This window comes from Thunnus maccoyii, chromosome 9 (genome assembly GCF_910596095.1).
Source record: "Thunnus maccoyii chromosome 9, fThuMac1.1, whole genome shotgun sequence".
In the NCBI taxonomy this organism is placed as follows: Eukaryota; Metazoa; Chordata; class Actinopteri; order Scombriformes; family Scombridae; genus Thunnus; species Thunnus maccoyii.
In genome coordinates this window covers 2581190-2653278 of record NC_056541.1, presented here as the reverse complement: position 1 = coordinate 2653278, position 72089 = coordinate 2581190, and the positions used below count along the sequence as shown (strand labels likewise).

Here is a 72089-nt window from a genome sequence, read left to right as displayed (position 1 = left end):
TTATTTGTTTGCATAGTGCCTAGGTCTTGTATGTTTGGTAAAGTTTTGCGCACACATGTGTTGGAAGCCACTGATTTTGTGCAGCTGTTTTGCTTGGGCAGCGATCCTGTGTTTTGTGTCGGGCTGTAATAGACCTGTTTTTTTGGCTTTCAATTTTTGTGGATGGCATTTGTTTGATACTTGCTCTTGATGATGGAGTTTAATCTTGAAGAGTTTGTTGAACAAACCAGCCTTGATGATTTCCATCGCTGCACAAAAGAGCTTCAGACTTCATTGCACTTTTGAATTGGCAAAGCAAAGGCAGGTCAATAGGACCAGGCAGGTCCTTACCTGCCTATTGAGATAGGGTTGGGATGCCTCTGTGTAGCTTGTTCCCCACATTTTTGCACTCTGCACAGCAACTTGGTGGTGATCTTTTTGTGTGAGATGACTCTACTTTTTGTCTTTTTGGTTACTTTGTCTTGTGCAGCTGTGATACAGTTTTGTGTGCAGTAACTTGTGGTTTGTGACCTTTGTTTTTTGGTAACTGTGCTCCACAGTTGTGGGGTAACTTGTGGGTTGCTGCTTAGGGGTAAGTCGGCAACACTTGTGTGTAGTGGTTAATTACACTGTAACCACTTTGTGTTGTGGTTGATGCAGTCCACTTTGGTTTGGTCATTTTGGGTGTTAGTGCTTTTGTGTATTTAATTGTAGCTACTTAGTAGTTGCAACCTTTTTGTTTGTGGGATATAGTCACTCCACAGATCAGTGGATCATAGAGTAGTAGGGTGGCCTCCCAGTTCATCAAGTCACCTTGTATGTTGCTGATTCCCAACATCAATCACAATCACATCAACCACATGTTGTCCATTTTGTGTTGTGGTTGTGGCTGTTCACTTTTGTTGGGTCTTTTGCTGTTGCTGTTGGTATATGGTAGCAACTTTGTAGTTGGTCTACTTGTTGTGACCCTTTTGGTTTGTGGCTGTTGCACTCGACTTTTGTGTTGGTCACCTGTGTTGTTGTGTTTGTTGTAGATAAATGCTGTAACTTTGTTTGGTTTTGTGGTGTCATTCACCTCATGGTCACTTTGTGTCTAGTGGGAGTGGCACCCACTTGTATGGTTACTTGCTTGTGTGCTGCTCATTCTTAAATTCAGTGGCGGTAACTTTCTTGGCCCTTAAACACTTTGAAGTTTGTCAGCTCTGCTAGTGTGTCTACTGTTGTTTATACTGACCACAATCCCCTTGTATTTATTAATCTAATGTGGGACTCAAACCAAAGACTTATGTGCTGGGCACTCTTCCTGTAAGCCTTCAACGTGGGGGTTAGACATGTTAGAGGTAGAGAAATATCTGGGCAGACATTTGTTGCATTGCTAGTTTTAATGTGTGAATAACATCCATTGCTCTATTCACCATCTTAGGGTTGGGGTGTTACGTGTGACCCTGCATGTTTATTATTGCACACTGCTTGTGGGTTTTGTTTTCCTTCTCTCTCTCTCTCTGGCACTCTCCCTCCCATCTACCTGCCTCTTTCTGTAGGAGTGGAGCACCTGAAATCAATTAACCATCAGAGAAGAAGGGGGGACCTGAGGAGCAGTGTGTGAGACACACGCCTGACAGCCTGCAGCACAGCTTCTGGGGAATCTTTCTCCCTTTTTCCCCTTGGTTGTTTTTCTCCAGTATGTTTTAGAGTGTTGCGTTTTGTTATTTTAGTTTGTTATTTCAGTTTGGGGTGGAGATTACTGGTATTCCAGTTATTGGTTTTTGTTTTAGTTAAGTTTAGATTAGATTTTCCTTTTTAGTAGTTTAGGGGGATGAGCTGGGTGCGACAGCCCATTGCGTGGCTGGCTCAGTAACTTGCCCATCTTTTGTTCCTTTTGGCTGGGATGTCCATCCCTTTTGTTTGTTTCCTTTGCACTTTGAGTGTGGTTTATTGTTTTCAAAATATAGCTGATTGCTTTTTGTAAACTTAGAGGTCTTGGTGTCCTTTCATATGTTTCGGTTTCCAGGTGAGCCTTTATTTGTTTAGAGAGCCATATAATAATAGGTTATCGATCTATTATAACAAAGATGCTTAAGCAGCTTTTTTTTGCTTTCTGAAATCTACATTCTGACCCATTTTTTCAATCTACAGGATGAGGTTTACTTAGATCAATGCTTTGTTCTCACAACTGTCCTGTCTGAGTCTAATTATCTCTGTGGTCAGAGCTGCTCACTAACTTTACACTTGAAGATACTGAAATTAGTCAGACTACATCAAAAGGGTCCACACTGGATACAAACAGGCCTCTCAGGGTGCCCAGGGGTTTCACTTGTTTAGAGCTCTTCTGGGATGTCCAATAAATCTTTTCAGTATGTGAAATAAGAAATGTTTAATTTGTCATGGGTATCAGTCCGTTTTGAACCAGTTGGCCTCTGTAACTGCTGTTGTTGGACCTTGTTCATACTGCAGGTACAATCCATTCAAGATGCTTAATCTTTTGTTTGGTTTTATTGGAGAAACGACCCCTCCCTCCCCCGCTGAGTGCTCAGGATGCTTTAAAAAAGCTGAAATTGAAGCACTTACCAACTGAGAAGTTTCCTCCTCTCATAACACTGTAAAATACACAACCTGCCACCCACATGCTGCACAAGACACACAAACAAACACACACACACTCAAAAACACAGACACCCTAACCCTAATCACTACTTGCCTAACCCTAACCCTAACCCTTACCTTAACTTGACCAAGTGTTCATCCTAAAATATAATGATTTACGTTATGGAGACTCACTTTTTGTCCCCAAAAGGGAATCGAGTCCCCACATGTGACATAAACAGATTTATGTCCTCACAACATGGTATACACACACACACACACACACACACACACACACACACACACACACACACAATCGTGTTTCCATCACCTCAGAGGACATTACATTGACTTACATTCATTTCCTGGAGACCTCCCCTAACCTTAACCATAACCACCACATGCCTAACCCTAACCCTAACCTTAACATAACCCTAAATTTATCTTAATTTTAATCCAAGTTTTCAACCTAAAATTAATGATTTTACGTTAAGGGGACTTGCTTTTTGTCCCCATAAGGGAGGTGAGTCCCACCAACATGACTGTGTAAACAAACAAACAACAAACAAACAACGTTGGTGTCTGTGTTTGATTGACAGCATTTGGGGAGGGGGGTGTCATCTCTGTATCTGACTGACAGCAGCTGGAGGGGCATTTCGGTGTCTATGTTTGATTGACAGCAGCTGGCAGGTTACCTGTGTTACACTGTACAGAACAGAGACAAAGGAAGCAAACTGCTGTAGCTACAAGTCATGGACAGACAACATGTTGCTAACAAGGATCTTGAAGAGCAACGACTAAATCAGCATCTAACAGATCCGAAGTGACATTTGCAGCATTTACATGCTGTTTACATGCTGCTGCTGAGCAGCTAATTGGCTATCTAGTTAGAAAGTTAGATAAGAAGGAGACTGTAGCAGGAAAGCTAATGTGGGTTGTTGTTCAGAGTCTGCGGCTCTTGTGCTGTGTAGCAGGATGCTATCAGGCTCAGTGTGACCGTCTGCTCTGCTGATGAGAGAATGTCACATTATCGCTTTATGTAAAGATTTGATTTGCTATAATAAGGACTCCAGCTACGTAAGTGGATATGTTGCTGTAGGAGACTTAAAAAAAGCATTTCAATTTCAGCTGAACTTTAAAGAGTAACTTAACATCAGGCTGAAAAGCAACATTTCTCTACTGGTTTCAAGTCTGTTTAACCCAACAGTGATGTAACAGTGTACCGACACACCCTGGAGTACACATATACATCACTAGGTAAGCAGTTAAACTACGAGAGATCAGCAAAAACAAGATTCAGAGGGTGTTAAGTTGCTCTTTAAACTCATAAGCAAAATTGTTTGATTCGATAAGCTTCTGCAAAGGCACACCTCAAAGTTTAAGTGCTGCCCACAGTGATTTAATTCACGTCATAAAAAGTTGGATCATACAAAGATACTCAAAAAACAATGTACTGCTTGTGAGTCCTGGTCTGAACCCTGAGCATGTTGTTTACAGTCTGTTGTCCTTGTTGTCCCGTTGTTTAATGTACAGAACACATAGGCCTACTTTGGTATAGTTTAACACATTTCTGTAATAACCCTATTCATTGTCCCCCGGAGGAACAGCTGGAGCATCTGCTAACTATCAGTTGCTTTATCCACTGCGGTGTCTGTAATTTCTTCTGCTGTCATTGCTTGTATCAAGTTCATGGAAGGAAAGTTATTTTCTTGTAAACAGGAAAATCCCTAAAGCCTGGTAGATTAGAAATTAGTGCCCTCAAAATTGCAAATAATTCCAACCAACTACTTCTTGTGTTTGCTAAATATTTTTCTTTCTTTCTCTCGATTTAGTCATTCATCCCCTCAAATTACTTAATTTCCCAGAACTAACAATGTTGTCACCTTAATTTCAGTTGTCCTCGTCACCTCAACACCTTTGAAATGGACTGCTCGGGTTTAAAAGTGTATCCATCCGCCCAGTAATTGTGGGCAGATGAATACACTATGCCTTGCCTGTCAAGAAATAGTTCCAACATGTAACTCCCCCTAAAATCAAAAACATTTAGTCAATTTGACATTTCTGTTTGTGCACAGATTAAATAAATGCTTTAGAAATGTCTATAGGTTTATTTGGTCTTCAGACAGGCTACAGAAGCTGTTTCCCCCTGCTTCCAGGCTATATGCTAAGCTATGTTACAACCACATCCTGACTCCAACTCTGTATGTACTTAACACACAATCAATCTTCTCATTTAACTCTTGGAAATAAAGCAAAAAAGTGTTGTTCCTAAAATGTTTAAAAATAGTTTAAAAAATAGTTTATTTTAATAGACATGTAAATATACTGCTCAGTCCTTTAGGTTGCAGTGGACCACAACATGTTAAAGCCATCTTTTGTGTTGAAGAGAAACACTTTACTTCAAGTCCCCTATTTAGGATTAATAATCAGTATATAAACAGTTAATGAATGGTTTATAACACACTATAATGTAGTTATAAGCAGATATTAGTGTTTATTTATGTATTTGTTTACAACTATAACTCCTCCTGTGGACACCCATAAGTGTTTGCTGCTGTATAAGCAGATAATGAATGACAATATAGCAACTGCAATAATATAAAATATGTCTTCATAGAAAGAGTTAGCCTATAATTGCTGTCAAATAACACTTTAACATATCTGCATATAACTACATTATAGTGTGTTATAAACCATTTATTAAATGTTACACTGCTTATAAATGCTAAATAAGGGGAGTTAAAGTAAAGTGTTATTTTGCAAGGGAAATGCTAACGCTAACGGAAATGCTACTCCAACACTCCATAACCGATGCCTTCACCATTAAAGGAAAAAGTGATCAAGCTGAACAAGAGTTCCTTTTTTATGACATTTGCGTAAAGATCAAAGGCAGGCCAACTTTATCGCAGCGCTCTGCACCTCCCTGTCAGGAATACAAGGCAGCAGCGGCTGCTGTTTCCAATGAGAAGCAGGTGTCGGCCTGATCTGAGCGCTTTAAACTGCTTCATAATGAGGGCTGGCCGCCTGGAGGGGCCTCCTGTACACAGGACACATAAAGAGCCATGGAAACACCCAACACAATAGCACTGCCTTCATCACCTCCAGCATCATCATCATCATTACCTTTACTGTGTGTGTGTGCAGTAGTGGAAAGTAACTAAGTACGTTTACTCAAGTACTGTACTTTAGTACAATTCTGAGGTATTTGTACTTTACTTGAGTATTTCCATGTGATACTACTTTATACTTCCACGCCACTACATTTCAGAGGGAAATATTTTACATTTATTTGACAGCTTTAGTCACTTTTCAGATAAAGATTTGACACAATGGATAATATAACAAGCTTTAAAAATACAACACATTGTTAAGATGAAACCAGTGGTTTCCAACCTTTTTGGCTTTTGACGTCTCACAAAAAGCAGTGTGTAGTCGGGGTCACATTTCACATGTCTATGAGTTGTTAACAGCTCCACCAAATAGTGATTTTTCCTTCTAAACTTCTCACATGCTTTCATTTCAATAAATGTTCAAATGATCCAATATTTCAGCAAAAATCAAAGATTAGAGAAAAAGTCCAAAAACTGAAAACAGATTTGTGTATCAGAACTTTGTTTTTTCTTCTTTCCTCTCCCATGAATCATCTCACAACCTCACAGATTTATCTGCTGACCCTTTGGAGGGGCCCAACCCCTAGGTTGGGAACCACTGGACTAAACTAGCTAACTGTATATAAAGTAGTGTAAACTAGCTCCACCTCCAGCAGCTACAACAGTAACATGCTGCTCTAACACTGATGCTTCACTATTAATAATCTAATGATGTCATATATAATAATATATCAGTCAGAGGGACCAAACCACTACTTTTACTGCAATACTTTAACTACATCAAGCTCATAATACTTATGTACTTTTACTGTAGTAGGAAATCATGCAAGACTTTTACTTGTAATGTAATGGAGTATTTTTAAATTGCTGTATTGCTACTTTTACCAAAATAAAGGATCTGAATACTTCCATCACTGTGTGTGTGTGTGTGTGTGTGTGTATGTATGTAAGACAATGGAGGGAAGTTTGGAGTTTTATAATAATGCCACAAAAACTCAACTGTACAATGACAATGAGACAGTGTGAGTAAATGTATACATGTGAGTGTGTGCATACAGAACATACCCCCCCCCCCCCACACTTTTACCCTTAAAAAGGTGTTTAAGACTTAATGCAGTGATGTTGGTGAATGTCACACCTGCGTTCAGCAAATTAGACACGTGACGCATGTGACTGAACTTAAATCCAACCATGTGTTAAACTACAGTATGCACTGTTAAAGAGGTTAAAAGCAATGTTAGTCAGTGGTGGGTAATACTTTTGATGTCTTTGATGCTTGACATTTTAGTTGCTGCACATTTTTATATTATTTCTTTTTCAATGATTTCTGTCTCATTGATTTTATTCCTGTATCTTATATTTATTATTTGTTTTGTAACACTGATTTGTGTTAAAGTGCTTTACAAACAAAAAATATTATTTTTTTAATGGTGAATAGTGAATCAATCAAACCAGCCAACATGTTGGCCAGTCAGTAAATCAGTCCATCAGGAATAATTTCAGCCATTTATTCACTTAGACTGTAAGTACGTTTTAATTAGTGTATAAAAAACCCTGAGTGGAAACACCCAAAATTCAAATCAATAAGCCAACATGTTGCATGTTGGCTTACAATGTGGATTACAACTTTTGTGATTAATCAATCAAATTAATCAAATACACCTTGATGTCTCAGTAATGTAGACATTCATGTTATGTCCATGCCTCTTACCATTAAAGGTCTCCACTCCACCAGAACAATGATGAACAAAAACATTGTGGCTTTTGGGGTGTACATAACTTAAACATCTCCAGAAAAGTGATGTCCAGAAAGCGGGCCCTCATCATCCTCTTTTCTAATGCCAATTTACTTACACAACATTAAACGGACACATAACTACAGTAGTCACTCCATCAGTCAGTCAGTGAGAACAGCGCCTCATTCCTCGTAACCTGTGAAGCAGTTACTTGGATCTTATGGAAGCCAGCCTCAATAAAACAGCCGTAAACCAGAACAACTGACCCATGACCTTCAACCCTGAGGTCACACAGCTAGAGGACAGATCCAGACACCTTCTATTAAACATCAGAGAGAAGCTGCTGATATTTCTGTGCTGTGCTTCCAGAGATCACCTGTCAATCAAACAGTTTGGGTGGAGCGGTTAGTTTTAAGCCTCTGTTGATGGTGTTTCTCCACTCATGGCACATAGCTCGAGGAAGAATTTACTATTCAGTTTCTTTGTATTTTTAGCCCTGCTAGAGGCATGGCTCTAGGGATGGTGATGTTGGTCTATTGGCTAGTGTGCACCACCAGCATGTCAAAGTTTTCACTTATGCTGTGATACATAGTACCAGTCAAAAGTTTGGACAAACTTTCTCATTCAAGGAAATCATCAACCAGATGTTGCTGAATCTGCATTTTTTTTGCACAGACACTCATTATCCCCAGAGGATGAATCCTATTGACTTTGGTGATCCTCTGACTTTTCCTTTAGCGCCACCATGAAGTTGACTTTTTAAGTCTTTATTGAAATATCTCAACAACTATTGGATGCATTGCTTCGAAATTTGGTTCACACATTCATGTCCCCCCTGTATGAATTGGAATAATCTCTAATGATCTCCCAACTTGTCATGTAGTGTCATCATCTGGTCAAAATTTAATTTCGTCCAGTACTTTGTTTTATGACCAAATATCTGCAAAACTAATGACATTCCCATCAGCTTCAGCTGTACTTTGTCTTTAGTGTTAATAAGCAAATGTTAGCATGCTAACAAATGCAAACAAACTAACAAATGAACATTATACCCACTAAACATCAACATGCTGGCACTAGCACTATCATTGTGAGCATGTTAGCAGGTGGAGCCTCACAGAGCTGCTAGCATGGCTGTAGACTCAGTCTGCTGTGGTGATGGAGACAATTTTTAAATGTTTATAATATTTAAAAATTTAATAGCTGTAACAGAATTTTCTTGTTGATTCCGCTTGCCAGGATAATGACCTGTCAAGTCATATTTAGTTTTGTATATGTATGGTGGATTCTTACTGGTTTGGGGGTCTCTCCTAGGTATATAATGCTGCAATCCATTGCAAGTCGGAAGTCATTAGAGTCAGTATTCCCAACTTCCAATCTATATGCATCCCAGTGCATCTGCTCAGGAAAACATGGATGCCTGCAGCAAACTGATATTTGGAGGTCCATGGTACATGCAGAGTTTCATTCCAACCCAACACTACAGCAGCTGATTTAACAGCTTAACACACTTTAAAAGAGACAGGAGGAGTAGGCGAGTACCGCATGCCCACAAAGACTTCTATCAAGCACAAATATACTGAATGGAAATGGAGATGGCAACTACAAAGTTGTTACAGCACGTGTCACAACACAAACACTACATAAAGTAAAAATTGATGAAAAGGTAATTCTGCTTACTGTTCACTGTGTGACCGTTCCATTGCACTTTTCCATGTCGGAGGTAGTTTTTCCCAAAGTTCTACGTACAATGGCTTGCAGCATAAATTCCGATTGTGTCAGTATGAGAGGATTATGCCCAAGGTAGGTTGCATGGAGCATAGCATTATATTAAATCTGTCAAAAAACATAATGTAATGACATATCATGGTATTATGTTGGATTGGGCAGAAATCGGCAACCCCATTGCACTTACCTGAATGTGCTAAATTGGTTTTGTCAAAGTGTTTATAGTTAGCTTCAGTTGGCCAAGCTAAAATTTGCTATTTTTTTCTGTAGAGCTGTGCTTAGAGACAACTGTTTCCTCTCTACTCACTGACCACTGGGTTTCCATGTTTGTTGAACAGGTACATAATTTTGTTCATATATACAATACATTTATTATTATTTATTAATGCACTGTGCCAGTATGAGAAGACTGTGCCCATGAGCTGTACTTAGAGACTGCTGTGCCTACATCACCGATCAGTGGGTTTCCATGTTTGATGAACAGGCAATAAAAGTCCACACAGAAATTGAGGAGAGTGTAGGTCCTTGTCTCATACAACAACATGCAGGCTAAAGTTACAATGAGTTACAATGGTTACATGAGCACCCAAGCTACTAAATACAAGCTGATTTTTTGGTTTGAAAATATTATACAACAAGTTAAACTAAATTGTTTTGTAATAGAGAAGCTGATCTTTATATAAAAAAAACTGAGCTAAATGTTGGTTTGTTATTTGAACCCTTTATACTCTTTTTATTTGGTATTCTTCCCTATTAACTGCCAAAGAGGCACAAATTCCCAACACGGACCATTAAAAGTTTAATCTACATAATCTAATTAAGCTTCATTCAGACCTGTTGGGCCTCACATTCACCCCATTTCCTCCTGACCTTTCAGTTCCAGAGCAATTAGCATTTTCCACAGTCATAATTTATCAAGAGAATTTTCTTTTTGGCAAAATAAGAATAAAAATTCGAGTCTTAAAATGGCACAAACTGCACCAGCAGCCAAGTACAATAGCATTCTTATTGCATGAATGGAGCCATGTGTTCCCACCCAAATTCTTGGAAGTAGGTAACCCTTTGCCTGTATGTTGTGGAGTAGATTAAAACATGTTTGGTTTGTGACTCTGTTCCTACTATTTACTGCCTTCCTAAAGCTTCCCAGTTGCTGCTGCCGCCCCTTCACTTCACAGGCAGGCAACCAATGACAAGGCTTAGTCTTCTTCTTCTTCTTCTGTTTAGTTTAAAAGCAGTTGGCATCCATAAATGTTGAATTACCGCCGTCTACCTGAAAGCGCTTGGTCTTCTCTGCATTTGTGTATTTTGTATATTTGTGTATTTTGTTTCTGTTGTACTGCACACACGGCACAGTACAACAGTCTCAAAAGGGTTTTACACGTCCATACATTGAGATTCACAAATACATTTCCATTCACAAATACTAAGTTGATGATTCACAAATGTTTGTGTTTATTTACAAATGATGATATATGAGTGGTAAATTAGAGGCACAGATACAGATTTACAAATACAAATAACTGAATTTATTTGTGCATTGTGTTTCATGAGTTACGTAACTTGATGTCTGTTTGTGAATACTAACAGGGGTTAGGGAGACTGTTTTAAACCCATACCTTTCACATGCTGGGAACACACCCCACTACCTCAGACCCAAGCTAATGCTATTTTATGTGTGCTAACAGGGCAGGTATCGTAATCAAGTAACATTAAACTTAGCGAACTATTGCGACTGTGGTCAGTGTGAGTCCCACAGCCAGGAAGAGCCAACCATCAATCACAGCTGTCAATCAACACCCACATGGCATCAAAGCTACTATAAGTGTTCAAATCTTAACAGAGTAAAAATTCCCAAAATGACCACCAGCACACTTATTTTTATTTATTTATTAGAAGTAGTATCTTAATATTTCTAGAGAGAGATTGAGGCTTTTTGAATAAGAGTTTTGAATGGGCTTCAGCCTCAAGCTGTGGTACTTACTGCTTCATTGTAGCTACATAGTGCTCTATAATACAGGGAAGTGATGGTGTAGTTTAGGCTTAGCAAAGGCTCACCTCGGTTTACCAGGCAGAATTAATGTCACAGACATTTTTGTCGGAAAGCTAGCCACAGAGTTTTGCACAACCACCTTTCTCCATCCTTATTCCTCAGTAAAGTGGGGTGCAACTACAGCTCTTTAAACATGAACCCTTTTTCCTGTCAATTTCAATTGTAGCAATGAACATGACCTTGCCTCGCTGACTGATTGCTGCTCATATTTATTTTGTGCTCTCTCTGTAGTTTTGTCACTAATTGACTTCAATAAAATGGTAGGAAAATTATGTTTTGACGTAGTCTCTGCTCAGTTCCTCAGTGTGTCTGTAGACGTGACAGAGCTCACATCAATGAGATAAAAATAATCCATCATGGCCAAATGTCCTCTCAAATTCAAGAAGACAACAGAGAGCAGAACAAACCAACAATTACAGTAAGGGTGGGTTGGCTGAGTCTAAAAACCACTCTCATAAAAGCTGTTGTCACCTTGCCTATCCAGTATTGTATAAACCTTCACACGTTTGGAGTTTTTGTTGCTGCCCAAAAAGTATTGTGCAGTTTATTTTTAGAGTTTCCATCCAACCAGCCAGGAAGCATTTATTCTTCATACCTGAACCTGCAGAGGGCTTTAGCAGAATTAAACAGTATTTCACTTCTACTCTTATAAAAATGAACCCTGGACTGTTGTTTATCTCCCAATGGCTTGCCTTTTGACCCTGAACCACTGTTGAACCACCCTTATGAAAACTGCAGTCACTGAGCCCACGTCTGCAAAACAAACCTCTGCTTTTGGTTTTGTTTGTCTGTCAATTTTATTCTCGCTTCCACCAAAGACAATAACAGCAAGTGAGGTTCACACAAAGTTAAAGAGATGAAAAATTTTCATAACTCTGAAACGTCATTATCGTCGAGTGCCAACTGAAAGCTTCTCTCTGGATGATCCAGAGACCAAACCAAGGAAATCATCACTGCCTGAAAATGTATTTTAAAAAGGCATCTAAGTTTCTGATCTTTTCTAAAAATATAAACTTCTTGCAAGAACATTCTCTTCTAAAAAACTGCTCGTAGATTCAACAAACTCTCTTAACATCACAAACTTGTAGTAAATCTCTGGTGTTACCTTGATGATGTTACCTGTTCATGAGGAGATAATTGTTCCTGAGATTTTATCATCAGCATCATTAATGTCCCTAAAATGTCCATATAAAGTGACCTGTTCCGTTCCATTTGTGGGCGAGTTTCCCTTCACAAAAAAGTTCCCAAAAAAAGAGTGAAAAAATTTGAGGTTGTTGCTGATTTCCATGAGAATAGACTCCTCGTTCATGCCAGGAGGGAAGAAAATGCAATAACATCTGCCTGTCTGGTATATACGTTTGGCATGTCTACAGGGGCCCCGAAAATGGCAACCAAGGGACATGGCTGCAGATCCAATTTTAAAATGTCAGATAAAGTTTTGAAAATGATGCCCTGAAATGTTTGTAATTTGGGACAAAAAATGCACCATGACTAATATGAGAGGAGACGATTTTACAGCCCACAGTAGGTGATGTTACACTGTCAGCTGCAACACAATATTATACTGGACAGAGAGCTGCAGAAACACCCTGAGCTAGATGTTCACTACTACTGACATAAACATCAGCGCATCAGGACACTGGCAGCCATGATGATGATGATATGATAAATGGAATATTAAATTTGCTTTAAATTTGTTTAAGTTAATTTCAGTATCATAGTTATACTTCAAATTAAAGTGTTTCTCCCCCGTGGAGATAGTCAGACTGTCTGTTCTCGACTTGTATGACAGCTCTGACAACGAGTACCTGCCCAGCAGTAAACAGCAGACAGACAAAGTTTGAGACTATCTGGTGGAGATAGTGTAGCTAAAGAGCAGATATTTCCCTCAGGTGTTGGTGATCATGTTGCTCTGTGTCTGCTGGATATGGAAGTAGGCAGCTGTTTGCTAACACTTGTGTGTCTGTCAGCTTGTTGTTGAGTTCTTTTGCCCCCTAGCTGCCCCCCCCCCCCTCCAAAAAAAAAAGGTTAATGCAGGTTTAATTAATGCAAATTATGAATCTTGTCCCTCTTTATTAGCTGTAAAGTTTTATTACCAGTGTCATGGAGAACAAAAACATTCCTGCTCACCATGATCCCTGTTGTTAAACTTGAACACATAATACACCATTGTTTATCCTGGAAAAAAAGGAAAAAATCCACCCTGTTTTGTTTCCTGAGACCTGAAGTTCATGGAACTGCTGCTTCAGTTTTAGCCCTAAAAGAACGATCACTCTATAAAATAGAGATTATCATGTATTTGGTAATAGAAGAATGGGTTCAATATCCCTGCAAAACCCAAGACAGATATCAAGTATATCAGTGGTACTGTTGGTTTTTAGCTATTTGCACAGAAATTGATTTTGTAAATATGGATGATGCACTTGGCTGTTCACATATGAAACATTTAAATTAGCCGCTTACTTGGAAAACACCTGGGAGATCATCATTATCAGGTCATTTGAATTTTAGGATGATTTTTGAGAGCATGTTTAAGTTCTTATAATGTTATAATTAATGTTCCTTTTTGTACTTTTGTTTTTGTATATAAATTACTAGAAGATGTTTTGTAAAATTGCAATGTCTTGTAATCCAATGTGTGGTTGCCCAGATGTTTGGCAGATACAGAATGCCAAAAAATAACTGTTGACAGTGTTTTTTTATTTCATAACCTCACACACAGTCAACTACTGTGAAGGGTAGAAGTTCTCATCATGATCCAGAGTTTGTGGCAAGGTTTATGTCTCTCTGCTGCCCCCCTCTGATACCAAGCACACAGGGTGTATTCAGGACATTGCACTTATTCTCTCATCTAGACTGAATTGTAGTGAGTTATGATAGAGAAAACAGCTGGAGTGGAAGGAAGTTACTCATGATGTTCTCATTTTTGTGTTACATTTTGACACAGTTCACATTCAGACCAGCGTTCCCTCTGATTGCTTAGTGATCTACAAGTAATGAATCACAATAAAAACATACTGTTTATTCTCAAATAGTGTCCGGGGCCTTTATTTGGGACAGGCTTATATTGCAGTAGAGACAGCTTTTCATTTCTAATTATAGCTGCAACAATTAGTCGATTAATTGCCTTCTATTAAATTAACTATTTTGATAATCGATTCATTGTTTGGAGTCATTCTCTCAGAAAAAAATGTCCAAAGTTTCTTATTCCAGCTTCTCAAAGGTGAATATTTTCTGGTTTCTTTAGTCTTCTGTGACAGTAAACTGAATATCTTTGAGTTGTGGACTGTTGGCCAGGACATTTGAATCTGCATATTGGGCTTTGGGAATCAGTGATCAATATTTTTAACCATTTTCTGACATTTTATGGACCAAACAACTAAGGAACTAACCGACAGATAATCAATAGGTAATGAAAATAATCATTAGTTTGAATTCTATTTCTAATGTCAACTCTTCCCCAGTTAATTCAAACTCAACACTTCCTCCATGTTGACTTGTTGTCCACTTTGCCTTTTTCCATGAATGATGTTAAGCTACCATGAATGAAACTAAATGTTTTTTTGACTATAACTTCTTAAATGTGAATATTTTCTTGTTTCTTTAGTCCTCTGTGACAGTGAACTGAATATCTTTGAGTTGTGGACTGTTGGTCAGAAGAAAACAAGACATTTGAGGACGTCATCTTGGGCTTTTGGAAACAATGATCGACATTTGTAACCATTTTCTGACATTTTATAATAAATCCATTAACCAAAAAAAAAAAATCCACAGATGAATTAATAATGAAAATAATCGTTAGTTGAAGTCGTGATTTTATTACTTGTTGGCAACCTTTGACTTCTTATGTGCCTTAAGTGTTTTTTATGTAATTTATGTGAAGTGTCTTGAGTTGCATTTCATACCTGAATGGTGCTATACACTAAAGTTTATTATTATTATTATTATTATTATTATTATTATTATTATTATTATTATTTTACAGTAATTGGTATCTCCAGAAACCTTGGGATCTCTCTGAGAACTCTTGGGGAGTTTAAAACAAAAGGTTTGTAGATTTAAGCAATGACTGACCTCACAACATGAGTATGTGATGATCCACTGAGCTGATGATTACATTTTTAAAAGAACACCTAAATATACGAATCAAACAGAAAACAAAAATAGAAAATTAAGTTCATCCTTTGTAAAATCAGACACGATCTCAACTTTTCTGTTTAACAAATTTTACTGTTTATTATAAGAAAAACAAACCAAGACATGAGAGGGTACAGAGTGAAAATGATTTGGGACAACAGAACACTAAAATTCCCAGCTCCCAATATATTAATATACACAGCTACTAGCCTATGTACAATATACTGAATGTCTGAAACAATACTGAAGATCAAACAGTGTGGAGGAGAAATTAAGAGATATCACAACAGGAAAACAAACATGACATCTCAACTAGAAATGTTCAAAACTGCTGATTTCCTGTTGGAAAAAAAGAAAAAAACCCAACACCTTCCCAGAATAGAAATAACCAAAGAAATAGCTATTATAAATTCTGATAGATAATCAATTATCAATAACAATTATCACACCTAATCTGCATTCACACACTGAGATAATATAGATCACGTATACTGTACACTATCCAACTAAAAGACTCTCTGTCTCTCTAATGGAACCAGAACAAAATACACAGGCTCACTGTAGCAAAGGACTCTGGGAGATTGAGTTTAGTGGTTTCCTTACTTCCTGTCCTTTAACTCCCCCTCTCCTGCCTTAATCACATCATTTGGCACAACTGAGCAACTCCGGTTAACCACTTTAATCCCAACTAGCTCCCAGTGCTCAAAGGAATGTTGAAAACACTCATTCACAAAACTAATTTTCTCTTAAACACACACGCATGCACACACACTCACAGAAGATACAGTACAGATAACAAAACACTACTGTAACACCAAAAACACTGAAAGATGCACTCAAACTAAACAGATTTGGTCTTTCTCCCTCTTTCCTGTGAAGGTAATGTTGGTTTACACCATTTTACATTTTGTTCTTAGGGAGGATTCAAAATACTGAACACATATACTGCTTGTATTTATACTGCACACTGACTTTAACATGAAAAGAATGGGACATAAAATGATGAAAATATGCTTTACCACCCTTATGCATGAGATATTAAAGTTGACTATAAAGATAATTTATCCTTCAGCCTAGATCATGCCAGAAAGTTGCACATACAGTGAAGTTCACGTATCATTGTGAAATATGTGGTGCTAACTTAGTGAGAAAGTGACTACTAGCAGGGCAAGTTGGTGAGCTACTGTAGCTGGCAAGCTAACTGCTAACACGCTAGCCAGCCGGGGACTAGTCAGTCAGTCAATATAGACGAATCTGGGCTGCAGGCGAAGTAGCACAGTCATCATTACTGCAGTGGCACCTCACTTGTAAACCCACATATCACTGCTTAGATGTTTTTGCCAATGAATATGTCCAAGTCATCCAGTAACAGCAGTTATATATGAAAAATAGAGTCATCATATGCCATTAAAATACAGGTTATAAACTAATAACTTAATTTTTCAGAGAAATTTAATCGGAAGTCCAGTTTTGCTCCTTACTGTACTGGCAGCTGTTATGCAATTAGCTGCTCTAACAAGAAACTGAGACTTTGGAAAAATGGGTAGTATTTAAGTCGCAAGCCTCTGTTCCACGAATTTCATAAAATTCCATTAAATCCTCATGTTTCAGTCGCATTCTGACTGACCAGGTACTGCTAAAGATCGAGTGATCTGCCTACACGGGGCTGATGGTGAGCTGCCACCCCACTGATCTCTGTTAGATTGGTACTTGGTTACCTTGCTGAAATTCTACTTTTACAGTATCATGTGTTTCCAGTTTTTTATTATCTTAATTATGCTATTATTCTGATTAAAATGCAAGAAATCATGGAGTTTGATTAGTTAAATCATGAGCTAGCAAGTAATTCCTGCTGGGTTTAATAAATTACTCCACACAACACTTTAACATCCCAACTGTGTAGTATTGATTGAACAGAAGCTATGTTCATGTTCATGTTTTTGTTCATAATTCATAATTTCAGACTACTTTTAGAGACTGAATAACTCCACATTTACACAGGCAATCTTCATCTGTCGGAAGGGGCGACTGCTGACCATGATAAACCCAAACATCTCTGCTTTCACTGTCAGTTTAAATGTGTTCAGTTTCACTCTGCTACTGAAGTAATGGCGGTGATGCTTGAGAATGCAACATATAAATCAGCCGCCGGATTCATTTATAACTATCTAAGTTAGCTAGCCTACTAACTGTCACTTAGCAAGCTGGCTAATGCCTTGTTCGTGTGATATCAGTTACCAATTAAGTGTTTCCAACTTGTAAATAGTGCTCAAGTCAACCTCCAAGCTGTAATTAGGACTGGGAAACTGGGATTTTTCTGAAAGCTCTGATATATCTGATTTAATAATACAGAAATGCCTAACACCAGCCAAAATATGTCATTCAATGTAAATTTAATGGATATGATGTGACATTGTAAATGCACAGTGTTTTGAACCCTCATATCACCAAATCAGTTATCATACAACCTTCCTGAGTTGTCTGATGATGTGCAAGGGAATCTCTCCAAGCCTTCCTTTTCATTCAACATAACATGAACACAGCATAACACTAGTTTGGTCAGTTACTGCATAACAAGTTCACACAGTTTATTCAAAAGATGTATTTGTACCATCCACTCCTGTCTCAACCGTCTACAAACCATATGTCTCTTTTGAGAAGCACTTTATACTTTACAAAGTAGAGTTAAAGTGGATGGTGTGTCACAGCTAACAAGCTATGACTACTATTCCTAATTCAGACTCTCCGTTCCCTTGAAGATCAGCACTAACAAGATGGTTTGTTATTGGTCAATGGTACAAATTTGCATGTCAAAGTTCACCAAAGTTAAATTTGACATGAAAGATTTCCACAGATTTGAGTGTATCCACTGATCACAGCAATTCCATTGAAAAAAACTGGCTTCAAGCTGAAAATTTTCTGTTTAAATGCTGGTGTGATCAGGCTTTTAGAGACACACAGATTTGCCAATCAGCTTACTTGCTCAAAGTTCTCCTTATCATCCTGACATTATGGCTAGAAATGCTGCAGTAAATGTATGTAGAAATCAACATCATCATCGCAAGCTTCCTCCAACTTCACCTTTCCATACATTTACTTATGATTGCTAGAGTATACTGTGCAGCCCTGTGCTCCTTTTGTTATGTGCTGCATCTATCTACATTGGTTTTATAAACTAAACTCTTTTGAATGCCATATGGTTAAGAATCAGTATGTATTTCAAGAAACTTGCTTTTTCCAAACATCTTGTTTGCAGGCCTTACTTGTGCCTATATCTTTATTTTCTTTAATGAGTCTTGTTGAAGGCATTGGGAAAGGTACAGCAGTGATTGGCTGGTTAATGCAGTAAGAGGTGGCACTTGTCCAATGTCTCCATCTGTCCAGGTCTATGAGCTTCTCCTTAGTCTCTATTGGCTCATTGACCCTGAGCTCAGAGGGTCCCATTCTAACAAAGTAATTCTGCTATGTATGGCCCCAAATGTAGACTACATGTGCGGTTGTTTTTAAAAGCACCAGGTCTAACCGTACCACTGACCATCTAGGTGGTTATGTAGCTAGCTACACAGGTAGCTAACCAGTGATGACAGTGTTTAGAACCAAGCTAAATTTGATCAATACATTATTATACTACTACTAGTAGTTTTAGTAGTAGCACTAGTTAGCTTGGGGGTTTATCATCAAGCAAGGTAGGCAGCATATCTTAAACCCCGGTTAACCTCATCTAGTTCTTGACAACTAGCAAGCTAATTAGTTTGCAAGAGTTTGCTAGTGTCTCCACTGCTGAGCTTCAAGACTAGTATGATTACCACAACAGTAACTATAGGACAAGACTGCAGCATTTGGCTTCTGATGGGAGGAATTAAGATGTGTAGAAAAGGATTTAGCAAGCCTCTTTGACTTAGACAACCCAGACAAACCTGAGCATGTCTCATTTTGGCAAAAGGAGAGGGGTTAATCAGGTTTTTGCAGGGAAAATGTCCAAAGGAGGTCAAACTGTTGCTCGCCCTGTAGTTTTTGTGCTAGTCTTGCGGCGGTGCTACAGTGTCTTTACTGTGAACTAAGCCAAACCTGTATATCTACAACACTGAACAACATGATAGCTCTTTATTTAACAGAAAGGTAGAGTAGCGCTGAGTTGTTGCAAAGGCCATGTTTCTGTTTGAGAAAGACAATGAATCTTAATTTGAAGTCTGTCAATTGTTTCACTGTTTTCTCATTCTAGTCCTAAAACTATTCTGACTTGACAATTGAAAAATGCCTTTCTAATTATGAAATGTTGACGCTTTTAATCTTGCTAGTCTTTGGAGGGATCATCCTCATCAAAGTGGAACAGGGCTAATGGAGAATATTATATTGACCTACAGGTTTATGGGCTCTAACACAGACATATACACACTTGACATACATTTTAGAGGCCTCAGTACAAACACAGACACAGGTAAAGTGATACCTTGACATAAGATAATTGGTTGATTACTCTTCTGACTTGCAGTACCCGTGTCGCTAATGGTGGCTTCTTTCCTACTGGTACAACTCATGCTACAGATGTAAGGCACTTTGAGTTAAAGCATCCACCAACTGGTCGATGTTATGTGTAGGAGGATGAGTTTTACAATTTCATCATAATCATGTAATTGTTTTAACGCTAACACATTATTTCTCGTTGGGAACAAAAAAGCACAACTCAGTTTTTTCTTATTTGGTTTCAATGCGCCTCAAATCAATATTTGCCCACAGTTACCCACTGACTGATCCTCAGTCTGTGAACCACACAGGTTTCAATGCAGCCTCAAACATTCATATCCACAAAAAAGACCAACAAAACAGAAATATGGTAAACCAAGAAAAATAAAATAGAATAAAAATCTAAAAATAAAATCCTACACTACAATTTGGCCCTAGCCCTAGCTCCAGTGTGGGTTAATATATGAACACGAATAACTGAGAGACACAGACACAGTGCTTTACAATAATAATAAAAACCACAGGGACAGGAGAAACTACCAAGACTGAAGCTGAAGTCTGTCCAGTTTTTGGCATCTTTAAAGGCCAAAGTGAGGAAGAAAATAAAGTTTATGGCACCTTTGGTACCATAACAACATGAAAATGAGATAAGTCGAAAGGTCCGACAAGAAGTTTTGGTCTTTGAACAGCTCAAATGAAAACAGATGGATAAAACTGTGAAATCATCAACAACAGAAATCTTTAGAAGCTTAGTAATCAAAGGTTTGGATCTTGCAAAATGTTTCTCCGCTAAGTTGACCAGCCTTTCTTCCATCCATCTCCTTCGTGTCTCTCAGAATAGCGTGCTGCTAATTCTGTGAAGCTTACCAACCTTCTGCCCACAGACCTCATTCCCTCTGACAGCAACTCGCTATCGTAATGCAATTCAATCCTTCTGTGTTCTCATGTCAGTCTTTCGTCTTACAGGAGTCCAGAGATGGACAAACCTGCTGCCGAGCAGAGCCCGAGTGGTACATCCCAGCGGCCTTGGCTCACTGGTTGACGTGGGGCCTCAGAGCTTGGTAAAGCCCCTCGAACGTGGGTCGGTCGGGGATGTCGCGTCTCCAACAACGCATCATCAGCTCGAAGAGAGAGGGAGGGCAGAGCGGAGGAGCATATAGGAAGATCTGGGAGGGAAATACAGCAGAGTTAATGAGTAATGAGTAACACAGTGGAGTAAAAACATTATCTAATGAAGAAGAAGAAAGATAGCTCTTTTAGAGCTCTAGATATAGTGAAAGCGAATGTAAATGTTTCTGCAAATAATCTCATCACATAATTAAGTTGGGCAAGGCTGACTTCCCACCAGCGGTGTCATTAATGCAAAGCAGCTGAGGATCTAAACTGCTGCTGCAATTACTTTCCTGTCCTGTAGGTTGCACAGGTTGACATGTGTGCAGGTAAATTTCTCAGGCTGGGATATGTAGCACAAACTGTGTTACCCCACATGCTCAGTGGTGTCTGCCTTACACAGAACTACTCTCCAGAGACTGAAAACATGATCACTGTTATTTGTCTTTGGTCTTTTGCTGTATCTAATCAAACCAAACTCTTCATGATGAAGGAGCATGTCACCCAGTGCAGTGGTGTGGCTCACTGACACGTTTTTAATAGTTTTTGGACAACAACGAAGGTCTACGGCACAGAGGAATGAGATATATCAGGCTTTAGATACACACACAATACTTAGTAGATCAGTTCATTCTTGGTTTGGATCCAAACATGAGATTTGTTGACAATAAGAAAAATCCAGCCAGCCATTATCTTAAAGTCCTTTTCCTACTGTTAGTTGATTTAGACTTTGAGATTCACCTAAATATAAAATTCATTTAAAATAAATTTTGCATGTCTCTCACTGAGAAGTTATTTTTCAGTTGTTGGTGGTGGTTATACAAATAACCTAGCTCCAAGCTCTTTAGCTTGTAATGACTGTTGTTGTCATTACCAGCTATATTTTAATAAAGTCACATTCATTCAGAATGGCAAACAAACACTACGTCATGTATCGTCAGGTATCCGGTTAATGTAAAGGTTAATTCACACCTTCCTACCAGTCAGAATCCAGAATTTTCAGTGGTATAGTGTGAGTTACAGACTGAGTAATAAGCTAGTTCCAGTATGTTTATCATGTCTAAAAAGCTGACTAGCCCTAGATTTGCCAAGATTTACAGGAACTGAAGCTCCCACAACAGTTTGTCTCAATGATGGCCTAATTTGGGAAAATCTGGTTACAGGAACGATGCCAGACTCCTAATGACACACCAGAATTGGCCCAAGTACACTTGTCTAGTCTAAACTTTGGCTGGGAAAGTTACTTGAGTGTGTCTTTGTTGACCGAGGTGGTGAGCTATTGTGTACAGTTGCTCTTACAGGGATAACTGTCCACTAACCTACTGTATCTTCCACTTTGAGTGTGTTTGATTTGTCTCACCTGTCTGCCCTGGTTCCTGAAGAACTCGCCAGTGTTCTCTATGACCTGTTCGTCTGACAGCAGGCTGTAGGGCTGCTCCTTACACAGAGTGAAGATCTCCCACAGGGTGACACCAAATGCCCACACATCGCTGGCTGTGGTGAACTTACCCTGGAGAGGAGACAGCGGGCGACATAACAGTAACGTGATGAGGCAGAAGACAATTGATAGAGCTGTTCCAAAATTAGACTCCAGAAAGTTTTATCCAACACGAGAAAGTCTTGACTATCTTATCTAAAACTGTGATAAACTTATCCATGTTTGATTTAAAACAAAACTGAACCTGAATGTTTCTGAGAGCAAGTTAACCCTTTGAACCAAATTTTTTTTTTTTTTTTTTTTTTTGTTTTCAGTCCCTTTATTTAAAGGCAGAGACACTGAATGCCTTAACCGGGCTGCCATACATTGTTATTGTCCGAATAAGTTGGGCTACACATTCATCATTTTGCTTGTGAGTTCTACTACATGTTTGGAACAGTTTTTATGAAAAAAATAGACACAAAAAATAGAGTGAGTAAATGAGTTATGTCATAACTCAGTTGTTATCAATGCAAATTGTGTCCATCGCGTGCAAGGGGTTCAAATGGACCCAGCAGAATTGGGACCTGATTCCAAAAGATGTCTGAGTCAAATATAAGTTGTTAAACTTTAGTTTGCTAGTGCCTTTTATATGTTTCATGCCATTGCTTTGTCTAGGAATACAATGTCATTTTAGTAAAAAGTCTGGACTTGAGATCTGGTTTGGGTCACTTTTAGTTAGTTAGTGTCTTCCTCCCTCCCTCCCTCACCAGCAGGATGCTCTCCCAGGCCATCCATCGTATGGGCAGCACTGCCCGGCCCTGGATGCGGTAGTAGTCACTGCTGTACAGGTTTCTGCTCATTCCAAAGTCAGCGATCTTGATGGTGAGGCGGCGGTCCAGCAGGCAGTTCCTGGTGGCCAGGTCGCGGTGCACGAAGTTCAGAGACGCCAGGTACTTCATCCCCGATGAGATCTGCACCGACATGTGGAGGAGGTCGGACAGACTGGAGGGGGAGAGAGATGACAAGGAGAGAAGATGGAGGTTACACAATATAAAATATGGTTCATCAGCAGTACGAACAGCATGTATTCCACACTAACCTGACTGAAGGTATGTTGTTGGCATGTGTCAGCGTGCTCTCGATCTCCCGCTGTGACAGAAACATGTTGAGGTCTCCATTCTCCATGTACTCGGTCACCATGCACAGAGGGTCGGATGATACACACACACACAGCAGCCGGATGATGTTGGGGTCGTTCAGACGAGACATGATCTTTATTTCCTTCAGGAAGTCGTTCCTGATGGACAGAGGTGAGGAGGCATGCTCACATTTAGATTTTAGTCCAGATGAACAAAAAGATTTCAGAATCACCCACCACCTAATATGAACTACTTTATATACAGCTAGCTAGTTTAGTCCAGTGGTTCCCAACCTAGGGGTCGGGAACCTCCAGAGGGTCACCAGATAAATCTGAGGGGTTGTGAGATGATTAATGGGAGAGGAAAGAAGAAAAAACAAAGTTCTGATACACAAATCTGTTTTCAGTTTTTGGACTTTTTCTCTAATCTTTGATTTTTTGTGAAATATTGGATCATTTGAACATTTATTGAAATGAAGCCATGTGAGAAGTTTAGATGGAAAAATCACTACTTGGTGGAGCTGTTAACAACTCATAGACATGTGAAATGTGATCCGGACTACACACTGCTCGCTAAAAATGCTATAGGACTTTATTGTGTTATCACTGTCATTTTCATAGTTGTGTGTGATTAAATGTCTCATAATGTCATATTAAGTCAACTAAACCTAAAAGCTACAGATGAAATATCAAAATATAACAAATTTCCATGACTTTTACTAAGTACATTCATGCTCCCAGAGGATGAACCTTTTTGATTCTCATGATCTTATGACCCTTCTTTCAGTAAGTTATTCATTCATCATTCATTCATCAGCAGCAGAGAGTTTTACAGAGACAATCGGGGTCACAGACTGCTATAAAACACTGTTTCACACACTAACTGTACCTGGCTTGGCTGGTAGCGTCGGCTCTCAGCTGTTTAACAGCCACCAGCACTGAGCGGCCGTCTCTATCGGGGAGGGGCGATCCCTCTCCAAGGAATTCTGGGAGTCCCTCAGCCTCACACAGGTGGACCTGTAGGAGACGAGCAAGTATAAAAACAACTATGGAAGCAGAAACCTGCAATGAAGTCTGCAGGAGGTGAACGTGAGATCAGATTAAGTTTTCATCTTTCACTGTCCGGCGCCCCACCCTCCTCCCACTCACCTCTCCAAACTGCCCCTCCCCCAGCTTCTCCCTGAAGATCAGCTGTTGTCGTGGGAACTCGGCGGCAGAGATGTCCTTCCTGGTGAGCGAGTCCACAGTGAGGGCAGGGACGGCGTACATGTTGCTGCCGGTGACGCCCTGCAGCCGCACGATATCCGTCTCTGCATAGTGTGGCGCGTTGCTATGGAAACACTGGTGTGGCGTGCACTGAGTGATGTCAGGTTCGGCGTAGCCTCCTCCACACGCTGTGGGAGAAAGAGGGGCATGTTTGTGTATAAAAAAAATATTAAATGGAATGAAAATATAATTCAAAAACCCAAACTGTCTCTGTTTCTGATAAATGTTTAAACGTCTGAGGTCACACCTTTCAGCTCTTACCACGCAGCCAGCCTGATGTCATGTGACAGGAAGTCAGCAGGAGGAGGTCATAGAGAGGGTTATCGAGGAGGAGAGCTGGAGGAGGAGGAAGAGGGAAAGGAAACGAAAAACAGACAGAGACAGAGAGGGCTGAGAGCTTAGGAAGAGAAAAAACTCGAGCATGAGAAAAATGAGCATGCAGATTCAGTTTCACAATATCATCATGAAAATATTAAAAAGAGAGAAAGGAAAGTAAGAGTGAAAGACAGGAAATTAACTGCAGAGAAACTCATTCAAGAGTTATTAATGTGTGACAGGAGACCAGATGATTGACAGGAGGTTGGAAGTGATTTCCTGGTTCCTGTAGATGTGTGGAGTTGTTGAGTAGTCCAGCAGGGGGCACACTGCAGCAGTTCAATATGTTTTACTGGAGACCTCTGCTCTCTCTGACACACAGGTATAATGGTGCAGGTATACAAGGATGGGCAGGTAGATTTACTGTATACCTACCTAAAAATAACCACTGATATATGTCTGTAGGCAAACATGTTACAGTCTTTCATGTAATCTGCTACATTTAGAGAGAGATTTTTGTTCTTCTACTCGTTGTTCTATTATTATGCAGATATGCAACTGTTCACCAACTTTATGTTTCACTGACATATTCCGCTTCTTACATTAAATAAAAATGACATTTAGATATCAAGCCGATAGAGTTGCATGTGAGGGGCTACTGGTTCCAGATGTATTCTGTATTCTCATATCATTTTTTTCTTTAAACCATCTCCTCAATATGACTGAACATAGAGACTCAAGACTCTCCTCCATAATGTAACGATCATACAGGTTTATGTTGTGACAACCAATTTCAATGATTTCAGATGTTTTCTGTGTTTCATGTTTTGTCCGTCATTTTGGCGGATGGCTACAAGTATTACATAAGCCTCTGCCACTGTTGCTATGGAAAAGAAGCCAGTCATAGGTGTGAATCAGAGCAGTAATGAATTCAAGACTCTTCATTGTAAACAAAACTCAGCACCCTAGTTGCCGAATTTACTCAGAAGTGACTCAGAAATTAACAGTGAACTGATTTACAGATTTTTCTCAACACTGAAATCTTTACTTTTCACCCGCCGTTAGCAGCGCACACAACTGAGTTTTAAGCTCAATGACTGGAGATTTATTGCTGAAATGCACCTTGGGTGTAGTAGTTAACTTCTACCCTTAAGTTTTTATGTACACAGTCTTGTATCTTCAGTTTTTTATCAAAGAACCAGATATTTTCTAACACAGTTGTTAATTGATTGTACTAATGATTTAACCAGGAGAGTTTCATGTTGATCCGAAGACAGAGAACTGTGTGCCACTGAAGCTGTCTATCAGAAAAATGAATGGGATTTTTACTTCCATACCCAGTGGTGCTTGAAATAGCTCCTCCCACTTTATAAGTCAAATGTTATTGCTAGCGTTAATGGTCAAACCCTTTGCAAGTCGCTCAATGCTCAATGCTCCACTAGCTTAGGCATCAGAACAGTCTCATCACATCAGTAACTGTTGCCTACAGTAAGTGGTTATCTTCCAGTATAATGTTATGGCACTAGCTACGAGTTTTACACAGTTCATATCTGCTCATGATGGAATAACGCTGACACCATGTGGCACATAGCAGCAACATACCAGAATCAGCAGTGGCATATGCTGGTAAAGAATTGTCATAAACTGGTGAGGTGAGGAGTGATCCATGGTAGTGGAAGAGGATTGACATAACATTTTTACGTGTTATACAATACACACCATCACCACCACTTTTCAATCCCAGCGTCACTCCAGTTGTATCAACATTTTGATATGTTTATGATTCCAACAATGAGACAGGTCACCAAATCTCTACCTTTTATAAAACATGAATATGTACTGGAAAAGTATTCTTACACTTTTGTCTACTGACTGACGCGACAACCAGTCATGATGATGTTTTACCTCCTCGCTACCTGTCCCTCCATGTGTGTTCCTGTGTGTTTACCTGATGCCTCGGCGCTCTGTGACAGCTCTGGCAGCTTGTTTCTCAGCACCGCCGGGTTCTGGTACTGTGGGTCCAACAGGAAAACTCTCTCGTAGTGAGGGTCCGTGTGAGCAGGGCCTGAGGGAAATACAACAGGAGAGAATCAAAAAAACAGTTTCCTGATCTGATCTGATGTCCAGGGGTCCAAGCTGTTCCTGCACCTGAAGATATTCAGTTTACTATCATAGAAGGCAACAGAAAACAGAAAATATTTGCATTTGTTCTTTAAAAAATACTCAAAACAAAGACTCTATCATCAAATTAATTGGCTATTAATTTTATGCTGATGAATCAATCAATCAATTAATTGTCTAATTGTTGCAGCTCTAGACAACATTCACTTCGGATTGAAGAATCCAAGAAATTGTCGTCTCTCATCTCCACTTTCACTGAGCAGCATTTTAGGGTTGCAACGATTAGCAGAATAATTGATTGGTTGATGGACAGAAAATTAATGAACATCTACTTTGATAACTGAGTAATCGTTTCAGTCATTTTTAAGCAAAAATGCTAAATATTTGATTGCTCCCGTTTCTCACATGTACACAAATATAGGGATTTGCTGCATTTCTTGTTCTTGCATTGCAGTAAATTGATAATTTTGGGTTTTGGTTTGTTGGTCGGACAAAACAAGACATTTCAATATGTTACATTGGGCTTTAGGTAATAGTAATAGGCATTCTTTACTGTTTTCTGTCTGTCGGGAAACGCAACAGAATAAAGTCAACACAACAAACTTACTGTATGTATAAACAAGCGATCCACAAATATTGGTAATCAAAGCCATAGTTCCTTAGCCATAGCCTTTTCTAGTCTGCGCTAATATTTCTAATATAAGAAAAAGTATCTGTTGCTGTCTACCTGCAGAGGAGTGTCCAGACCGGGGGGGCACAGGGGGGGTCTGGAGGATAATGGTGTCACTGCAGGACGACAGTCGAACCGTCACCTCCTCGTCTAAGATCCGACGAGGAGCCTGGGAGAGGAGAGAGGAAGAGGAAATCATTTCTTTTAACTTTAATGAAAAAACGTCTTCTTTATCCTTATTATTAATGGCTGCTTCTTATTCTTTCTTTGGTTTGTGACTGTTTTATACTGAACAGCTGCTCACATCTGCTGCTTTTAGATATATAAACATTTTCAGATTTGACAGGTGGCTTGAAGCTCCTTAAAATGATTCCAGAGAGAAGAATAAATGTGATGTGCGTCAAACAAGTGTGTTCCAACATTTAAATTAAAGCCTTCCCAAGAATAATTACATTTTGATGACTTCAGTACCCAGGGGAGCAGGAAATTGAAACCATCCAAAATAATAGACTTTAACAGACAAAAAGAAAAAAACATGAATTGCCAATGAATTCAACAAAATCTTGATTGCCATTGTATTTGTCCTATTTGTTGAACCCATCACTGAAACTTCTGAAACTTATTCTTATCAGTAAACAGTGAAATGTATTAAAAGTTAGGTAAGCATACCTATGGATGCCCTGCGATTATCTAAAATGTTTTGACTTACCACCAGGTCCTGTAGTGGCTGTGCCATCAGAAATTTTCTGGGGCCCATGACAGACGACACCATCCTCTAGCCCTGACCTAACTTACCCTTTACTTACCTACAGTACCTTTGAATCCTACTCTCACCAAAGCAAAGAGCAGATACTTGAAGGGCCGGCCTGTGGCATAAGCCACGTAGGCGGTCACATAGGACGCCAAATGATTGGGAAATGGGTTTTTTGGAAATATGTAGTCTAAAAGTTCTCCCTTCTTAATGTTTTTTCTGCGTTTTGCCCCATTAACTTGCATGGATTTTCTTCTGATTTGATTTTCCAAAGCCTTACTGTTCAGTTTTTGCACGACAGCCACCAAACTTCATCTGCTACCTCAGGCAATGCCACCAAACACTCATTGAATGGCACCTAGACCCCAACTTGCCTTTTTGTCTGGAGGACTGGGAGGACTTTGTCTGGGCTGGAGGTACTATTGTGGCAATTTACTTTAATGCAAATTCATATCTGAAGTTCTTGGACTGGAGTTTGCACTTTTTGGGGGCTCTGATCTAAATCTTTTGGGGCTTCAGTTTAAAATCTCACCTAAGACACCAACCTAGTCAGAGGATACTTAACTGTTTAACCTGCTAATCTGCCCGAGCTAACCTACATTGGCACCACTGGCATGATAGTCGACTTCATCTGATTGCCATGGCCTGCTTGGTAGTCCAGCCACCATTCCTGCATATCTGGTTCCACTTGTCTAACAATTAACTACTAGTTATCTCAGAAAACTATTCCACACCATTCTCTGACCTAATGTACCTTTAAAGTGTCTTTGAATCCTACTCTAAACCAAGACACGAGCAGATACCCGGCAGCTCTAACCGTCCTTATATCTTCATTGTATTTGCTTCAGCTTCATCTGAGAGACAAGGCCTACCTAGTAGTCCAGCCATCATCACTGTTTATCTGGTTCCACTAGTCTTACAAATAGCCACTAATTAGCAACCCTTGTGGTACTAAAAACTTTTCTTGAATTATGTTCCTTGACTTGTCTTATCAAAGGAAGGAAAATGGTACAGTGTGAAGTTGTGTGAGTGTAAGAGTGCAGACAAGCCTATAGTCTCTAACATTAGTTATCAGCTGGGCACCCTCTCAATAACTGCTGTTTGGTTGACTTGGACCCACGACACAGAGAAGGCTCGACAGAAATACCTCCCTTTTTATCTCCGACAACACTCAACAATTACTGATGATGAGCTGAACTCAATTCAGACCAAAAACTTAATCGAATGAAACTCCACTCAGTGAGTTTCTGCATTTTTGTTTCATTGCAAGAAACAACTAGTCATTTTTTATTCATGCAGAATCTCTTCACGGCTCAGTGCTCTGTTTCTCTCTCTGGTTCATCTCCTCACCTTCTCCAGCACTTTGCAGACATACTGGCACCAGAGGATGAGGAAGATGATAATGACTAACAGCAGGATGATGGTCACCAGGCAGCCGATCAGAATGGGTGTGTTCCCGTCGTCTGGTGGGTAGCTGGTTGATGGACTGGTTTCTGTGGAGGAGTTGAAAATTAAGATTTAGATTACATACTGTTTCCTACAAGTTATTCAGTTTCAAGTGAAAGCCTGACAATGGATTTATTTATGGTCATTATGTTAACGTTACGGTATTTTAATTTTAGAAATTCAAACTTTTTCCTTCCCATATTAAGTGAGGTTAAAGTTCATACCTGTCTTTGGTGTGGGTGTCGTGGTGCTGTCCTCACTGGTTGTAGATGACGTCTCCTGAGGCAGGAGTATGGTGTCCTCTGAAAGACAAATAATATTAATTAATGCATTTTATTTGTCTGTTGGGAGTGAGTTGCTGCCCTAAGTGAAGGTGTTCAAGTATCTTGGGGTCTTGTTCATGAGTGAGGATAAGATGGAACGTCAGGTTGACAGATCGGCAGTTATGCGGGCGTTGTACTGGACCATTGTGGTGAAGAAAGAGCTGAGCCAGAAGGCAAAGCTCTCAATTTGCCAGTTGGTCTACATTCCCACCCTCACCTGTGGTCAGGAGGTCTGGGTAGTGACTGACAGAGCGAGATTGCAGATACAAGCAGCCAAAATTAGTTTCCTCCAGAGGGTGTCTGAGCTCAGCCTTAGAGATAAGGTGAGGAGCTCTGAGGGGAGCTCGGAGTAGAGCTGCTGCTCCTTTGTGTCAAAAGGAACCAGATGAGGTGGTTTGGGCACCTGGTTAGGATGCCTCCTGGACGCCTCCCTCTGGAGGTGTTCCAGGCACAACCAACTCTTTGGAGACCCAAGGGCAGATCCAGAACATGCTGGAGGGATTACATATCTCTCTTGGCCTGGGAACGCCTTGGAATCCTCCAGGAGGAGCTGGAGGGTGTTGTCAGGGTGAAGTATGTCTGTGTTTTCTTACTCAGTCTGATGCCATCGCCATTTGGCCCCAGATAAGTTGCGGAAAATGGATGGATGGATATTTTAAAAGCAACGTGAGACCGTATTTGTGTGTGACTGTTACCTGACTGAAAGGAGATCTCGCTGAACATCATCCAGACGTCGGCGAAGTAAAAGTGGCAGCGGAGGGATCTGGCAGTGCGGCGGTTCAGCGGTACAGTGACGTACCGGGCACTCGGGTTTCTGTCGTCCAGCACCGTCTTGAATGCCACAGGCTCCGCCTCCCAGTCAGCATTGATGTGGGGTTTAAACAAACAGGAGACGGAGGAGAAGATCTTCACACCGCTGGAGAACATGTTGTTACTGTGAACCTGGACAGATGGACAGAGGAAGGATACTGATATTTAAAATATAATGTAAGTTAATCTTAATTTTATGTGTTTTCAGTTTTTTCAAAAAATAACTCCCAACTACACTCCGTTGCTGTTTTGAAATCACTTCTTGTCAACTAAACTCAGCCAGACAATATATTTCCTCATAGCAGGTTTTGGGAAGCTGAAACATGTTCCTGAGGTTTACTGGGCACATTTTAAGATAAATTAAATTACTCCTGATCTGGACTGTGCATTTTAAGCACCTCATCACTCAAAAGTAAATCAATCATTTTGTTGGCATTTAACAACAATATATCCAAAGACTCTTAACCACAGAAGCACAGTCAAAGCCTCATGGGAAATGTAATTATTTTTACGAGCAAAATAATTTGTCTTTTAACTTTAAAATAAACTTTTATTGTCCTCTAGACAACCCTCCTTTTTTTCTTGTCTCCATATTTTTGTGAATTGAAGTGATCAAGGCTTGGGATAAGGGCTCGAAGAGAAGTAGTTCTGATGATTTGTTAGTGTAAAGCTAACTGTCCAACAGGCAGTTCTGATGGAGTATACATCAGCCTTAAGCCCAAAATTTTCACTAAATTTGAAACATCAAGTTTCAACTCTTGCATAAGTTTTAACTTTAATGCTACCCAGAATTAATTCACATCCACTTACATCTTTATTTAGTCTTTATATACAAACAGGACCATCTAAACTTTGCTTCACATTCATTATGAACCTCCTTTTATGTTCATGTTCTATGGACCCAGAAACAAGGAAACCTAAGGAAGCTTGACATTTTTTGTGCCGTATGCGCCCAGTGAGCAACTTTCATGGGAATGGAGAACCATCTTGGAAAATGATATCCATTTCTCTTAAATATCTGGTATTATGGCCTTTTTTGCACATTTTTATGCATACTGAGTCTGTTTTAAACATATCTGTGACATTTTATTCACCAAAAGTTTTCTCTAAATCCATCTTTCCTTACAGCCAAGATTCCTTTCTGTCCTCCAGCAGGCTGTTTCCAAAGCTATTTACATAAAATCTGCATTATCAATGAGCACCTACTCCAACTGACTGGAAGTGTGGCCTCCACCTTCACCACCAGCCAACTGGAGTACTACCTAGTGAATAATGCAAGTTCCTTTTGCTGCATCTTTATCTGGAAGAACGTCTGCAGCTGTAAGACAGTATATAGCGGAATATGAAGCAGAGTCTGATCCTGACTGAAGGGGAAGAACGGGAGGATCATGTCTAAGTTTCCTCACAAAGTAAAAGCCTTTTTTTCAAATGTTGCCAATAATGGAGGGAAGATTGTCTCCAAAAATGAATTTCAGACATTCCTGACGTAAATTTCCATCCTCTGGAAGGCTGTAAAGACTTTTTAGCTGCTGAGCAACCAGCAACACTTCCAGTGTCCTGCTTTGCTTGTCATCCGACTGTGATGCAAACTGTGACTACAGAAGTTACGTACACACTCAGTGTAGCACTGGGCGGTGGTGGGCTCATGTTAAAGCTTCCTGCAGACTTGATTTGACTTTCTGGTGTGATGTAGTAACAAGTACCGCCTCAACACTGCTTGCTCTGCAGCTGTGAATTTCAAATTTTCAAATAACCTAAAAAGACTGAAGAGACAAAATTGAGTAATTTTACAGCACAGGAGGCCCCACCATCACCCTGACCCATCCCAAAGATCAGTTTTATTATTTTCTACAATACCAGCCCTTTCATACTTCCATGGTTCATCATGACATATCTTCACAAAACACTACAGCAAAGATCACTGAGCATGAAAGATGGAAACCAAATTATTGTTTGTACATTCACAAACTGAAAAAATGAACTTTTCTTTCTTTCTTTTCTGGAAAGATACTCTTGGTCTCTCCCTGTATCGTACCAACTGTTCCACTGCTAAATTATTGTGATTTTAAAATGATTTTGTCAGTTTTGCAAATATTTTATGAGCTTTTGAGCCTCTCTGATGATGTAAAGTAAAGATGACTGTAAACCTTCATGGAAGTGAAGTTCCTCTGATGGTCGAATACAAACTCCATCTCCACATATCCCTGAGTTCCCAGCGAGTCATTTCTCCAGCCCAGGTAGTCGTAGCCTGGCCACACGTGGTACTGACGCGTCCGCAGGAAGTTGTCCTGGCCGATCACACCGTCCGTCAGCTGTCCCAGCCCGCCAAACAGCCTCCTATTGGACAAGAGGACTGTCAGTCACAGAAAATAAACAGAGTGAGTTACACTGAAATGTGATGAGTGTGTGACCCGCCTCCTCTCATGTGCTCCATCATACGTGGAGTCGTTGAGGTTGGCGATGGGAGAACCAGGTGGCATCATGAGCTGACCCTCTGGAGCGCTGTAGGAGATCAGACCTTCTGCAGGGAGGAGGGGAGCACAGGTTAAAGGGTTAATACAACAAGTTTTACTGTCATATAGCATGACTGTTTCAACTATAAACGTGATTTTTAGCACAATTTATTGGCATGTAATTTAAAAACGAATGAATGAAACACTGATACAAGGTCGATTTTCCCCCCATGTCACAACAACGATGGCAGATCCATAAAAAACACATTAGATATTACTTTCCATTCAAATCCAGCACAATTTTTTTTGCTGAATTTCCAGCCTGTTGTCATTCCGAGGGCATCATATACCAAAGCTTTGTCACACCCATCAGCGTCTGATACCGACGCACAAGGCAGCCTTTAGACGCACTGGGCTTTCAACTAACTCCAATGTAAACCCATCTGCGCCATAATTAGACGCCATGACACCAATGACGTCTACACAAGGTGACATTTTCCTTTTTAGGAGGAGGTGGGTTGGGTGGATGGCTAGCTAGCTAGGTCTTTGCTGCAGGAGACCACTGTTCGCTTCCAACCACGAGTGTCACATTTCAAACAACGACTTGGAACAGTTTTTTCACATGGTGTTTACTGTTGCCATGACAACGTTTCAAGTGATCATTTTAACTATCTTTCCCTAAACCTAACCAAGTGTTTTTTGTGCCTAAACCTAACCACACCAGTTGCTCTGAGTGTGTAATATTGCTGCGGATGGGTCCACGTTGGATCTGTAGCTGCTCCACCTCCAGCAGCTACAACAGTAACATGCTGCTCTAACATTGATGCTTCACTATTAATAATCTAATGATGTCATATATAATAATATATCAGTCAGAGGGACCAAACCACTACTTTTACTGCAATACTTTAACTACATCAAGCTCATAATACTTATGTACTTTTACTGTAGTAGGAAATCATGCAAGACTTTTACTTGTAATGTAATGAAGTATTTTTTAATTGCTGTATTGGTACTTTTACATAAGTAAAGGATCTGAATACTTCTTCCACCACTGTTCATTCTTGCCTGATGAAAGTCAAACGACTGACAGCTCATAGCAATCAAGTTTTTATTTCAGTGCAGCAGCCTGATCCTCTTTGAAAGCCGAGTAAAACGTTTTTGTCTGATGAAATAAAATAAAATTTCTGTTGCAAAGAGTGATAAAATGTCACATTAATAGTTTACGGCAAATTCAAGTTGTTGGCCTGATTTGGTTTTATTGCACAACTGATTAAAAACAGTCCTAGACTCTTTGTTTTGCTGTTGACATTTTAAAGTGACGAGGTTTCTCAGAAGTTTACAGGTCTCGGCGGAGGGGTTAACATTTCTGAGAAGTCTAAATCTGCTGAATAAACAACCTCTGATGACAACAAACACATACACACATGTACAGTGTGACTGTGTGTCTATGTGTCTTACCATCCCAGGGACAGCCGTACAGCTCCACTCTCATGCAGACAGTGGTGGACAGTATGGTGATCGGAATCAAACGGACGTAGCGGGTGATGATTGGTGGATGAAGATCGTTGATGACTGAGGCATAGGCGTTTTTGTTGCCCTCTATCACCTGGGCACAAATACAGTATTAGAGAGACATAATGTTCAAACAGTCAGCTCTGTACACAACAATGCCGCACACACACACAGATGAAACTGGATAAGACAGACATATATATAAACTTAACTGTCCCTGTTTTCACAGATGCATCCATACAGTACATACACCTATAGACACAGAAATATCCATGTACATCCATACATATACACCAGTTAGTTAGTTAAGCTTTATTTATTCAGGAAATGTCACTGAGATCAAGATCTCTTTTGCAAGAAACCCCTGAGCACAGATTACTGTATCCGTTAGTTCAAAAATATCTCTATTTGTATCTTTATTCTGATCTACAGTCGGGTTTCCGAGCAACATTATCAGTGTGATGTGTGTGGGTGGGGGCAGATAACAAACCAGAATGACTGAGAGTTTATGAGAAGATCAACAAGGTAACACAGCTCACTCTGTTACTGTGTGTTTAAGGCTGTTAAGTAAAGAGAGAGAATGCTTGTCATACTCTGGAATCAATACTTTGGTGATCGGTTTGATGTGTACTTTCAATGTTTCTGTGTAAACCGATGGCTTTGGCTGGCATTGTGTTGTTCCGTTTATAATTTTTAAGAGAAAATAATCAGGTCATCAGTGTCTCACGTCATGATCCTGTGTTAGCGTTATCACTGCTACTAGCTGCTGTTTCTTACTGGGATATGTGTTGTGTTAGCTCGCCAGAGTTGACAGATGCCAAGCTGTCAGACATGGCGCGTTCTAAAAGAAAAGGTTTTGGAAATGCAGGGATGAGTGTTGCATACAAATTCACTAAACAGTAATGACATTGCGGCGACCACTGCTGCGTGCTCATCCTTAGTTGTAAAAGTGAAAATCATCTATACCAATCTATCTGCTTCATTCTCTGCTTTAATAATTATACATAATTAATTATACTTTACCCATGCATATACAGTATCTATAACTTTAGCTGCCAAAAAGATATACAAAATATTTTAACCATGTCCCTGTATTAATCAAATACTAAAATATGAACCCCTGCCCCACCTTATATTCTTATCTAACATCTGTCCAGGGACTTAAGATGAAAAATGGCCTTTTTTCTAACTCTGGCGCATTTAGAGGAATGTTTATTTATGTGCACAGTCCCTGTTAAGTAATACCATAAATAAATAAAAATGAAATACATTTTCAGAAAAAGTTAGTCTAACCTGAGTCTACTAACCTTCCAGCTTCAAAAGTCATATGTTTCTCAGTGGATATTTCTGGATTAATAATAATGATAGTAATCATAATCAGTAATGTGGAATGACTGAGAGATTTGGGTTCTGGGAAGTTCCCTGAATGAATGTGAAGGAGAAAACGTGATTCTGCTGTTTAAATTGTGTCCTGCTGGTGTTGCCGAAGCCGTCGGTGCCAACAGGAAGCTGGTATGTAAATGTCATTTCCTCTGATACGAGTGTGAATGACCAGAAGCAGCTCAGAGTGAAAAAAGCATCTTTTTTATTTTATTTTCCTTCCCGTCTCTCCATTCTTTCCTCCGTTGCTCCCTTCTATCACTCTGTCACACGTTTCCTCTTCAGATTTTGTTCTATTCTTTCTGCTGCTGCTTTCCTGCCTCATTTTTCACCTCCAACCCCCCTCTCAGCCAGTTGTGACCCACACTGCTTTGTTTAAAATCTGAAGTGAAACATTTCAGTCACTCACCGTGTTTCCCAGCCGGTTTTTCCACGACCTCCACAGCACGCCATCCCTGCTGTAGTTGAGGTGGTAAGCTCGGGCAAACTCGTTTCCGGAGTTTCTGGCGTATCGTCCCTGAGTCCCGACCACTGTCAGGAAGGTGAGCTTACCCAGGTTCACCTGAGAAACACATCAACAGGTTTCTGTCAAACACAAAAAGTCTATATATGTACAGTAGTGCAGCCAAAACACAGTTTTCTTTTCACTTTTCATGATCTCAAAATTCTCTGTGAGGTTTGTTCATTTGAGTTGGATTCAACAAAATCTCTTGACGTCACACACTTGTATTAAATCTCTGGTTTCAGCCTGATGAATGTCACCTGATCATGAGGAGCTGTTTCCGAGATTTCATCATTAGCATCATTGACGCCCCTAAAATGTCCATATAAGGCGACCTGTTCTGCTCTATTTGTGGGCGAGTTTCATTCACAAAAATGTTCCCAAACAAAGAGTGAAAAGACAAATTTGTGTCTGCTGTCAGAAACCAGCAGACACATTTATCAGTGTCACCAGTCGTATTAAAGGAGCTGAAACAAATAGAAAATATGAATCCATCAGAGCAGCGCTGCACTCTGACAGAAATGAAAAGGAAACACTTTGACATGAAGTTAGATGTTAAAAAATGTCTTTCTACAGTAAAGTTTTAAGCAGTCCAATCAAACGTGAGGACTTGATTTAAGTCCCTCTTGCTCAAATATTCCTTTTCACTGGGAAATATGTGACAGTACCGAAGCTCAATACGCTCTAACTTCTGTTTCACTGTGACTTTAAAACTCACAAAATTTACTTTGTGCAAATAATGTATTTTGTTTTTGTATTTTATTAATTAATAACCTAAATAATACCTCAATTTCCCTATATAATCAATAAAACAAACACTTTCAGATTTCACTTTCAGCCTAAGTTCTGAAGTCTTCAGTTTAGGACTGAGGAAGACTTTCATATTAGGGGCAAAACATCTTCATCAGAAATCTGGGTCCAGTTTCCTTTGACCTGCATGACTGAGAATCTCAAACACTGACAGACTTTGAGACTGTTAAACTCATGCGGGTACCTGGACGTGATTCAACATGTTTCAGATTGTTTTTTTCTTTTCTTTTTTTAAACACTGAAGAGCACAAACCTGCAGGTATTGGCTGTCTGAAGGCTCCAGCTGTCCCTCAGGACACCAGGCGCCGTCTCCCTCCTCACGGTTCAACCTGCAAACACACACACACACACACACACTTCAAACTGTCAAACAGTCTGCAGTGCACTTACTAAAAGCTTTTCAAACATCTGATGTAAATCTGTGAGCCCTTAAATAAAGAACTATTTGATAAATAAATGTTTGGGTGAAAATGCCTTTAAAAGGAAACAATTAAAATTCAATAATTATTTGCAAAAACTACGTAAAAGCATAAATGAAAAAAGCAATATAAATATAATAATATAATAATAATTTAAAATAGAAACAATAATTTAAAAACATTTCTTTTTAAGTTTTTCTCAATGAGACTAAAATTCTGTCTGTAAAAGAAACCAGACTGAGACAACAACACCATGAAAACAGCAGAATAAAACAGATAAACATTAACAGTTTAAAAATGAATAGAAAATGAAGGACAAAACTTATGATGAAACTATGATTTATTCATAAAATAGTTGTTATTACTACTTATTATTTATATTATTTATATTATATGTGTCTGATCAATCATGTCGCTTGTTGACTTGCACTGACCTGGCGTACTGTGGTCCTGTGGTCTCGTACCATTGGCTGGATGCCGTGATGTCAGCGTCTCTAATCCGTCCATCCTCCATGCCCAAGGCATAGCGACAGTGTGCTGTTAACACACACACACACACACACAATCACAACCATTTAAATACAGCCATTTACTCAGTGTATATGTGTGTGTGTGTGTGTGCACCTGTACATCTAACCTTGTGAGCACAATTTTTAGACTTTGGGGGTTGAGACTTCATTTTAGGGTTAATGTTAGATTTAGGTTTATATTAATGTTAGATTTAGGTTTATGTTAATGTTAGATTTAGGTTTATGTTAATGTTAGATTTAGGTTCATGTTAATGTTAGATTTAGGTTTATGTTAATGTTAAATTTAGGTTCATGTTAATGTTAGATTTAGGTTTATGTTAATGTTAAATTTAGGTTTATGTTAATGTTAGATTTAGGTTTATGTTAGGGGCTAAAGGTGTTTTCAGACAGGCGGCTGCTGGAGCTGATTTAACTTGTAGGCTTTTTCCTGAATGATATACGTAGGCTACCTATTTACTAGCAGAAAACAGACAGATCAGTGAAGAGTAACAGTATTTAAAGTCTGATTATGCACAGACTTACACTCCAAATGACGTCACACAAGCAAGATGGCAACTCCAGGAAAAGAGATATTTTGGCTTCACTTCTGCATAGCAGCAGGAAGTGAAGATGCGTCATCCATATTTATATGCAGTCAATGCAACATTTATTATACTAGTTAGCAAAATTTACTATGTATTGAACACCTTTTCTTCTATTTTAAGTCACAACCCGCTCTATCTAGCAGTGTAATGAGATTGTACTAGGTGGACCACAGCAGCCTGTAGTGTACTGGCTGGTAGGAGCAGAGGTAGCTGGGTGTGGTTGTGGTTGTGCCCTGCTGCCGCTGGTTGAAATGACAAAACATCGATGTTGCCAGGCGGCAGCTGTGAAGGCAACAACTCGCTGTCTGAAATCACCTTTAGGAATGTATAATGTCTTTCATAGTCCTCACAAGTATATAGGAACAAATGTATGTGTGTCTGTGTACCTGGGTCGATCTGTCCGAAGGCTGCTGTGGCTTGAAGGATCAGCAGCAGGAAGAGGTGCATGATGGTCCGCCAATCTCACCAACACACACGCTACATCTCTGAGAAACAGCGAAACAGAGAAACAGAGGGGTCAAAACAACGACAGAGGACGATGTTAATCTGGAGACAGATTGTAGTAAAGTTTAACTTGTTTACTTAATATATTGTCCATTTAGATGTGAGAGCGAGACAATATGATTGAGCAACATAAAGAGAGTAAAGTATAAAAAGCGAACCAAACTGAAACAGAAACACAACAGATAAAGGTGGATTTGAGGTTGTCAGAGTGCATTATCGTCTATATCAGAACACCTTAGAGTGTATTATCCAGTAACATCATGCCCACTTCCCCTCCAACTCATATAACACAGATATGCTGTGTTTCAACCCTCCCACATGTTTTAAAGTGTTTGCAGTCAGTTTTATATTACACACTGCCACCTACATTACCCACATAATGTGTGATGCTAGTAACGGCTAATGTAGCCTGGAACTGTTATCCTCCAGCAGAGATGAGGAGCTACAGAGGTCTGCTAACCTCACTGCTTTCTAACTTCACACTCCCAGATCGTTTTACTTTTCAAACTTGTAGTCTTCAGCCCCAACTGACACTCAAATGACATCACTGTTGACATCTTCAGCTCCCTCTGGAGACACAAAAGGCTTTACACTACTTTTTACACAGAGAACACCTGAGGCCAGATGCATAAATGATGCATACACATAAAACCCTGTATATGCCATTTCTCGCACATAAACTGGTATCATAAACACAGAATGTGCAGAGAGAATGTGAACACCTCACGCTGACCGCTTCAGACCAGTTTACACACGTTTTTCTAAAGTGATCTGAGGTTGATGTGATGAGATGAAATATAAGGTGAGAGATAGAATCTTTTAGCAAAACATTGTTTGTTTAGGTTGACAACCAGCTGCACTGATTGTGTGATTTTTTCTGCATTTACACAGCGATCTGTAAAATGCCAATCAAAGGTGCATTTATAAATGTAACACTGATTGATTACTTTTGTGTGATTCATTTTTATCAGTCTTTAAATTTACATAACATCAACATTTTATTTTGCTGTTCTGGCTGTTGGAGAACCTCACTGGTGCAACACAATCTGTGAAACTGCACTTCTTATTTCCTGTTTGTTTCATTGTCAGGTGTACAGACTGGAGGAGCAGGGAGGGTATTGATATGGAAACAGCTGGTTCAGGGCGTCTTCATCCATTTATGGTTAATTGTGAGAGTGGAAATGAGGCTTGTGCGCATGCGCTTGGTTTCACAATGACTGAGATGTATAAAACAGAAACATGCATACGCACGACTTTATAAATCTGATGAAAATAATGTCTATGCATATTACTGGCTTTGTGCATACACAGTTTTAATCATAAATCTACAGTTTTATGCATCTGGCCCCTGGAAACACACATCGAGGTGGAAAATGGGTTCCTCTTTACAAGGAGTTTATGCCAAATTTTGAGACTGCATTTCATTGCATATATTGAGAAATTTCACTGATTATCTGCTTTCAAATTGTGAACACACCAAACCAACATAAACGTAGATACACCTCTCATACACAGACTGAAAGTGTTTCTACTGTCTCCAACTGACACTGCTGTTTTGTAACCACAGCAGGAGGGATGAGACTCAGTATGAATCACTCCTGACTTCATTTACAAGACACCTGGTGGGAGCATAAGGCACAAGAGATCCAAAACCTTGCAGACTGCAGTTACACCGGGGGCTTCTATGATGCCATCAAAACCCTATACGGCTCCAGGAAGGAAACTATTGCCCCTGTCTGATCAGCAGATAAGACACTCTTCTCAAGGACCTTCATAAAATCCTTGGCTGCTGGGCGGATCACTTTGAGACCATACCAACCCCGTTGATCTTTATATCTTCAATAAACTTCCAGATCCTCGCATCTCAATACTCTGCCACAGTTCTTTGAAACCCACTACCCATGCCATCAAGGGCTTGAAGAGCAACAAAACTGTAGGACTTGATGGCATCCCGGCATGGGGGGGGGTACCTCCTCACAGGCCTCCTACACCTCCTGATCACAAACATCTGAAAATCTGAGATCCTCCCGCAGGACTGGAAGGATACCAACAATGTGGTCATTTACAAACAGAAGGGGCACAGAGCAGTTTGTGGGAACAACCGTGGAATCCTCTCCTCTCCATTGCAGGGAAAGCGCTGGCAAAAATCATGCTCAATAGACCTGTGCACATTTTGGAAAGTGCTCTCCCAGAAACACAATGTGGTTTCCTGAAGTCTAGATCCACTACTGACAAGATCTTTGTCTTATGGCAGCTGCTGGAGAAGAGCACAGAGCAGCGCAAAGACCCTTACATAGCCTTCATCGACCTCAGCAAAGCCTTTGACACCATAAATCTTGAGATGCTCTGCAAACAGCTCTACAAAAATGAGGTACCACCTAAGTTTCTCTCCGTCCTGAAGCAATAGCTCTTCCCTCACGGGAAGACTCCAGTCAGAGTCCTTCAAGGTGAAGCGAGGCTGTGTCCTCACACCGATCTTGTTCAGTCTTCTCCTCTCAGCCATCACCCACCTCTTCCACCATGCCCTGGGACAAAGAGACTGAGTTCACCTAGAGTACTGCCTAGACAGAGGTCTATTCAGCATCTGACAACTCCAGGCCCATACAAGGACAAAGACCTGCCAAATCTGTGAGTTTCAATATGCAAATGACTGCGCTGTCTGGAACAAAGCCCAGAGTCCATACAACATGCCCTAAACAATTTCTGGCCTATACCAGTCCTTTGGTCTCCAGGTCAACATTCAAAAAACTGAAGTCATGGCACAACGCACTATCCAACTTCCTTCACTCCTAGCTTCCAAATCAATGATGTTTCACAAAGTAGTGGATCAGTTCACCTATGTTGGCTCCACACATTCCTCAGACTGCTACCTTGACACTGAAATAAACAGCCGCATCAAGGTTGCTGTATAAGATGCAGTATGGGTCTCCACTATGCCTTCAAAAGATCCTGAAGAAGCCTGTCTTGGGAAGATCAAATCCCCCATACTAAGATTCTTTCCATGACCAGCTCCATCTACATGGAAGCAGCAGTGGCTAAAAAACATCTTCGCTGGATAGGGCTTACTATCCACATGCATGACCACCGCTTACCCCACCAAGCCCTCTATGGGCAACACAGTGATGTAAAACAGGCTGCTAGTGGACCAAGAGGCGCTGTAAGGACTATACCAAAGACCTCCTGAAGCACTGCAACATAAACCCCATCCATCTTCAACCTCTGGCACTCGATAGATCGGCCTGGCAGGTCACTTGCACCAGGGTGACCGAACAAATACATTACACCAACCAAGAGAGGAAGACCGAAAGACGTGCCAAACAACACCAGAGGGCTACCAGCATTACCCAAACATCTGGGCTACTTTGCCCCACCTGTGGACAAGTGTGTGGCTGACGTATAAGCCTCCACAGCCACATGAAATAGCACCAACGTCAATGGCGCTGAACCCACCCTCCTTCCCCCGTGTCCCTTGGAGCAAGCGTCATCATTGGACACGACGGACAACTAAAAGAGAAGAGAGAGTGTATGTGTGTGTGTTGATGTTTCAGTGTTGCATAACCTTTGTGAGTGGGCTGCTGTTTGTGTCCGGTATTTATAAACTGCTCCAACAGCAATAACATTGTGAAATCACACACACAAACACACACACACATTTTTATTTCATGTTAAAACTAAAAGCAGAGTTTTGCTCTTTTGCTCATCCTCTCTTCCTCTGGACATTTTCTTTTCTCTGCTGTCGTTTCTGTGTCAACGTGACGAAGATTGACTCACTGGAGAAAACAGCTGGACAGGAGAGAGACAAAGAGGAGGCAGACAGCAGCTGAACACAGACAAGAGAGAGAGAGAGAGAGAGAGAGAGAGAGAGAGAGAGAGAGAGAGAGAGAGAGAGAGAGAGAGAGAGAGAGAGAGAGAGAGAGACGAGGGAGAGAGAGAGAGAGAGAGACGAGGGAGAGGCTGAGGACTGATAAAAACAAAAATAAAGAAATAAAGGAGAGAAAACAGAAGAGAGAGGAAGAGGAGGAGGCAGATAAAGTTGAGGCGGGAGAGGAAAAAGAGGAGATGTGAACAATGGACGGAAGCAGAGAGACCAGAGAGAGTCGAGTGAATCATATTTCCTGATGCTTTCTGTAAAGTGGAACAGCTTGAGAATGAACATTTTACCAAAGATGTCTGCAATTCTCCTTCCTATCAACAAAAGTTTATTTCAAGAGACGAGTTATTTTAGTCAATTTAAAGATGAATGGATGGAAGAAGAAGCCAAATTAATATCATATTATTACATTAAATTATGTCCTAAATGGACTTATAGCTACAATATTAGGGATATTAATGATTCTATTTTTTTAAGGTTACTTTTTTATGCTTCTGTTTTATTGTCACCTTCCGCATGGACAACAAAGTGCAACTCTATGAATGAATTGCAGAAGGGACTGTCTGAAAATATGTGCCGAATAAGTCTGGTGATTTTCTGTAATTTTCTTATTGTCAACAAATCCAAACCAACAACGAACTGATCTCCTAACTATCAAACCTCAACACTTTCTGAACACCAGCTGAAATGTGTCCACATCAACACCTGCTGACCAAAAGACAAAGTTGTTACAGTCAATCTCTTAGTGATTTCACAATTTAGATCAAAAATATTTGATCAGAATAAATAGATATATTTCCCTTTCTAATTTAGGAAACTTATAACTTATAACTAATATACTTTTGGCAACATTTTTGTACAGCAACTTCAGTTAAAGGACAATTCTGGTGATTTTCGGTATTTTTCTTCTTGTCAACAAATCTCATGTTTGGATCCAAACCAACAATGAACTGATCTACTAACAAGTATTGTGTGTGTATCAAACCCTGATTTATCGTATTCCTCTGTGCTCCGTTATTGTCCAAAAACTAAATCAAAAACATGTCAGTGAGTCACACCGCTGCACTGGGTGACATGTTCCTTCATTATGAAGAGTTTGGTCATGTTAGTTTGTTTAGAAACGGCTCCAAAGACTAATAACAGGGATCAAATTTTCAGTCTCTGGAGAGTAGTTCTGTGTAATGCAGGCGTTACTGAACATGTGCAGGAATACTTGTAGCTTGGTGTGCTACATATTACAACCTCTTGACTTTGTATTGAAGTTCTTTGAGAAATTTACTAGGAATGCACAATAATATCAGCACGTCATCGGTATCGGCTGATAAAGACTTTAAAGTGAAATATTGGCATTGGCCCGAAATGAACATTTCTGCTGATATGACAAGCCGATTCATCACCTTCTCCTCCACCGCCTGCCTGTGCTTCCCTCCATGGACTGTTTCACCCTGACGTTTCTGGTGCTTCCTCTGCAAGCTCCACTTCACTCAGCTGCCCGACAAACCCGCTGCTTCTTCCCACTTTAACCTGAATAACAAACCGAGGATTGGTGCTCCAGTTGGATCCAAATGGAGAGCCAGGGTTATCTGCGAGGCTAGTGGAGGCTAGCTGGTTGTGCTTCCCTCTGGTAATGCTGCGGCTAACGCTCGGCTAATCTCCAAGCTAGCCCAGGCTCTCCGTGTGGATCCTACCGGAGCACCGAGCCTCGATTTGTTATCCAGGTTAAAGTGGGAAGAAGCAGCGGGTCTGTCAAGCAGCTGAGTGAAGTGGAGCCTTAGCGGGTTTCCATCTAAATGTTGTCCAAATTTCAACCGAATTTCCAAAAATCAGCAGAAGAAAATGTATATTAATGTTTGTTTCCATCCACTGCTGTTGTGTGAATATTTGGAGATAAACAGTTGTTGGCACTAATTCTCCAGTTGGTGCCATTAAACCATTGCAGAACAAGAGGACACAAGAAGAGATGATGCCATTAAAAGAGCAACAGTCAAAGCTCAAACGATGGAAAACCATGTTGAAACGTGATGGAAATATGACATTTCTATTTGTTTCACGTATTAATGTGAGGAAGGTTACAATCTCCTCATCGCTCCACACAAATCTGATGTTTTCAGCTCTTCAGTGACATTTAAGTCACATGCTTTATGTATATCATCATTTATTCACTAAGTCTGTTTACATTTGATATTTATCCACCAAACTACTTTTACTCTTCAGACAAGAGGAAACACTTTTTTGTGGTATGTTGAGATTTTGTTGAATTTTCTGTGTTTCCACTCAGGTTTTTTTTAAGCACAAAATCAAAAACGCAAATAAAACCAGGTGGATGGAAACACGCCTACTGTCTCCTGAGGTAAACTCTGCTAGTTAGAGGTTGATTCAACCAAACCTAGCTGACTTCTGTCAAGCTCAGAATATTGTGGGCAGAAGCCAGTTTACAGAGCCACAGCAACTTATCTTTGGAAACAAATTGATCTAATCAGACTGTTCTCTGTGACTGAACGTTACTGAATTAGTTTACAGACACAACAACCTGCAGCAGCTCTCTGATTACAGCCGGCACATTTCCACATGATGCTTTAACAGATTGTTCGACACTGATCCTCACAGCTGAGAACAGAACTGTAAAAACTTTCAAATACTGAAGAGTTCTCAAAACACAGTTTTTTTTTTTCTTTTCTGTTGGATGTGTCCTTTTGTCCTGACGTAGGTTTCTGTTCTGCCTTCAGGAAGTGAGTTCATTCACTGCAGCCGAGCTGGACAAGAACTCAGCGGCTCACTTTTTTATTTTCTAGCGACGAGAGAGCGAGGGAGACAGAGAGACAGAGAGACACAGAGAGAGAGAGAGAGAGAGAGAGAGAGAGAGAGAGAGAAAGACAGAGCTTTATGTAATGTGTTGGCTGTAGCTCAGATTCCTGCACTGTTGCTCATCTCTACAGCAAAATCACATGACCAGAGAAAGAGAGAGAAAGACATAGATAGAGAAAGAAAAAGGCAGCTGAAGTCCTTCTTTTATTCAGTGTGACATCTCGTCTGTTCCAGTCTGAGAACACGACCTACTGAAGATCAACTCCAACAAACTGTTTTTACAAGAAGGAAATTCAGCTCCACTATAAACTGCTCCCTGTTGGAGTATTTCAGGGATTTTTTGACCCTGATGAGACACAAAAACAGTTTCCTCGTTACTAAGCTACACAACAGGTTGTTTTTCAGTGTCTCGACTGACTGTACAAAAACTATTTATATGAGGGTTTTCTCCTCTACCACGTCTATGGTTTGGTTACATTTAGGCAGCTACTTGGTTAAAAGTCCCCTTCACTCAAAAACATGTTTTGCTTATTACTCCTTGAGTGTGATGTTTGAGCGTCACTGTGCAGAATGATGTATGTGCACAGACTGACACTAGAAATCTGTTTTTTTCACATTCATCTGCTGAAGGAGGAACAAAAGAAGTGTTACTATTTGTTCATAAATCTCAGATCATCTTAGCTCAGCTGGTTCTGGTCTACTTGTGGCTCCTTAAACCTGCGTTAACTGATGTTTTGTCCACTAGTTTTCAGCAGAAACAAGTAGTGAACACAACACTGACTGACATGTTGAACTTGTTAGCAAACAGTTGCTTATTTCCACATCCAGCAGTTATGGAGCAACATTATCATTCATTTGGAGTCGTGTTTATGTCCACCTGGTGAATGTAAGTCCAATATTCACTCTCTTTTACTTCTGTTTTTGCTCTCTACCAACTCCTGAGGGAAATATCTGGCTCTTTAGCTGCTAAATGCTCCACTATGTTCACCAGCTAGTCTACAGCTAACTGTGTCTGTTTGCTGTTTGGTGCTGAGCAGGTAGTGTACAGCGGCTTTTTAGAGTTTTTTTTCTGAAAACAGCTGCCTGCTGAGGCAGCGCTGAGAGTGAACCAAAACAGTAAAGTTGCCACACGTTACACCCTGACAGCTCATTCAGTGATAAATAATAGTGAAAGTGAAAAATATTGATTATAGCTGCTTTAAAGAGGCACTAAACATGGTGAAGCTGCTTTTAGCTTCTACACTGCTCACATCTGGAACAAACTACTCAAAGATCTCAGACTAGAGACAATGCTGACTATTAAATCTAAACTGGAGACACATCCAGTCACCATGGCTTTTAATTAAATTTTACAGCTGCACCTTATCATTTTTATCCTTTACGCTGGCTTTTTAATGCTTCTTTACTTTTTATCAAATTTTATGTATTTCACTGTTGAATTGCTTTTACTTACTTATTTAAGTCTTGTTTGTATTTTTTTCCTTCGTATTCCTGTTCTTATAAAATACCTTATGTTCTTTTTGCATTACATAAACCACTTTGAATTTCCTCGCGTATGAAATGTGCTACATAAATATACTTGCCTTGTGTTTTTCTGTGCTCACCTCAAATACGAGTCTAAAGACCCCCTCAAGACATGTTTTAAAATGAAACATTGTGGTATGATTAATAATTTGTGTCTGCTGTTGGTTTTTTCCATAAAAAAGTGCAACTACTGAGTTAAAACATCATTTCCTCCTTATCCAGAATCTCTGAATATGTAAATATTGTTGATTTCTAAAGTTTTCCTGCTGGACACCAGATGTCTCCTCCTTCACTGTAAAGTCCATCCTCAGTGTTTGTGCACTGGAGGCTTCAAGTTTCCACTTCACAATTGTATAAGTCGCATACTGGACCACCATTGGCTCCAAACTAGTTGTGATGTCACAAATGTTTGACTGAGATTCGAGCTCAGAGAAACTTTCCTCCTCCAGCAGATGAATGTAAAAACAAACTCTGCACATACATATCATACATTCAACAAGAAGAAAAACATGTTTTTGACCTCAAGAAGTGTATCTACGAGCATGATTTGTGACATCACAACTGGTTTGGAAGCCAATCTCATCTGAGTTTCTCCTTTGCAGAGAGAGAGGTCATTGCTCGCGTAACCAGAAGGTCACTTTTCCTCTTTCTTCTCTGATGAAGACAAACACTGAAGCTGCTGTTTGTAGCATTTACACATTAGATAAACCGCGTTTATAATTATAACTTATGAAGAGTATTTGTAATGAATTATTTTAATTTGATACCTGAATAATCACTGAATAAAAACTATAAACAACAGAAGGACTTGCAGCCTGATGGTTATTACTGTTTCATTTTTTTCATCACTTTCTCTGCTTTGCTTTTCCTCCATCTTTGCTTCCTCTCTTTTGTCTTCTCCTTATTTATCTCCTCCCTCGTCCCTCCCTCTATCCTCCTTTTCCTCTCCCTCCTCCCTGTTTATCTCCTCCCTCTGTATCTCCTCCCTCCTCCCTCTGTCAGAACATACTGCAGCCAAAAGCCTCAACATTCCAAACATTCAACGCAACCCAGCGCTCTCTCTCTATCCCTCTTCCTCCGTGTGTTTCTGCGTCTCTCGCTCACACAAACACACAGGAATCCACATGCCTTTCTCCAAGTCTCTCTCTCTCTCTCTCTTACAGCTACACACAGGAATCTGCATGTCTCTCTCTCTCTCTCTCTCGCTCTCTGGTTTAGGGGTGAATGAGACAGAGTTCACTGAGAGCAAAGCAGAACAGACAATAGAGGACAACAGAATAGAGCTGAAATACCAAAATCCAAGACTCTTTGGTGACTCTATTTGGCTTTACCAAACAGTGGAGACAGATCCTAAACAGATACCGAACATGCCGGGCTAAATTTAGGGAAATATAGCAACATCCAGCAATGCAATAATGGCCAATAAAATAGGTGCAAGCACAACTTCCAGGTGGAATACTTCTAATTCTGTTACCTGGTGACTGTGATTACTTCGTAGTATAATAAACCTCTGTGCAGTGATCTGGTGTCTGATAAACCTTCAGACTGATACATGTATTACTTAAAACACTTCCAGGAAAAGTGACAAAAGTATACTCAAAAACATCAGCATGCATACTTACAAACCGCTAGATTTTTAGATGTTTTTAGGAAATATATAGTTTTTTAATTTTCACACAGTGCACACAGAAAAGGAGAAGCAATGAACTGCTGAAAAAAACAACTAACTGTTGATGATGGTGAAATTACAGAGACCCTCAGGGGACACATGGTAAAAAAAAAAATCTGAGTGTCTCTACGAGCTCTACTGATGCTACGAGCTTTCTAGCTGGAGGGAACCAAGTAGCTTAGGGGCGTCTTTGTGTAGCCGGCAGTTAAATACCAATAAAAACATACAGAATAGAGACTTTTGTTTATACACTAAATTATAAAAGCTAATTAAAAACACTTATTGTGAAAATAGAATTTAACAATTTCTGAAGCCATCCGATCTCATATATTTGAGTGGACACGACGCCTCTGGCTGTAGTTTCACTTCTGCCTGAAACAAACTTGGTGCTGTTTTCAGTCTGAATGCAGCTTTTCTGTAGCTGCAGCCTGTCTGTCTGATTATGCAACACAACAAAACAATATAACATACACACACTCACACACGTACACACAGCCCAGATGAGGTCCAGATGTCTGTAATGACACACAGTTAGACAGTAAAGACTCCCTGATGATTATCAACGGGAAACTGTACCAGAAATTTTACTTCATAGTGTATTCATAAGATTTGTGCACACTAATAGGTTTCTTATGAAAACCGACATGTACCACTTACATTTTTTTTCAAACACATGATTACCAGAAGCCACATTCAGACATGTTTTCAAGGTGAATAAAACACCAGTGAATCAACAACAACCACCAGAGCACCGTGAAACACAACGTGCCGCATTAAACGTCCACTTAAATCTTCACTTTCGGCCTCTGACGTAGAAACAGGACAAACTCAGACCAACTCTCTACAACATGATGTCCAATCAACCACAAAATGTGCGAACCAACTGGAACTGCAACAAAAGAAAATTAATCAGCAACTATTTTAATAATTAAATAATCATTTCAATCATACTTTTAAGGAAAAACGCTAAATATTTTGTGGTCGTGGCTTCTCAAATGTGAGGATTTTAAGCTTTTATGTGTCATACATGATAGAAGAGTGAAAATTTTGGGCTGTTGGTCAAACAAAATAAGACATTTGAAGACGTCACATTGTGCTCTAAGAAATTATAACAGCCTCAGTTCAGCCTCTGTCTGAAACAGGCGGTTTTAGCTCCTGTCTCTTTAAGGCCCGCCTCCCGATGAGCCCACTCTGTTCTGATTGGTCAGCTTCAGGAAGCTTCCTCCGGCTCCGGAGGCTACGTAGACAAACTATAGTAGCAGGATTTCACTTCTTTTTCTTCTTCTTTACTCCAAATGTCAACTTCCCAAATACATCAGCACATATTGGAGCTGAGTCAGATCTGAAATATGAGAGTGGACAACATAAATAACACACGGAAAATCCTTGGCAACAACCTTAGCAACCAAGGCTATGGACCGGATGGATGTTTATGGGCATGTGCGTCAGCTCGTCAGCAAGGTAGAATAAAACATTGTAAACGAAGCGTTCAAGGCAGATTGAAGCCCTGACTTTTGACTTGCAGGCAGCATTTCTGCATATGTTGACCTCTAGTTTTGGACCTTTGACCATGTTTAACGTCAGACATCAGAACACAATATAAATAACAGAAAACCACAAAAAGCAGAATATGTCCCTTTCAAGTACCATTTTGAGGTACATGTACTTTAGTTGAGTGTTTCCAATTTGTGATATATTTCAGATATTAATGATATTTTAGTTTTTACTACAAACTCACTAAATTTCATCTAAACACATCCACCACTGCACTGAATGCATTGCAGGTCAGTCATTCATTAAGAAACACCTGCAGAGTTGGTTTCAAACCTCCTTTCAGGCTGTAGTCTGTGTGTGTTTGTTTCAGTCAGGTTGTCAGCTTCAGCTTTCACTGCTCTTGCACTCTGTGTAAAATTAAACAAGTGCATCAGCAAAATGCCTAAAATGCAAACGAAACATTAGAGCAGGTGACGGTTACAAGGTCTGAAGAGGAGCAGAGCAGCAGATGGTTCAAACAGAGCTGCTGGCATCTGAGGAATGTGAGGAGCGCTTGATTTAACATGCAGAGCTTTGAACTGTCAGAAAACACTGCAGCCAAGGTGAACACAATCAAACACACCTGAATGTGGGGTCTTTTTTCATCCAATTTTATGACTTATAGAGGATGTACAGATTGTATGGACTATATTCAGTGTATTGAATGAGACTCTAGTTGATTTTCCTTGTTGGTACGATTCGTTTGGGCAGATTTCAACGTGACAATTGTACTAGTACCAAAACAACCGCACAAAGACCCTTTAGAGGAAGTGGTCTTGGTCCGTTTGTGGTGGGAATGTGATCCAACCTCCATCAGACTGACTACAAGGCTGCAAGTTTGAGCTAAACGGCTGCTGTAGCCAGGAGTGCTTTGCACGCTGGGATGTTGATGAGTGAAATCAACAGTTGCTAGCAGCTAGCCGGAGAATGAGTCGAGGTCTGACCTGAACTAACAACCAAGTAAGTTGTCTTCTTGATATTTGGGCAGATAGAAGCTTCTTCAGGACCTTCTTCCTGTGTTTACGTTCTCGCTCCCGCCCCAGACACATCTGACCAATGAGAGGAGAGAACGTTCTCACCTGTCTTTTAGTGATGCATTTGGTTCGCTTGGATTTTTTCTGTGTGAAAAGAAACCAAACCAAGTTTACCAACTGATCCACTGATTCAGACCAACCACAGGTTTGACAACGCCCTTGAATTTTTCCAGTAATGACTCTGATAGTGAACATGTCACTCGAGACTCTGCTGCTTAGAAATCCCTGAAGACAGGAATGTACACACACACACACACCTGCATGCACCTGGAGGCATTTAAAACACACATGTATAGCCATACTGCACTCCAGATGCACATGCACCTACATGCTTATGGTACACACACACACACACACACACACACACACACACACACACACAGGTATGATCCTGTCAGCAGCAGGTCGAGGGAACAGAACAGCAGCTCATGTCTCTGTGGAGACTCTGTGAATTATCAGTGATGAGACAAACTGAAGCTGCAGGACCATAAACATTTATTTATGGCATCAAACAGCATTAAAAGCTTTAGATTAAAGCTGCAACTAACGATTATTTTCATTATCGATTAATCTGTCTATTATTTGATTTGTGGTTTGGTTTATAAAATGTCAGAAAATGGTGAAAAATGTCGATCACTGTTTCCTAAAACCCAAGATGCAACCCCAAACGTCTTGTTTTGTCCCGACTAACAGACGACCATCTAAAGATATTCAGTTTACTGTCACAGAGGACTAAAGACACCAGAAAATATTCACATATTCAGAAATGATTAATTAATTATCAAAATAGTTTGTGATTAATTTAATAGTTAGCAACTTAATGAGTAATTGACAAATCGCTCCAGCTCTACTTCAGATTAATGACTTCTGTGACTTTAAAAATGTCCTCAAAACAAGTTCACTGTTTGCACAAACTGAACATAGTAGAAAGCCAGATGAGATCACTGTGACGTGACAAATTTGAGACCCAAAACCTAAAAAAAACATCAGTTAATGACCATAAATTCACCAGATTAATGCGTACATTAGCTCTGCTTTATCTGTTTCATGATGAACAGATGACTTCAGTCTGAGAGAGAAAGAGAGACATTTCTTAATTAATTAAATAGTGAGCGTTACATCCTGAAACGTTACACAACAAAACTGCCAAAGTCACGTCAAGTAGAAGAACTCTAATATAAACAGACGACCACATTCACACCTCTGGACTATTTGAACCTGCATGTCTGGACTGTGGGAGGAAACGGAGCACCTGCAGGAATGCCAGAGAAACAGGCAGAATGTATAAGCTCCACACATCCAGAGCAGAAAGAAGCCAACCCAGCTCATGGATTATAGCCAGAGTGTTTGTCTAACATTAGTAGGACGGGGTTTGAGAGATAGAATGTTTGATAAGTGATTCATTAGCGCTGGAGCTTCCTGAATCCGGGTATTTTGCTGAGCGGATGCCAAATTTCTTTTTTTTTTTTTTACGTTCAGTGTCTGACTCAAAGACAGGAACCAACCCGGCTATTAATGTCAAAATCATAATGTCCCGCAATCAGCTTACATTTACAATAAAAATCAAAACAAGATCTTGTTTTTTATGACCAATGACTGTTTGTGGCAGCCTAAAACTGCGGAAAATAAAACTGCCATTTGTTTTTAACATGTTTTTTTTTTCCAAAGTAAATAATAGGACTCGAACCAGAACCAGGATCTGATAAGAACTGGCATTCAAGAACTTAAGGGGACATATTCTCCATTTCCAGGTCTATATTTATATTCCGGGGCTCTACTGGAATATCTTTGCATGATTTCTAGTTAAAAACCCCTTATTTATCTTATACTGGCCCTTTGTGCAGCCCATCAGTTCAGCCTCTGTCTGAAACGTTTTAGCTCCTGCCCCCCCCCTCCTGATGAACCCACTCTGTTCTGATTGGTCAGCTTCAGGAAGCTTCCTCTCAGGAGACTTCTCGTGATTCGGGAGGTTGTGGCAACAAACTATAGTTGCAGGATTTCACTACTTTTTCTTGTTTTTTTACTCGAAATGTCAACTTCTCAAATCCATCTGTACACATTGGAGCTGAATCTGATCTGAAATATGAGCGTGGACAACGTGAACAACACATGGAAAAAACCTTAGCAACAACCTTAGCAACCAAGGCTACAGAACAGATGGCCGTTTATTGGCATGTCTGACGAGCTGACGTCAGCTTGTCTGCAAAGTGGAAAAAAGCGTCGCAAACAAAGCGTTCAGAACAGGCTTTTGACTTGCAGGGAGCATTTCTACATATGTTCACCCCAAGTTTTTGGAACTACTGAACATCTAACATCAGAACAGGATATAAATAATATAAACCCAGAAAAATCAGAATATGTCCCCTTCAACTCTGGACCCTGCCTTTAGTGTTATGCCCTTGACCTAAAAGGCTGAGCTATGATGATAAATAACCTATCAGAGCGTATTGTCCCTGCAGTGAGTTTATCCTGGAAATAATCTTGCTTCTATGGGATGTTATATCGCCTCATTAAAAGTCCTGCCTGTTAAAACCAAATGATTTCCGTCTGCATCATCTCGCCTCAGCAGCAGCAGCAGCTATGTTCAGATCCTCTGTGTGGTTTCTTAATAGTTTAATGAGCCACTCGCAGATGGAAACTCGACTCACACGCTCATTTACACTCATCTGTAATCTGCTGCATCCACTGGAACCGCTGCCACTTCTCCAGAAGCCATTTTGACTGATTCCTGTAAGTGTTTGTGTTTAATAGTGTGGCTGGTGTGGTGTGTGTATGAAACGGCATCATGAGCGCATCATCACTCACATCAGAGACCGATAAGGGGGTCAAAGACTTTATATGGTTACATAATGTCCTGTTAAATGTCTTTGGAAAAGTTTATCTAAACTGCCAAAGGAATTAGCTGGAAAGAGATTGTGTTTTCTGGTCTCACTTTGTTGGCTTCAGGTTGAGTTGATTCAGTTTTGGTGATCTCAATATCCAGTGGGTCCTGTGATCATTGATGAGAAAGACATATCTCACACTAACACATAATGCTAATACAGACAGCATCTTGTTAAATTTCGGTTGTTTAAGTCTGACTCACAGCTTCCGACGCCCCGAAAAGATGCGACTGCGACCTCCTTTCTTTCAACGTATGTATGTGTGTTTTAGTGTGTTTCAATCTTTTGTTTTTATGCCATTTTCAATTTGTGCATTAAAGAAAATGCAAAAAATAAAGACGTGAAAATATCACAAAATTGTTTTTTCTCTTGGCTGAGATGGAAAAGTGTGCGTATCGATAAAAAAAATGCGACAAAGTGAATTGAAAACAGACTAAGTGAATAAATCATGATCTATATTAAGCATGTGTCTTTTTTATAATGCAAATTTTGTATTATTATTATTATTATTTGAACATCGCATACAGTACCAGTGAAAAGTTTGGAAAGACCATTTCATTCAAGGAATTGGGAAGGTGTGTCCAAACTTTTGACATGTACTGTATATTCTTTATACTATGAACACTGGCACATTCCTAGGACAATGTTTTGTATCTTCATTTTAAATACTGCAGAGATGTTTTCATCTTTTTATTTTAAATTCTCATTTTATATTTATAATTGCTTGACTTTTGCAGTACTTGTATTTTGACCGTTATGCATCACAACACCAAGGCTAAATCCTTGTATGTGAAAACTAACTTGGCGATAAACCTGTTTGTGATTCTGATGTGACTTAAACGTCGCTGTAAGAGCTGAAAACATCAGATCTGTGTGCAGCGATGAGGAGATTGTAACCTTCCTCAAATGAATACATGAAACTAACAGAAATGTCATATTTCCATCACGTTTTCCACATGGTTTTCCATCGTTTGAGCTTTGGCTGCCGCTCTTTTAATGACGTCATCTCGTGTCCTCTTCTTCTGCAGTGGTTTAATGGCAGCACTAGATTATAATACTAGATTGTAGATTAAAATGTATCACAATGAAGGAAGGCGAAGGACAGCCCTGAAAACTACTACAATCTGATTAATTTTGTGGAGCTCTTTCTTGCTTCTGGTCCATACACACTGACCATATGAGAGGAATAAAAATGAGTTTTAGATATTGAAGATATAAAACTCTGTTCCTAATGGTAATGTTTGGGAACTCTTAAGTGCAAATCTGTGTTTTAAATTACAAATTATTTTGAAAGTTTCGAAAATCAATTCACTTCAGAGACTTTTTTACCCTGAGGGAGAAAACATGACGACAAACCTGCTGTGGCTCACCTCAGAGGAGGTTTGATGGTCAAAGACAAACAGACTGAAACAAAGAGGTGAAACTGACTTTTTTTTCTTGTTTTTTAAACAGAACAAAACATCATGTGAAGAAATATAAACCGGCAGCAGCGGGACAGTCCTGGACCTGGTTTCATTCTGGATGTTCTTTCAGTCTCAGTCACAACACAACACAGATACAATCCCAGTCATGAACAGACAAAAGTGTTACTATCCACCTGAATGAATCCCATCTTGCTGACTGGCAGGAGTGTGAAACAACATGTCTTCCATTGTGTAGTTTTGGGTTTGTTTTGTAAGCGATCAGAGTTGTCAGCTCTCACAGTCTGAGCCAAACACTGAGCTGCTGCTGTTGTTGTGAAATCACACTGGGACTCTCTGCATCTCCACGCAGCTCTCACGGTCTGTTCTTAAGACACCAAATCAGATTTTTACTGCCTCATATCACAAACGTGAAGCTGTTAAGATATACCTGCAGGGGACTGATATGATCACTCGTCAATGTCTTGATGACCAGCTGTCAGAACTCACTTCTTCTTTGTTTGGGACCAAAACAACCAGGGCCACGTTTACAATAACGATCAGTCCGGGAAGTCAAGAGACTTTCAATGAACAAACACTTGAAATTTAAAATTCTTTGGTTTCATTATGTCATCCCCTTGTTTTGCTTTCATTTGATGATTCAACAGTGTCCAATCATCTATTTATGTAGCTGGAGTCCTTATTTTGATACAGCAAATCAAATCTCTGCATAAAGCTATAACGTGGCGTTCTATCAAAGTCAGAGCAGACGATCACACTGAGCCTGATTGCATCCTGCTACACAACACAAGAGACACAGACTGAACAACAACCCACATTAGCTTTCCTGCTAAAGTCTCCTTCTTATCTAACTTACAAACATGAACACACGTCTTGTCCTGCAGCTTAGTTTGTTGAACAAGCCACCAAACAAACATTCACCAGGGAAAAGCACACCGCTAATGTCAGTTAGTATGCTAGGTAGCCAATTAGCTGCTCAGCGGCAGCACATTAAACAGCATGTAAACATACCTGCAAATGTCACTTTGGACGCGTTAGATGCTGGTTTGGTCTTTGCTCTGACACTGACACGCCCCCCCCCCCCCAGCTGATGTCAATCAAACACAGACACACCCCTCCAGTCAGCTGAGACAAAAAGGAGCATTTCTGATATTTTCCCAAAGACCTTTTTTCTTCATAATAAAAAATATTAACAATGTATTTTTAAAAAAAGATGTTGACATCATTTTTGACAGATTAAATGTAATTTCCGTTGGACTTTATGAGCTGAGTGCTGAGAGGGAGTGATACAAAGTGAAGAGGAGTGTTTAAAGGTTTGAAACTCTGCTCCAGTCATCAGTTCCTCCCGGTAAACTGAGCTGACTGAGCTCTGAGCATCAAAATAACCCAAACATGACACCTAATACACAGCACAGTTCATAAAGTCGAAAACACACACACACACACACACACACACACACAGCTTATGAAAACACTGCAGACTAAGAGTCTACAGCCACGCTAGCAGCTGACTAAATGCTAACATCAGCGTTAGAGACGCAATGATTAGTCGATTAATCGATTAGTTGATTGAAAGAAAATAAATCTGCAACAATTTTGATAATGGATTCATTGTTTCAGTCCTTTTTCAAGCAAAAATGCCCAAAATTTACAGAATCCAGCTTCTCAAATGTGACAGTTTGATGCGTTTCTTAACAATAAATTGAATATCTTCAGGTTTTGGACTGTTGGTTGGACAAAACACGCTAACCGCAGACATCACTGAGCGCTCTGAGAAATGGTGAACGGCATTTTTTCAGTTTAACATTTTATAAACTAAACATGTTGTTTGTTGTTTTGTTTGTGTTATGTATTGTTGAGTCTGACTGTGAGTATGAATGTTACTAAATCTGCAAGGATTGGTGGATTAATCGATAAATTGATTGACAGAAATTTGATTTTGATAATTGATTAATTGTTTTGAGACATTTTTTAAGAAAAAATGCTCAAATTCTCTGATTCCTGCTTCTTAAATGTGAATATTTTCTGGTTTCTTTGGTCCTCTATGACAGTAAACTGAACATCTTTGTGGACAAGTTTTCACCATTTTCTCTAATTTTATAGATTAAATAAGGATATAATTGACAGATTAAATTATGAAAATTATCATCAGTTGCAGCCTGAAATGTAAGGGATGTGTTTTTTTTAGTTGTGGGCTCCAGGAAGAGTCACTACTGTGACTGAAATAAACAAACTAAAAGATTAATCGATTAATTCAGAAAACAACTGGCAGATTAATCAATAATGAAATTAAATGTTAGCTGCAGCTCAGTTTATATCAGCTGTATTGTGCTTGATATTATTTCACCTACATGTTTAATTTATACTAACCATGGTCTACTTAAAAACTGTTATATCTATTTTATTTAGGGCTGCAGCTAATGATCGATCAAATTGATTTGTCTATAAAATGTCAGAAAATAGTGAAAAATACTCGTCTTAACTAGCTCATAGTGATGCCTTGTTTTGTCTGATCAATCAACACTCAAAAATGTTCAGTTTGTCGCGTACGACACAGAGGAGCTTCACAATCTTCAACCATCCAAATATCAACATTTCTGCTTAATAAATGACTAAAACGATTATTTGATTATTAAAAAAGTAGACAATTAATTTTCTGTTCATCCATTAATTGATTATTGACTAATTGTTGCAGCTCTAATTTTTATCACAACAACATTTATAATCTGAGTGTTTATGAACGTTTATCCTATAATATAGTTATAATTGTGACCTGCAGGCTTCTTAAACCCTTCATGAACGCTTCTATATATATATTTCTATATCATTCCTAAAATAACAGGGTCACAGCAGCAGCAGCTCCTGACTTTTCTCTGGTGCTTTTGTCTGCTGTTTTATATGATTTTCTGCACCTTTGTAATTTTAAAACCATCTGTATGAGCTGACACTAAAGTTTGTAAAAATCTTCTCCTCCAGATAACAAAGCTGAGATCTCAGATGTCACATTTAGGCCTCATCTGCAGCACCGACACTGATCTCAGCTCTGTTGTCATGCAGTCAAAGTTTCCAGCAGTCTGAACACTTCACCCGGCTTCTCTTCCCTCCTTCACACTGTTATAACACAGACACATACGCTGTTTAATGAGCTGCTGGTTACCTGTCCAGCTGCGAGCTTCTCTCCGGGTTTCTCCGTTTTTCTCTGAGTCCGGTGCGGCAGCTCGTGTGAGTGTTGTCGGTGGCGGGGAGGGAGGGAGGGGGGAGAGACGGAGGATCTCACAGGATCATCGTGGAGAAAACTAACGGTGACTTTAACTCCCTGAAGGTTTCCTGTCTGCCGTCTGTCTTCTTTTGCGTCTCCTACTTTTGCTTCAACAAATGTCTTGGAAGAAGAAGAAGATCCGCACACTCCAAAGAGAGAGGAACGAGAAAAAAAGAGAAGTTGCTGTGTATTTACATCACATCCCGTTTCAGAGGAGGAGGAGGAGGAGGAGGAGGAGGAGGACGGCAACATGAGCCCCCGGACCGTCTGACATCTGAGAAGTGGGAAGTTGTAGGAAATGTGCAGAAGAGCCCTACGAAGGGAACTACGGAGGACAGATGGAGATTTCTTCCATTTACACCATTTACACCAGATTTCTGTGGTTTTATTTCGATAATATCTCTAAAGTATAACTTTAAGGACTTAAATTGGTTGTCTGTGGTACTTAATAATAAGTTTGACTACACAATTGTTCTTTCAGGTCAGCCTATCTGTCTTTTGATGACTGTACAAGAGTGATGGAAGAAGTATTCAGATCCTTTACTGCAGTAAAAGTACCAATACACAATGTAAAAGTACTCCATTACAAGTAAAAGTCCTGCATGAAAAATCCTACTACAGTAAAAGTACATAAGTATTATGAGCTTGATGTAGTTAAAGTATAGCAGTAAAAGTACATAAGTATTATGAGCTTGATGTAGTTAAAGTATTGCAGTAAAAGTACATAAGTATTATGAGCTTGATGTAGTTAAAGTATTGCAGTAAAAGTAGTGGTTTGGTCCCTCTGACTGATATATTATTATATATTGTTGTATCGAATTGTTACAGAAAAATGTACCAGAGCAAAAAACTCTCTCTTGATAATAAAAAGGGAGTCAGAGGTCCAAGCAGCAAAGTGTTCTTTTATTGCCGGCAAATAAAAGGGGAGCAAGTAGCACTTTTACAAAGAACCAAATCGCTCCAAAGGTTTTTCTTTGGGGCATTGTTTTTATGTCCTTGGGTCGGCTTAGGTCACACCTTATCATCCACCCTCCCTAATTTTTGACCAATTATTATGTATCTTTTATCTCCGTCACTCGTTGTTGGTCAAAACTCTTCAAAACAGGTTTTGAGCTGTTTGAGGATATGTACTGGCATATTCAATTCTACCTGATTATATCCAATTTTTATATATAAGTATTGGGAATCATTTTACACCATTATTGCCAAGTTGTCTTCTGGCCTTTTATTTTTTATAAGTTATTCTAGTCATTTTACACCCTTATTTCTTGATCTCCTTCAGAGGGTATTTTTTTTTTAAAAGGTGAAGACTTTAATGTAGACCCAAGCAAAGTGACATGTAATACAAACACACTCAAATTTCTCCAGTGTATGATTATGATTCTTCTACCGTGCCTCTATACGTACAGTGTGATTAAATATGGTTCATGAGATTATAACTACACCAATACAAATTGTATCACACTAGCCCTTATTGCTTATAAACTTATAAAATCAATCTGCATAGCTTAATATTGTCTTCAAGCACACCAATGACTTTTAATGAAAATACACCACAATATGACATCATTAGATTATTAATAGTGAAGCATCAGTGTTAGAGCAGCATGTTACTGTTGTAGCTGCTGGAGGTGGAGCTAGTTTCAACTACTTTATATACAGTTAGCTAGTTTAGTCCAGTGGTTCCCAACCTAGGGGTCGGGCCCCTCCAAAGGGTCAGCAGATAAATCTGAGGGGTCGTGAGATGATTAATAGGAGAGGAAAGAAGAAAAAACAAAGTTCTGATACACAAATCTGTTTTCAGTTTTTGGACTTTTTCTCTAATCTTTGATTTTTGCTGAAATATTGGATCATTTGAACATTTATTGAAATGAAAGCATGTGAGAAGTTTAGAGGGAAAAATCACTATTTGGTGGAGCTGTTAACAACTCATAGACATGTGAAATGTGACCCCGACTACACACTGCTTTTTGTAAGACGTCAAAAGCCAAAAAGGTTGGAAACCACTGGTTTCATCTTTAACAATGTGTTGTATTTTAAAAGCTTGTTATATTATCCATTGTTTCAAATCTTCATCTGAAAAGTAACTAAAGCTGTCAAATAAATGTAGTGGAGTAGAAAGTACAATATTTCCCTCTGAAATGTAGAAAGTAGCATCACATGGAAATACTCAAGTAAAGTACAAATACCTCAAAGCTGAAATTCTTCATGTCCATTAAGTTTTTGCTCAAGTTTCAAATCCAACATAAAAAGAGTATCATCTTTCAGCAGCACAGAACTTCTTTCATTTTTATTGTTATAACGCAAAAATACCTTGTTTTATTGAGAAAACGTTCTTGTTATAACAAAGATTAACTCCACCTCATTTGGGTCAACATGATCTGATAAATTGCAAATGAGTCGTAAATGTGCAGCAGTGAAGTCCAGCATGAAGTCCTCCATCCTCCATCTTGTGGTCCTGGTCTTGAAGAGGGACTCAAAAACTAGTTTGAAGACTTTAACAGTTTTAGTTTTTATGAGATCTTTTTTGTTTTTTGTAAAGTTGTGTTTTATGAAACTACACACAGAAAGCTGTGTATGTGTGTGTGTGTCTTAGACAGCAGGTGGCAGCAGAGTTTCATATTAAAAACATTTTCTCTGTTATTCATTTAGATCAGGAGATCTTCCATTAAAAAGAAGAGATGCCTTTTGGCCTTTTGGGGACCGAATGATGAACTTTTATTTAATGTAATTTTATAATCTATTTACTCTGATCTAATATTTTTAAGGTAAGTCTACATGGAGGCTATTGATTAGATGAGCATTCTTTGTAAATTTCCTTCCAGAATTTCAATCTGTAATAAATATCAAGAGTTACAATATAATTTCCTACATAATATCTATTTATCACTGTATATCAATAGTAAGTATAAAACAGGAATTTCACCAAATTGACCCAAATGTAAAACTCATGTAAGTACTATAGACTGCATCGCTTGTGGAAATGCAACAAAGTTCAGTTCTTCTGGAGGGCAACATGCACCAACAGGTGACAGGTGTCAGCAAATCTGCTTCTATATCTGCTGAAATGTCCCCGATTCTCTCAAACAATACAAACAAGTTGTTCAATCACTTTTAATGTCGTTGAGGAAAGTCATCGGGCTGAAGCGGGTCGAGGATGACCCTCCGTCCAGGGGTGTGCGCGAACACAAATACATTATTCGGCAAAGCACAAATAGTGGGTTTTATACGAATATTTTAAAAATTATTTGTTTTAGGGAAGAAAAAAAAAACATGTCAAATACCAATTTGTAGGTTGATTACATCGTTATCTCAGTGTCTCTCCTCTGCTCTGCTGTTACGTCTATCAGGGGTAAGATAGTCCCAACGGACTCTCCATAACCTGTTGTTCCCCTTCTCCTTTCCACAAAGTAAGGTTGTAAAAAATAGGCAATAAATGAAACGTGCAAAGCAAGAATCACCTTTGAAGTTCTTCTACATCTTACACGCTGTGCTGTCTCTGTGTTATGGGTGTATAAATAGGTAGAGGTCTGTCTGCAATGAGGCGATGAGTAAAGTTTTAGCTCAGTAGTCAGCGCAGTCGTCTATGATCTGGGAGACTCCAGTTTGAGACCTGGTGTGGGGACCTCCTTCATAAGGTAGTTTATTCATGAACACTTATTGTAACACTTTAATTTTCTAAAATTAAAAGCATAATAAAAACAAAAACAGGATTTTTAAGCCTCTTTCCACTTTTATTCGAATACAAATACAAGTAATTTTGCTGCCTCAACAAATACAAATACTGGGCTTTCAGCACATCTCGACCTCCTTCTATCTAAAATACAGGACACCGTATCGATGGCAGGACTCACCTTTTTCTGCAGAAATGGAAGAAACTGTTGGAATCTCTGAGAGTCAAATATAATTTGGACTTCTGAGGAAAACAGCTGTGGACAAATGACTGAATTGGGAACACTGGGCGTGAAATGAATCCATCTACCAATAATTATGATTTTATTTCGCTATATTGTTTCTCTTATTATATAAGTGCTGTGCCTCCTTCTTTTGCTGTTAACATTTAATAAAATGTGTTTAAAATAAATAAATAAATAAAAATCCTGAGTTTAGACTTCGTTCCTTTTAGATTCGCTGTATATCTGATGAATGTCAGACAGACCGACATGTTTTAAACTATCAAATATTCCAGCAGTTAAGTGAGACTTTTTCTCTTTTTCCTTTTCTCTGTTTGTCAAGTTTGTGACACTAAATCCATCAACGCGTCTTTCCTACCGGTGAAATAATGAAAGTTATATATTTTACTTTGTTTTTGTTTGGTTTTTATCTCTTCGTCCATCATCTCAGAGACAAAACTCTGTCTATCTAAGGAAGGAAGTTGGTAAAACTGAGCTTTTCTGTTTCAGGCTCCATCTGGTTGGAATAAATTACCCGTAAACATCCGCTCTGGTTTGTTTTCTCATCTTAAAATCTTAAAACAAAAATCTCCTGTTTTCAGTGATGCTATCTCTGTCGACTGTGTCTCGTCTAAGGTTGTAACTCTTCTGTTTTTGTTACTTACATTATTAACATTGTTGTGTTATGTATTATTGTGTCTTGTACCATCTGTTTTGTGAGTGTTTGTTCGGGACCCTTTGAAAACCAGCTGATACATTTCGAGGGGTTTATCCTGATAAAAAACATTTTCAGAAAACAGTCTTTTGACTTTTAAATGTGTTTTATTGTATTTTCTCGACCTCTCTCTCCATCCTCTCCTTTAAACATCCAGCAGGTGAAGCTGTTTCTCTTCTTTTCGTTCTTTCGCCCTCAAAACAGTCGTTTCGTCATGTCACACTCGACATCACTTCCTGTCTGCAGTTCCTCTCATTCCTCCTGTGTTGACCGGAGTGTCCCCGTCTTTCACCCTGTGTGTGATGACGTAAGAGGCTGTGTACACTAAAACAAAGATGGCAATTCACCACACACACACACACACACACACACACACACACACACACACACAAACAGTTCCTCCAACGTCATAACATGAGTGTAAAGTTGCTGGAAAATAACAGCAGATAACAATTCAGAATAGTTCCCCCAGGCCACACTATGTGTCACAGTATGAAGTATAAAAGTGTAGTAAATTTAAATTTAGTGTAAATGTACAAATACTACAACAAAACGACGTTTTATTAAACAAATAAAGGATGACAAGAAAATAAACATTATAAATTACATCCTGAAAACACAACAAATACAGAAGTTCATAATAATGACTGTCGTGGTGGTTTTTGTGATGACTGACTGTCTGTTTTTTTACCATCACAAATTTTATTTTTTAATTATCACTAAGAACTTTATGTGTCAATATGTTTAAAATGATTCTTTTAAAATGCAGCTTTTTTTCCCTGTAAATGTCTGAAAATCACTTAATGAATAAATGACGTTTTATCGTTATTGAAATCATTAAAAGAAAACTGAACTAAACACACGTATAAAAGTCAAATACATTTCTGTTTTGTTAAATATTTCATTTTTATCATCATCATCATCTTTACAAATTCTGCCCAAAACTAATTTAACTGATTTAATCAAACTAAACTGAGGAAGTGATGTCACTGCTGCTATCTAGGTTTTTATTCTTCAGCAAACTTTTCTTGGACTACAGAATACTTCAAGCAGCTTTAATCGATATATATTTTTTAATAATAACACAGTCGGAGCTGTCAGCGTGTTATGTGATGTGTGCGGCTCGTAGTGATGAGTGACAGTTACTGCAGACTGTAAATAACACAACACTTTACTCGCTGTTTTACACGAACAGGAAGTGAGATATCAATCAACCTGCTACTTTGAAATGACACAATGTCAAATAAACTCAACAAAGAGGAAACAAAATCCTGTCGCTGCATCACGAGGGGGGAAACACCTTCCTGACAAGTGGAAAAAGGTTTCTGTTCTGTTTATAAACAGCCAGAATTGAGAAATATTTGAAGCTCCTCCAGGAACTTGACAGGAGTCAAGTCAGTGTGTGACTGAACACAGTGCAGGAATTATTATTAGCGTTCTTAGGCAAGCTTTACACATGTCATGATTTATGCTTTCATGGAAGTATTTCATGTTTGATTTTTTATCAGAAAAAAAGTTTATTATTCAAAACATTTTTTTTTTGCAAATGAAGAGCGTGTTATTCCTTCAAGTAAGTTTAAAGAAATTAGGCTCAGACGGTCAGAAGATTTGGAAAATAAATGTAAATAAAGGGGGATGGCTGTCTGATAATTAGTTTACAAAGTTCGTCCAATAACTCATTTTATGTCATCATGTTATAAAAACAAGACGTCACTCAAGTGTCTCACAGAACAGATACGCTTCCATTTTATCAAATACATCAATCTACACTGAATCCGAGAAATGTGTCACAAAAAAACACAAAAAACCCACAAAAAAAAAACCACTCAAAATGTTTTTTTTCATGCTCTGAGTCTATTTTTTCCCTCTGTTGTGTTTAGTGAACTGTAACCTGCACAGACAGCTGTTTAAATCACTGTTCATGCTTCTAAACGTATTAACGGCAGCCTGTGAATTCGCCTGTTTCAACACAGGCAGATTTCCCTCACTCGCTACAGTGGGCGGCCAAATAAAATCAATTAATCAATAAATACAAACACTGTCGATTTCTTCCCCTGGAGCCGACATGAAAACTAATTTGGTTTATCAGTCTGGTGAAGACAGACGGCTGCTTCTGAGGACGCTGCAGGTTGGAGTCGGAGTGGATTGAATGGCTTCAACAGTGTTTACGTCTTGTGTTCTATGTTGACTCCCAGTGTGTTCACACGGTGCAATTACATACAAAGTCAATAATGCAAAGACTCGAGAAGATGCAAATTTGCCCCAGGCCACGTGAACTGACACAAATACGCATCCGTGTTGAAAATGTTTCGACTTGAGTGAAAATTTTGTGCGTATCGTAGGACTTTATGAATGTACTTCATAAACGTACAGAGAGGAGGCAAATGTTCACCTTGTGTTACTCGTGTGAGTTTGACTGCTGGATGTTTTCTGTTTATTGTTATGACCGGCTCGCAGGCCACAAGAAAGGAGGGAGACACACGCCCAAACTCAGCAATAATAAACTGAAATTTATTAAAGTAAGGGGTTGTGGAAGTCAGTATCAGTGTTGTTTGGAAGTGTGTGGATGTGTTATATAATGTGAGGCGCGTGTTGTCAGTGCAGAACAAAACCAAAAAGGCAACGCAAAGGACAACCACAGTGTGGTGAGTGGAGAAGGGATCAGAGAGGAACTAGAATCAGGGCAGGCGGGTTTAAATGCTTTCTGGGGCACTGGCCAGGTGTTCCCAGTTAGAACTCGAATGGCATCGGCTCCACCCATCCAAGGACCTGCAAACACACAGACACAAACCACAGGACCAAAGGCAACAAACAGGCTCTGGGGCCGTCACATTATTCGCTCCAAACAGCCAGAACACATTAGCTGTACATTAGCTGTAAGCTAGCTAGCAACAGGAGTTGTTTCTGTGTGTTTGTGTTCAGTTCTTTCTCTTGTTCTTTCTGTTATCTCCCTCCAGTCCTCCTCTCCTCTCTGTATGTTCATGAAGTACATTCATAATTTGACATTTCAAGTTCAAACCTTTTCAACTGGATGCACTGGATGTGGATTCGCATCTATTCGCATCACCTGGCACAAATTCGTGTCCGCTCGTGTCTTTACGTTGACTTTGTACGTAATCGCACTGCACAAAAGATTCACATTTGGTTTGAACACATCAGTAGCCAAGTACAGCTGAGGCGGATGGGAATGTCATCAGTTTAGCAGGTAGTATTTGGTCATAAAGTACTCTTAAAGTATCGGACAAAAGAGAAAAGATGGTGGTGCTAAATGAGAACAGTCAGTAGGTAGTTGTCCTCTGGGAACCAGGAATCTGTGAACCAAATTTCATAACAATCCATCCAGTAGTTGTTGAGATATATAACACAGACACAGTCCAGGAGAGAAGAACTCGTCCACAGAGAGAAGAGAAAGTCTAATAATAGATCTCAAACATCAGAAACCAGCAGAAACCAGAGTGGCTTCATCTCACCGTCCAAACATTTACATCTCTGACTCACACATGTAAACTTTCCCAAATCTGGCAGCGAGAGCAGCTCCGACCTCCACAGACCGTAAACACCAACGTCATCGGGCGCCCCTTTTATCATCAGTTTCCTCCTCCTCCTCATCTTCTCATCCAGCCTCCTCCTGACGCTCTGCTAATAGTCTATTACCAGTCACTCCGATCACGCACATAACACACTCACATCCTCCACAGACAGACTGCAGCAGGAATTCTTCTTACTGCACTAAAATTGCTCATTTGGCCTCATCAGCGTTGTGTCTGAGGTTGTTTCCGATTTCTTATGATGAGCAATAGACATATTTTTGTGAAATGAAACATGTTATGTTGGAGAAGAGTTGTGTGACATGTTGAACTTTTATAAACTCAGTCAGCACCTTATCCAGAAGCTAAAGATATTAAGATGGGAGCTGCTGTTCTTCCTTTGACTGTTGCGGCTGCCAGATTCAAATATATTCAGGAGAAAAACAGATGTGTGAAAAGTGGAAAGTGAGTCTTATGTCTTCCTTACTGTACGAGCAATGATGAGTATAGAGAGATGATCTGCCATGAAATGACTCAAAGAAAACCCTTCAAATGTTCCAGATGTTCAAAATTTGCAATGGCTGTTTGATTTTAATGAATGAATTTTGTTGAAGACAAGGAAGGTCAAAAGATTCCATTTTAAAGTTGTTAGATTGTGAACAAAATTCATAAATCATTGACTCAAACATTTACTTTACAGATCTGGAGTAAATACTAATTATCTTCTTTTCCAGGCTTTTGAGACAAACTTAAACATTTTAAAATCAAACAGACATTTAAATCTTTGAACATCTGTACACCAGGATGGTTTTTTGGAGCCTTTTCACGGAAAATTATCTCTCTTAACTCATCGTAGTTTGTACAGTAACAGAAGTCTCTCCACTTCATGCAAATCAACCAGATCACACAACCAGTTTTCCTCCTGAATATATTTGCATCTGTCAGCTTTTTAACTGCGCAACCAAAGATCTTTAGCTTTTATTTTGAAAATGATGAGTTTCAGCAGTGAAAATGACATTTAAAACGATTTAAATTGGTAATTTTCCTGAAAACAAGAGCTCCACTCGAGTCTACAGATTTAATTTCTTAATGAGTTGTGCCAAAACAATTGGTTGATTTATTGATTAGTGGAGAAAATTAACTGACCTTAATTAATTGTCATTTATCAAGCAAAAAAAAAAATCAATCATTCTCTGTTTGCAGGTTCTTCAGTGTGAAGATTTGCTTCTCTTCTCTGTTTTATAACACTGTTGACTTTGACTCTGGGATATTATGACACTAATTTCTAACATTTTACGCCAAATAATTAATTGATTGATTGAAAAAAAACTGGCAGTGAGCAGGAGAAAGAGGGATGAGGCCGACATGGACTTTAACAATAACAGAAGAAGTTGATTAACGGTGTACAGATACGCTGAGGCGTTCGCTTGGAATAGAAACGCAGGTCGACCTGGTGAATCATCAGATTATTTAACAGATGAACTCAGTCCAGCTGGCTGCAGTCGTGGCCCCATTTCTGTTCCTCACACAAAGACACTATTCATGTTGGAGATAAACAAATGTACTTCCCCAAAACACAGAGTCATCCAACTCACACACAAAAAAATCTTTCTCTCCATTAGTTTTATCTGCATGCAGAAGAAGAAGAAGAAGAAGCTGTTTTGGTAGAAAATAGCTCCAATAAAAACATTTCACATCGAGGTCTGTGGATTATCCTGAATAAACTGGACACTGTGCCTGAAAAGACACATGAAATCTCAAAACCTGGACAATAAAAAGCTAAAACTATGTGCCTGGATAGATGCTGCTGGAGGGAGGAGAGAAGAAACATTTTGTGATTTGAGTGAATTAACTTCTTAAACTAATTAGAAGGTTAAGGCAGCTGCTGTGTAGCGAACAAACTCCATCACGACTCAGCTGCTGAAGCTTTTTTTAATTCTACAGCGATTGAAGATAACTGTGTCTACATTTTTGTCATATCAGAGAGGTCTTATCCACTCTGGGAAAGTCCTGCTTTCTATTTCTGTATCAACTGTCCTTCACGTGCTCTGCAGCTGAATTTTGGCAGCCTGCAGTAGGTGGGAATAAATCAAGTTCCAGGTACTTGTAGGGGAGCGGGAAGAGCTTGAAGGGCTGTCGCTTGGGATTGGTCCAACAGATACTAAATACTAAAACACATACAAAAGTGAAAGCATGTGTTTTGGTATTTGAAGTGTTTCTGGATTTGGACCATGTTTCTCTTAATGTTTGTGCTTCAATCCTGTGCGTGCTTTGTCCTTAGGGGCCACCGTAGAACTGACCGGCTTTACACTAAAAGTTCTCAAATGTTCAGGTTATGAGTTGTTAAGTCCTGATAATAGAAAGACAGCTAGACAGTCAGATGAGTCCACTCAGAGAGATTAAAGTTTAACAAACTGAAACTGTAAAGTAGGATTTTGAAACATACAAATAACACTGTAAAACAGTCAAACTAAACGGCTTGTTAAAAGAATTTCTTCGTAATGACCATTAAACAATAGAGACCGGAGCCAAAGTATCAAAATTGAACAGAATTTATTTTCTTGTACAAGCAGCGTTTCACAGTGCAACACACAGGGTGAGGTTACAAAGAAAAAGTGCTTATAACAGGGTTTTATACACTTTAAGTGGGCGTTAACAGTTCTTTTCTTCAAATACAGACTTATCAATAACGTCATGTTTGTTTTCAGTTCTCCTGTCCAGGAACCATCCTGCTCAACTGACCTCCAGATGACATGTCTCACCCTTTCTCCAATGAATTTACAAATATAATGCTGAACTTTCTTTAACCTTCGCTGATGAGTCTGCTGATGTTGCAGTACAAGACAGGAACAATTCGTCATGATTTATGTAAAACAGTAACACTCATACGCAGTGTAATCATCATTTTTATAACGCAGCTTTACTTGTTTTCCGAGATTCATTGAAAACTCCACCTTTGGCCTGCAAAAAGCCCACATCTCCACATCGTCTGTGTTTGAGAATAACTCTTCAGTCATCATCATGTCACCAGATAAAGGACGTTATTGGCATCGCTGCAGTTTTGTTTTGTGTTAGCAGAAGGGGAAAAACTCCCAGTGATAGTGATCACAGTCTGAGCTTCCTCTGGATTCACCCTCGGATCCGCTGCGCTCTGTTATCAGCATGAACACAAACACTTCATTCAGACGTACAGCTGCGGCGTGCAGGACGGCTGTAGGTCACAGGCAGGGTTTTTTGGACACGTTCCAGCCGGCTGCAGTCATACGGTGTTCATTCATCGGAGCTGCCCTGAATCAACTGGAAAAAAAACCATGATGACTGATAACTGTAAAACATGAAGTTTGTCGTCATAACGCCCCCCTCCAGCTTCCTACTAAATACATATTCATTCATTATGGTCTGATTAACTGACTATCAGTGGCCCTGGAGCAAAAAAATCAGCTGTTGACTCACTGTTTTTCCCATTTTCTGTGCATTGCTTTACACAAGTACTCATTCATGCACGCCAGCAGACCCCACGTGGCATCTGCATTATATTTTCCTGGAGATCAACCAGCACTCGAATGCTAGAATACCACCCGGGGGCCCATTTAACAAAAGAGATTTGCGAGCGTTGTTAACACGCAGATCGCTAATGGTCCCAACTTCCTGTTTGACAAATGACTCACGTGTTCAGTCACAAGTGTTTCTTTTGATTAGTTAAACAAATTAATGTGATGGGAAATAATCTCTTGTCTCCTGTCTCTCTACTAGTTTGAAAATAAATAAATGAATAAAGGAACATGCTTTTTCTGGACCTTTTGACCCCATTTTTTTTTATCTTGGAGTCATTTAGTCGTCATCCAGTGAGCGAAGTACTTTCACATGACTTTTACTCATGAGTCATTTCGTCAGTTTGTAGTCATTTGGTTGAGTCAAGTTAGATTTATTTATCGAGCACATTAAAAACATCAAAGAAAACTGAAACAAACACTTTAAAAGACAAGATGAAAAGAATTTAATACTGTTAAAGCAATAATTAAAGAGAATTGTATAAATGTATTATTTTGATTAATATTTTTTACATACATTTTGTCCCCCCCACTTCTGTAACAGACAGACC

The 72089-nt window shown here is 39.4% G+C and overlaps 1 protein-coding gene across 1 annotated transcript; it reads right to left on the bottom strand.

Moving 5' to 3' along the window:
* Positions 1–15395: 15395 nt before the first annotated feature.
* Positions 15396–60070, bottom strand: ddr2l (discoidin domain receptor family, member 2, like). Its single transcript, XM_042420334.1, has 19 exons — positions 59751–60070; positions 39737–39835; positions 38671–38773; positions 38071–38146; positions 36915–37067; positions 35072–35219; positions 33573–33678; positions 33305–33494; positions 31043–31289; positions 30249–30326; positions 29929–30071; positions 27885–27996; positions 26985–27101; positions 24605–24849; positions 24345–24472; positions 23417–23614; positions 23085–23319; positions 22258–22407; positions 15396–20953 (listed from the first exon to the last, which is right to left on the bottom strand). Exons 2-19 carry the CDS (start codon positions 39795–39797, stop codon positions 20819–20821), a joined length of 2625 nt encoding a protein of 874 aa, XP_042276268.1. The 5' UTR covers positions 39798–39835; positions 59751–60070; the 3' UTR covers positions 15396–20818.
* Positions 60071–72089: the final 12019 nt, after the last annotated feature.

Coding starts and splice junctions, on each gene's coding strand:
- ddr2l (XM_042420334.1), bottom strand. CDS start 39,797: ATGCACCTCTTCCTGCTGCTGATCCTTCAAGCCACAGCAGCCTTCGGA. Junction 30,327..31,042: donor CGAGATCTCCTTTCAGTCAG/GTAACAGTCACA, acceptor TTTGTCTTTCAG/AGGACACCATACTCCTGCCT. Junction 30,072..30,248: donor GACACCCACACCAAAGACAG/GTATGAACTTTA, acceptor ACTCCTCCACAG/AAACCAGTCCATCAACCAGC.